The 59,433-nt window shown below is 35.1% G+C and overlaps 11 protein-coding genes across 13 annotated transcripts; 5 read left to right on the plus strand and 6 right to left on the minus strand.

Annotated features, from left to right (window-relative positions):
- Window positions 1-3,622: 3,622 nt before the first annotated feature.
- On the plus strand, window positions 3,623-7,427 carry LOC114725485 (putative receptor-like protein kinase At4g00960). The gene is made up of 7 exons (XM_028912003.1): window positions 3,623-4,400; window positions 5,266-5,400; window positions 5,913-6,028; window positions 6,140-6,350; window positions 6,493-6,730; window positions 6,839-6,989; window positions 7,083-7,427. Exons 1-7 carry the CDS (start codon window positions 3,623-3,625, stop codon window positions 7,425-7,427), a joined length of 1,974 nt encoding a protein of 657 aa, XP_028767836.1.
- A 4,239-nt stretch (window positions 7,428-11,666) lies between these two features.
- Window positions 11,667-14,556, plus strand: LOC114725458 (cysteine-rich receptor-like protein kinase 10). Of its 2 annotated transcripts, none has more exons than XM_028911973.1 (7): window positions 11,667-12,403; window positions 12,596-12,730; window positions 12,905-13,014; window positions 13,127-13,337; window positions 13,486-13,723; window positions 13,830-13,980; window positions 14,075-14,556. In XM_028911973.1, exons 1-7 carry the CDS (start codon window positions 11,686-11,688, stop codon window positions 14,411-14,413), a joined length of 1,902 nt encoding a protein of 633 aa, XP_028767806.1. In that variant the 5' UTR covers window positions 11,667-11,685; the 3' UTR covers window positions 14,414-14,556. The 2 variants fall into 2 exon arrangements, with proteins under 2 accessions (XP_028767806.1, XP_028767807.1); XM_028911974.1 differs by having other exon boundaries at window positions 13,915-13,980; window positions 14,075-14,195.
- A 2,792-nt stretch (window positions 14,557-17,348) lies between these two features.
- On the plus strand, window positions 17,349-18,611 carry LOC114725453 (probable UDP-3-O-acylglucosamine N-acyltransferase 2, mitochondrial). Its single transcript, XM_028911968.1, has 3 exons — window positions 17,349-17,552; window positions 17,757-17,964; window positions 18,312-18,611. The coding sequence occupies exons 1-3, from the start codon at window positions 17,390-17,392 to the stop codon at window positions 18,337-18,339; spliced, it is 399 nt and encodes a 132-aa protein (XP_028767801.1). The 5' UTR covers window positions 17,349-17,389; the 3' UTR covers window positions 18,340-18,611.
- Window positions 18,368-21,045, plus strand: LOC114725486 (probable UDP-3-O-acylglucosamine N-acyltransferase 2, mitochondrial). The gene is made up of 9 exons (XM_028912004.1): window positions 18,368-18,393; window positions 18,662-18,738; window positions 18,995-19,044; window positions 19,451-19,515; window positions 19,670-19,721; window positions 19,800-19,870; window positions 20,019-20,085; window positions 20,563-20,634; window positions 20,786-21,045. The coding sequence occupies exons 1-9, from the start codon at window positions 18,368-18,370 to the stop codon at window positions 20,852-20,854; spliced, it is 549 nt and encodes a 182-aa protein (XP_028767837.1). The 3' UTR covers window positions 20,855-21,045.
- Window positions 21,046-21,197: 152 nt separating this feature from the next.
- LOC114725451 (NDR1/HIN1-like protein 2) lies at window positions 21,198-22,750 on the minus strand. The gene has a single exon (XM_028911967.1). It carries the CDS (start codon window positions 22,043-22,045, stop codon window positions 21,485-21,487), a length of 561 nt encoding a protein of 186 aa, XP_028767800.1. The 5' UTR covers window positions 22,046-22,750; the 3' UTR covers window positions 21,198-21,484.
- Window positions 22,751-23,432: 682 nt separating this feature from the next.
- LOC114725487 (NDR1/HIN1-like protein 26) lies at window positions 23,433-24,197 on the minus strand. The gene has a single exon (XM_028912005.1). It carries the CDS (start codon window positions 24,111-24,113, stop codon window positions 23,433-23,435), a length of 681 nt encoding a protein of 226 aa, XP_028767838.1. The 5' UTR covers window positions 24,114-24,197.
- A 10,589-nt stretch (window positions 24,198-34,786) lies between these two features.
- On the plus strand, window positions 34,787-37,745 carry LOC114725508 (uncharacterized). Of its 2 annotated transcripts, none has more exons than XM_028912026.1 (6): window positions 34,787-35,039; window positions 35,154-35,198; window positions 35,327-35,497; window positions 36,106-36,217; window positions 37,331-37,568; window positions 37,656-37,745. In XM_028912026.1, exons 2-6 carry the CDS (start codon window positions 35,178-35,180, stop codon window positions 37,741-37,743), a joined length of 630 nt encoding a protein of 209 aa, XP_028767859.1. In that variant the 5' UTR covers window positions 34,787-35,039; window positions 35,154-35,177; the 3' UTR covers window positions 37,744-37,745. The 2 variants fall into 2 exon arrangements, with proteins under 2 accessions (XP_028767859.1, XP_028767860.1); XM_028912027.1 differs by having other exon boundaries at window positions 36,112-36,217.
- LOC114725506 (pyruvate, phosphate dikinase regulatory protein 2-like) lies at window positions 37,685-41,344 on the minus strand. The gene is made up of 4 exons (XM_028912025.1): window positions 40,840-41,344; window positions 39,583-40,222; window positions 39,302-39,407; window positions 37,685-37,764 (listed from the first exon to the last, which is right to left on the minus strand). Exons 1-3 carry the CDS (start codon window positions 41,284-41,286, stop codon window positions 39,304-39,306), a joined length of 1,191 nt encoding a protein of 396 aa, XP_028767858.1. The 5' UTR covers window positions 41,287-41,344; the 3' UTR covers window positions 37,685-37,764; window positions 39,302-39,303.
- A 164-nt stretch (window positions 41,345-41,508) lies between these two features.
- On the minus strand, window positions 41,509-46,642 carry LOC114725488 (uncharacterized). Its single transcript, XM_028912006.1, has 4 exons — window positions 45,679-46,642; window positions 45,532-45,592; window positions 42,924-45,161; window positions 41,509-42,754 (listed from the first exon to the last, which is right to left on the minus strand). Exons 1-4 carry the CDS (start codon window positions 46,640-46,642, stop codon window positions 41,509-41,511), a joined length of 4,509 nt encoding a protein of 1,502 aa, XP_028767839.1.
- A 2,327-nt stretch (window positions 46,643-48,969) lies between these two features.
- Window positions 48,970-49,398, minus strand: LOC114725490 (transcription repressor OFP6-like). The gene has a single exon (XM_028912007.1). The coding sequence runs from the start codon at window positions 49,396-49,398 to the stop codon at window positions 48,970-48,972; it is 429 nt and encodes a 142-aa protein (XP_028767840.1).
- An 810-nt stretch (window positions 49,399-50,208) lies between these two features.
- LOC114725491 (5'-3' exoribonuclease 3-like) lies at window positions 50,209-55,286 on the minus strand. Its single transcript, XM_028912008.1, has 23 exons — window positions 55,001-55,286; window positions 54,778-54,880; window positions 54,569-54,645; window positions 54,283-54,474; window positions 54,067-54,186; window positions 53,894-53,956; window positions 53,736-53,786; window positions 53,476-53,646; window positions 53,320-53,397; window positions 53,069-53,218; window positions 52,889-52,987; window positions 52,673-52,777; window positions 52,460-52,546; window positions 52,280-52,350; window positions 52,046-52,174; window positions 51,899-51,975; window positions 51,771-51,811; window positions 51,599-51,673; window positions 51,344-51,468; window positions 51,179-51,256; window positions 51,010-51,085; window positions 50,889-50,935; window positions 50,209-50,765 (listed from the first exon to the last, which is right to left on the minus strand). The coding sequence occupies exons 1-23, from the start codon at window positions 55,184-55,186 to the stop codon at window positions 50,303-50,305; spliced, it is 2,664 nt and encodes an 887-aa protein (XP_028767841.1). The 5' UTR covers window positions 55,187-55,286; the 3' UTR covers window positions 50,209-50,302.
- Window positions 55,287-59,433: the final 4,147 nt, after the last annotated feature.

A 59,433-nucleotide genomic window follows, 5' to 3' on the forward strand; every position in this document is an offset into this window, starting at 1 on the left:
GGCTTTTAACCTCAACGGCCAGTGCTAAAACTCATAACAAAATATTAAGCAAATAATTATTTAAAAATAAAAATAATGGAAAAAAACTAAAATCCTATTACAAAAGAAAACAACAAAACTTAAATCCTACTAAAATCCTATGAAGGAGCAACAGAAGGTATTCTTGGAGCAGTTAAGTGAGGTTAATTTGTTACGAGTTCTTCTTGACTTAATAATCTTCAAAATTACTACTGTAATACTAAGTCATAATTATATAACGATTGTCCCCTATCACATCATTTAAATTTTTTAAAAAAATCTCCAAGATTCTTTACATTCTACCTCAACCGTACCGCTGTATATACTTATGGAAATAGCACATTATTTGCATCAAATTAAACTATATATATAAAGAGAGCAAGGATAATCACGAGTCATTCTGAATTAAAATAAAAAGAGAGTGCCAACAACTATGATTATTTAAAACTATTATGCCAAATTAAAACAGTTTGGCTCATCAAGCAAATCCTTTTGGCAAGTTTCGAAAAATTATTTTCACCGTTATGAAAAAAAAATAACTATTTTCATGTTCTCTAGGATGCCAACAAGAATGAGGGAAGAAGACGGTATCCGTGAAAACGAAAGGGGAAAAAGAAAGAAAGAAAGAAAATTAAAACGAGAACGAGCTTGGAGCTAGGGTGAGGGACAAATATGAGTTTTGATTTGGAAAAATACATCCTTTTTGCTTCCTCAGTTCTCCATCGCTGCACTTAACTTCCCTATGGCTGTTCTTGCTGCTCGGGTTTTTTTCCCTAACTTTGCAAACCATCGAAAGTAAATTAGGAATGTAGTATAAGGATAAAGTATTAAATCAGTTTTATTTTAATAGAAATTTTAATTCAAAAGCATATTTTTAAAATCTTTTCAAAATATTATTTATGCATGGTTTGGACTTGAATGTACATTTTCAAAATATATGAGAAGTCTGTGTAATTAAGATAAAATAAAGGGATAGGTAGAGTATTTTATTAAGTTTTTAATCTAATCATATTTCCAAACCAATAACTTGGAATTCACCGATTGAGCCTGTCAATTTGGTCAGATTTTATATTTCATGGTATTATATTGACCTGGGGTCAATAAAAATTAATTAATTACTTTTTAATAATTTATATTACTTTTAAATTTAGTTCTTGTTTTTGCTTTATTATTAAAAAAAAAAAGTGGATTCTTATCGTACGAATGCCGAGGTTTCTCCGTCATTTCCCCCATGATTTATACCTGTTTTTTAATTTAACCTTTAAGCTTATTTTTTCGGAAAAAGCAACTATTCATGCAAAACTAGCTCATCCTAGCTTAAGCGACACAAGCGTCTTTTCTTTTTGGGGAAATTACAATAAGATTTCAATAAAATAAAATAATTATTAAAAAATTCTAATAATAACTTAAACAGTTTGCAATAACAAGTTTTAAAACAAGAAATAACAACTTTTAGAACTTGTTATGTAATTATTTTCTTCCTTAAGACTTTATTGTAATTCTCACTTTCTCTTTTGGTCAAATAGGCAATATAAGCTTCTTCTTTTTTCCTAATATATCTAAATGGTTGGGAGTTTAAATAGCAGATTTAGTGGAAAGAGTTTTATTTCTGGCAAGTTTACTTCTTATCCTTTTTATTTAATCAAATACATGGTTTAAGAAATCTGTTAATTTTAATTAAAAATAATAAATATATAAAGAACTCTTTTTCTCAAACATACCCCTGTTTAGCACAAGTTAGGCGAGGGAGAGCGAGAAATTTAAAAATAAAAAATAAAAGAGGATGTAGGGAAAAAAGGATAATGCAATTAATCAAAGATACAATTAGTAAATATACATTTAATGCTTAGACAACCTCAAAATACAGTAGATCATATATAAAAAGGACAGGATTAATCCAAAAACTTGGATAGAGTATCCCCTAACTTGGTTAATAATATCAGCATAGGTATTTATTATGCCATGCATCGATTAATTTCCTCTCTGCTAATTTCCATACAAAAGTCACCTCACTCAAAAATATCAATACAGATAGACAGGTATTAATTTCCTGATTTGTCGGAGCATTAAATATGTATTTTGATATATGCCCTATTATAGTATTTTACTATTCTTCTAATACTATTTATAACTCACTTTCAATCTATTTTGCACAAACTAAGAAAAATCTTAAACTTCATTAATTTTTATTTAAAATTCAATAATATTTCAATTTTATCCCTATTTAATATACATCATACCTCATGTAAACAAAGTCAACATAATAATAAATGACGGATAAAATTACATATCTATATAAAATTTCTCTTAGTGCCTTATAAATAAGATCAAAAAATATCTTTTTTTCTCTATCCTATAAATAGGACCAGAAGAGTATTAGAAATTGTGATATAGAGGTGGTAAGAACGGATATAAATTAATACCAGCAGCACAAAGTAATGGGGTTGGGGGCTGGGGGTGATAAAAATAATATTAAAAATTAATTTAATTTCATGATAATCTTAATATTTTAACTATTTTTTATGGCATATATAAATTATTCGGGAATGGTTGGAGTTGGAGCGTATACAAGTCACGCAGCCACCACCAAGTCCCATTCACATGTGTTTTAAGACTTCTTTCTATTGGTAAAAGTGACTTTCATTTTAAATCACTTTTACAAATTGAAATTGAGATAAAGAATAAACATTTAAAATGACTCTTGCATATTGAAGTTGAGGGGGGACGTTTAAAGTTGGATTATTTTTTTATTGAGCACATAAATTATTCGGGAGTGATTAGAGTTGGAGGGTGCACAACGCAGCCACCACGAAGTCCTATTCACATGTCTTTTAAGGTTAGTTCGGATTAATATAAGTAAAATGACTCTTACAAATTAAAGAGTTGAGATAAAAATTAATTAGGGTAATATAATTTATGTTTAAATAAATTTTAACAAAGATGAGTTATTTTGATAGAAACTTATTCGAATAATATATTAAAAATTCATATTCAAAAGATTTAAATCTAAGGGAGGAAAAAAAATTTTGAAAGACAAAACTCAGGGGGAAAAAGTTGCTTTAACGGTTAAATTTTTTTTGGCATAGAAATTTACCTTCAAAATCATGCTAATTATTAATTTTTTATCCCCACAAAGTTCAAAAACTTTACGTGATGCCAAACAAGCTTTTAGTGAACTGTTTCTAAATTCTAGCAGTTTGGAACCTCCCTCTTCCCTTTCCATCCTCTTCCCTTCTCTTTATTTTTAACCGTTAGATTAATATTTTAACAGTTCAGATTTAAATCTTTTTAAAACTATTATTAAAATATTAAATTATAAAAAATAAATAAATTATAAATTATAAACTATATTAAAATTTAATTCTAATGATTTGTAAGTGCACTAAATGTTTTTAAAAATTTTTATAAATAGTTTATAAAAAATTAAAATCTAAATTATTAAAATATATAAATCTAACGGTTACAAAAAAAAGAAGAGAAAGAAAGAGGATGGAAAGAGAAGTGAAGAGGTTCCGAATCGAAATTTTTGGTGGGTGTATAAATAGGTCGAGCATCATGCTGTGAAACCGTACATTTTATCACCAGAAAATTAAAGATTCACTTCATGGATTCCACTAAGGCGTTCCTGCTCCTTGCTCCTCTAATCTTTTTCATAGCAAGAATCAAAGCACAGGAACCACAGGTGGATTGTTCAGGCCTTACTTACGCCCCAAACAGCACATATCACTCAAATCTCAATCGCTTGCTTTCAACGCTTTCCTCAAACGCCAATAGCATTGGTGGCTTTTACAACACCACCGTCGGAAAAAACGACGACGCCGTCTACGGCCTCTACCTCTGCCGGGGAGACACCACCGTCTCCGCCTGTCAAGCATGTGTTTCCCGGGCAACCAAAGATATCAGGCAATGCCTCAATTCTACCCAAGCCGTGGGTTGGTACGACAAGTGCATGTTTCGATACTCCGACGCCGATTTCTTCTCCATAGAGCAAGATGACCCCACTCTCGTGCTCCACAACAGCGGCAACGCAACAGACCCCAAAAGCTTTATGCAACTGGTGATCGATACCATGAATGCGGTGGCCAGAGAAGCGGCGTACGGCGGCGGCGGGGGGAGCAAGAAATTTGCGACGAAAGAAAAAAACTACAGTTCTTTTCAAACTCTGTACACTATGGCTCAGTGCACACCGGATATATCTAGAGATGACTGTTATAACTGTTTGAGAAGAACAATCGGAGAGTATCCGAATTGCTGTTTTGGGAGGTTAGGGGCAATCGCACGCGCCTTCAGTTGCAACGTAAGGTATGAATTGTACCCCTTTTATGGAGTGATTTCGTCGCTTCCTTCCCCTCGTGTGACAGAGTCAGCCTTCACTTCCAATGGTAAGCAATCGTAAGGATATCTTCTTGTTTTACAATATAATAGATCTAAAACAAGAACATAGTGTGTGATGTTATGAAAATTTAGAAGTGAGTTGATGAGTATCAGCACAAATGAGTCTCCTCAATTATTGCTAGAAAATAACTAACAAGCTATTGGTTGAGATGGTAAGTGGTTTTATCCTCATAAGAAGGAGAACGCAAGTTTAAATCTTGAGAAGCGCACTTGTTAGTCCAAAATGACTTGAAAATACTGAGTTATACCCAAAAAGAAAGAATTATTGCTGGAAAATATAATCAATCATATGCGCGTAATCTCAAAAAATTAGGCTCTTGAACTTACAAACCTGGTTTTGCTATATGGGTCTATTTGACCATGCCCCTTTGACTATTTTCGATTAGATGGCACAGGTTGCAACTACGCATGTGTTAGCGTACAAGTAATAATTTTTTTGGCCTATAAAGAAGTTGTATTAATTTTTCCCGTCAAAAATCATACTGCTTTCTGTATTTAATATAAGATCTGAGTAGAGTTTGACTTGGGAAGACTATTTTTGCAGAGACAAACTAAACTTATAAAACACTTCTGATAAATTTACAACTGATGTGGTCTGACGTGTTGTTTGATTCATATTCATAGTAAATTATGCGGAATTTTATCTTTGAAATATACATAAAATTTCTTATTGACAAATATTTTATATTTTAGTTTAGTTAGAAATTTAAGAAAAGACCCTCAATTTAAAAACTCAAGCCCAAATACTACGTGTTTAAGTTAATAAAATATTTTTAATTAAAAATGATATAATTTAGATAAAAATCAGAATTGTGTGTGAGTGACAGTGACTTAGTTTTTTTATTTATTCAGATAAAGGCAAGATTCCGGGTAGGACAATTATCGCCATAGTAGTTCAAACCGCGATAGTCATACTGCAAGCCTCGTTCTGCTTCTTGTGCCTTAGGTGGTGGAGAGCAAAGAAGAATGCTTCAGTTCCTAAAACTGGTATGGGATCAGCTTTCATGTTTAGATAGACGTGCTATATTCATTTTAATTGTAAGTTTAATTACATGAAAGTAATAAATTAAAGTTTCCATTCCTGATGAATTACTTCTTCCGATTTTATATACAAGTAATTAACATTCTCTCACATAAGGCTGGATTTGTATATGAGCAAAACTTTCTATTTGTCTAAAAATTTAATGCACTTTTTTCATTTTTACCTAATTAATTAAATATATATCTTGTCTTCTTTTCTCCCCACTCATTCTCTCATCTTTTTCCTCACCCATTCTCTCTCACTTGTTATCTTCATGATATATTTGAAAGGAAAATTACATCTCTCACGTATTTATTGGTTTTAATTAATTCTAACCAACATTTTGATCTACAATTAATGAACCAACACTTCTCAATTGACCATTGAAATTAAACATACAATGTTTGTACTTTAAATAGCTATAGAGAGCAAGAAAGTCTTGGGAAATCGATCAATTTTTGTGCGTTGCTTCATGTAGATGAGACTTCAAGTGTAGAGTCTCTACATTTTGATTTGGATACCATCAAATCAGCCACAAACGACTTCTCTCCCGACAATAAACTAGGCCAAGGTGGGTATGGCGAGGTGTACAAGGTATATAATTTTATTTTTCTGATGTATATATCTCAAGCACTCTCAAAATCATAAAACTAATATTTTTTATAAATAATTTTTAATTTTAATAGTTGTTTATTTCATATGCAGGGCATTTTACCCGGTGGACAAGAGTTAGCTGTGAAGAGATTATCAAGTAGTTCCAAACAAGGCGTACTAGAATTTAAGAATGAAGTAGTTGCAATGGCAAAACTACATCATAGAAATCTTGTAAGGTTTCTCGGATTTTGTTTGGATGAAGAAGAAAAGATACTCATATATGAATTTTTGCCCAACAAAAGCTTGGATAATTTTTTGTTCGGTAAGTTATGTAGAATTATTTTTTGCAATCAATTATCGATCCGATCATATAATTTTTATTAACAATTTGTTTGAACTTGAGTAGGGATGTGAATTTAACCTTTTGTATTATTGTTTAAATTTGCATCTTATTAACCATATAGGACTTGAAAACAAGACTAAGTTGAATTGGTCAAATCGATACAAGATTATTGAAGGCATTGCAAGGGGAATACTTTATCTTCACAAAGATTCTCAATTGAAAATCATACATCGTGATCTCAAATGTAGCAATATATTGTTGGATGAAGATCTAAATCCAAAAATATCTGATTTTGGTATGGCTAGAATTTTTGGAACTGATCAAACTCAAGCCAGCACAAGTAAAGTTGTCGGCACATTGTAAGTTACTTAAATAAACATTTTTGTATTATTATATTTTTTGTATCATAATTTATAATGAATTAGGCAAAAGATAATATTTACCATGTAGTGTGTGCTATTTTGTAGTGGCTATATCGCTCCTGAATATGCAATGCATGGTCATATTTCAGTGAAATCTGATATATATAGTTTTGGTATCCTAATCCTGGAGATCATCAGTGGCAAGAAGAATACATCTTTCCATGCAACAAATTATGCTGAAAACTTGCCAACCTATGTAAGTATATTAGCAAAGCTAAGTAATTAAACTCAAATGGTAACTAGAGAGATCAAATTTTAACAACTTGGTTATATTTTATCGGATTTGCAGGCCTGGAAACTCTGGAGGGAAGGGACACCATTAGAATTGCTGGATCCTAGTGTAAGACAATCTTGTTCAAGCAATGAAGTTATTAAATGCATCCATATAAGCTTTTTGTGTATCCAAGAAAATCCAGCTCTAAGACCTGATATACAATTTATTATGGTGATGCTAAATAGTCATTCCGTCACCCTGCCAGATCCTCAGGAGCCAGCATTTTTGTTTGATCGCCGCCATAGAACAGATTCAAACAACAGTCTAGCAATTTCCGAGGATAGCTCGGATCAATCTAAAAATAAGTCTATGCAACCATCTGTGGATGAAGATCCAATTTCTGACATGCATCCTCGTTAGTACCTTTGTTCACCCCAACTACGTACTCAACTTGGTAGTGTGTCAAATAGGTTTAGATGTGTCGCATCATCATGAATTAAAGCACGTTATTTGTGTAAGTAGTCAATGATGTTTCTGTATCGATGATTGCCAAAGCATTCATGGCACAGATTATATTTGAGCAGTCGTATGTATTATAAACGCTGAAATTCATATGGCAAAATATTGATGTTTGGGTTTCAAATCCAAAAAAAGAAGAAAAAATCTTTGAACACTTCACACGTCTCCACTGAAAGGACACTTCACTCGTCTTCATGTCTCTGTCATCCAATCCCCACCTTAATTTGCTGACACATGCATGTAGAATATATTTGTGATATTTTTGAAAGTTTTGAAATTTGAGTTTCAAATCCCTTATTTCTGTTGTTCTTACTCAAGGTGTTAATTTTCTAAGCCAGGAAAGTAAAACTTGCTTTTGAAATATATTTAAAAGGAAAAACAAACAAATGAAGTGAATCAAAACAGAGGAAATAGATTATCTACCTTCTTACTCATTATTTGTTGTTTCTTTTTCCGCTTGAGAGATTTTTTTTTTCATATATATATAACCATTTGATTGGATCTGCAGATTCGAACATTGTTGGATTTAACTGGGGCTAGGTAGGTCTATCAAAGATGTTTTTTGTATTCTGACAAACTGTAAACCGGAGTCCTCGTGTTTAAGCAGCCAAAACCCTTTTTACCAGAAGCAACGCCCGTTAGTACTTGAGAGAAATTTCTCCTGCCGTATAATATAAATTAATTATAGAAAAGTTCTACGCTAATTTCTTTGGAAGTCGATGACTACCTCTTACAAATTTTGAATGAAATTACATAAGGTTTTATGAATTTTATTTAAATCACACGGCGGTTCTTATTTTAACATATATGTTTACATCAGTTCCTTTCTTTTAGAAAATGCAATCCCAAATGTCGTTGATTAGCTTTTCAATTTGAACTAAAAAGTATGCATTCAAAATCAGAGAAATTATTTATTAAAAATTAAAACTAAATTAAAAAGTATGAGTGTCCGTGTTGGAAGAACTGTAATATTAATACTGTATGTGCAATGAATTTTCAACATTCACTGTGCGCCTGACTTCTTCAGCAGGTGGACCCGAGGTCGGCAAAGTAGGCCTCGCTGTCTCCCTGGGATGAAATGGTTTGTTGTCCCATATGAACTCGATCTTATTTATTCTAACCACGTGATTAACCTTCGGGAGAGACTATATATAGATAGTAATCTCAAGACCTAATTAATTAGTTAGAATAAATTAAAAATATTACTTAAATTAGTTAATATGATGTTTTTTTTAAAATACTATAAGCACCGTCTTTAATTCTATTCCTCCTTTGCTTTCCTACTTAATTATTATTGATGGAGTGAATATTAATAATAAATTTAATTTAAAAAAATTGATAAATATATGAAATATGTCTTGCATATTAGATCAATGTTAACTTCCCAATTAGGTAGGACCAAATTAATAAGTTATTTACAGATGACAATTTTAAATATCTGTTAATTATCTTACATCGAGATCTTCCTCTAAAACCAAAATGTGTAATAATTGAAGTGGTCGTGAGAAAAATAATTTATCTTATTTAACACAGACAAATATAAAACAAAGGAATTTAATTATCATGCCTGTCGCAAATACAATACTCTAAAAGTTTCTTATATAAGAGAGTGAAATTTTCTTCTTCCTCAGTTCCTTTGTTTTAGTACTGAATTCCTAGTATGAGTCGACAGTGGATGAGATCCGTGATGTCAAAACATGGACACTGATATTTATTCATGGAAACTTTTACTTAACGGAGCTTTTTAATTACCGTACAAAGAGATTTCTACCGAAAATATATGGTTTGAATTGGATGGAGAAAAAAAGTTAGGGGAAAAAAGAATATTAGGAAAGAAAACTCCTAAAAACTTTTCTTTCTCTTTTTCTTCCGGCCTCAATCAAGTATAAAAGTAAATAAGTATATGGGTTTGTGGCTTGGCGCCTATGAAGGGGTAAGGAGTACCCGGAAAGAAGAGTCCAACAAATAAAGACTCGGAAAAATCGGTCTTTATTTTTCGCATATACCTCTGATCTTTAATATAAGATCATATTTGATTTTTATTTTGATCTTAAATATAAGACCTCAATCCACTTTGTCTCTCATATTTATATATTTTGTTCAAGATAATCTTCCTAATAATAGTAGTTTTAGCCAATACATTTGGTTAGCAAGGATATTTTTGGAAAAACAACATCTATTTATTACAAATAACTAACTTACCTTATTTTCTTAATCTATTTAAATTAGTCAACTAGCTCTTATATTTAGGATGGGGGTAGTATATACACACAAACATATATATATATATAATGTGGACTCCAAATTTAAATAAATCAAAATTTGTTGGCACATGTTCAATATATGTGTTATGTAGACCTAATAAAACGGGTTGGGGTGCAGATATGGGACAGAATACAGCGATGCGGGTTGAAGTAGCCCATACCTTGGTCAGTCCGCTTTTTTTTTTAATGTAATATTCTCTTTCTCTTTTCTAATTTTGAAAAAAAATTAACAAAACATCAAAAAGATGAAGATTATAGCACAACAAAAAAACTACTCCTCAGATTCTAAATATAAAACTCTTATACATACTACTATAAGTGTTTTATATTTAGAACCGGAAAAATATATTTGCATGTACTAGTGCGAGCTTATCGGAAATTTTCTGCAAAATAAGACGAAGAATGGTCACTGCTCAGCTATGCGACATTAATCATTCATATAAGCTCTTTTTTCTTTTGCTCTTTAACCACCATTTCCTATCCATTCCTTAGTGTTTTACAGTGACACGATCCTGTTCTACGCATTGAATCCTTTTTAACTTTAGTAAATTGCTTATTATATTATATGGGTATTCGAGCAGTGGGTTGGAATAAGATAATATGATGTGAAAATTAACTTATTGGGGAAAATAAAAAGGCTAACACACCAACCAGCTAGTTAGCCCGTGGCTGGGGCTCAAAGCAGTATGGGATAAAATAGCCCGCACTTTTGCAAGTTGGTATTTTGTCAATCTAAGCTTGTCATTTTTGGTGAGCTAGTGGGTTGGGCTCACATCTAAGCTAATATTTATTTTTTAATGTTTAATCTAATATGATCTTAATTAATCTACACCGGTCAAAGCAAACTGCCTGTGCAATATTGCATGGGCTTCAGAATTTTAAAAAGTTTTATGGCTATTAATTAAATCATTCTCTAAAATAAAGAAATGCAGTCTAACATAAACCATATTTTAACTAAAAAAAAAACATAAGCTAAATTTTCCGTGTGTTTGGTTAACCCGCCGGGTTCACTAGTTTGGACCAATTCAACGCTAGGTAAAACCCTATATCCAAACTGATGACTTGGCCAATTGAACCAATCAATCCAATTCGATTTTTTATTACATAGTATTCTTTTGGTCTTAAATATAAAACTCATTTTACATTATAAATTATATTATAAAATAGGTTTTATATTCAATGAAGATTAATTAATTCCCACTACTTTTAGTTTAGAAAAGAAAATTAAAAAACAATCGATCCTTATAAGAAGGGGTTTTCACTTGATTGGACTGTTGGCCCCAAAAAAGTTGGTCCTAATGGTAATAGTAATAATAATAATTGGAAGCTACTCTCTTCATCAGTTCCATATTTAGGGAATTTTTTTAGAAGGTGCCTCATAGTTATTAGTCATTTGGTAAATTTGTTGGAGCATTAAACACTTTTTCAATATATGCCCTTGATATATATATGTATATATTATTAGAAATTGTGATATAGAAGTAGTAAGGAATGATAAATATATATAATGAGGTTGAGTGTGATTAATAAAGATAATCTTAAAAATTAATTTAATTTTATGAAAATTTTAGTCCTTTAAATTGGTTGGGAGGATATGAGTCCAAACAAAAAAAAACTTGGTTGGGAGGATGGGAGGATAATTGATGGGTATACATACAAGTCAAGCACGCAGCCGACACCCACGACTACGACGCGGCGCCGCCTCGTCCACATGTATCTTAGTCAACGGTTTCCAAATTCAAAGTCTTTCACATTAAGGTGTATAAATGAGTCCAGTATTATGTCCCAAGCGTGAAACCGCACATTTCATCACCAGAAAATTGATGATTCACTTCATGGATTCTCTTAAGGCCTTCCCGCTCCTTGCTCTTCTAGTCTTCTTCTTCATTGCTAGAATGAAAGCACAGACGCCACAGGTGGATTGTTCAGGCCCTACTTATGCCCCTAACAGCACATATCACTCAAATCTCAATCGCTTACTCTCAAATCTTTCCTCAAACGCCAGTCGTAGCGATGGCTTTTACAACACCACCGTCGGACAAAATGGCGACGCTGTCTACGGCCTCTACCTCTGCCGCGGAGACACCGCCGTCTCCGCCTGTCAAGCATGTGTTTCCCAGGCAACCAAAGATATCAGGCAATGCCTCAATTATACACGAGCCGTGGGTTGGTACGAAAAGTGCACGTTACGATACTCCGACGCCGATTTCTTCTCCATAGAGCAAGATGACCCCACTCGCGTCCTCTACAACAACGGCAATGCAGCAGACCCCAAAAGCTTCATGCAACTGGTGATTGATACCATGAATGTGGTGGCGAAAGAAGCGGCGTACGGCGGCAGCGGGAGCAAGAAATATGCGACGAGAGAACAAAACTACAGTTCTTTTCAAACTCTGTATACTATGGCGCAGTGCACGCCGGATATATCTAGAGATGACTGTTATAACTGTTTGAGAAGAACAATCGGAGAGTATCCGAATTGCTGTTTTGGGAGGTTAGGGGCCATAGCTCGCGCCTACAGTTGCAACGTAAGGTATGAATTGTACCCCTTTTACGGAGTGATTTCGTCGCTTCCTTCCCCTCGTGTGCCAGAGTCAGCCTTCGCTTCCAATGGTAAGCAATCGCAATATGGATATCTTCTAGTTTACCATAGATCAGACACAAGAACGCAACGTATATGTTATGAAAAGACCGTCGATTTAAAAGCAAAAGTGTTATTTCTTAAAAATTGTATAATTATAACAAAAATCAGAAGAGCGTGTGCGTGTGGGACTTAATTAGTTTTTTTTTTCCTTATTTATTCAGATAAAAGCAAGATTTCGGCAGTGGCAATGATTGCCATAGTGGTTCAGTCGGCAATATTCATATTGCAAGTCTCGCTCTGCTTCTTGTGCCTTAGATGGTGGAGAGCCAGGAAGAATGCTTCACTTCCTAAAACTGGTATGGGATTAGCTTTCCCTTGATGAAAAATATCAGAAATTTGCAACAATTAAAGAACTAATGGTTCTTAATTGAGCATTCAGATTAAAGGCATAATGTTTGGACTTCAAATCGCTAGAGTGCTAGAAAGTCTTGGGCAATTGATCAATATTTTTTTTGTGTTGGGTTATGCAGCTGAGATTTCAGAGTCACTACATTTTGATTTGGATAGCATCAAAACAGCAACAAACGACTTCTGCCCCGACAATAAACTTGGTCAAGGAGGATATGGGGAGGTGTACAAGGTATACAATACTGCTTTCCTGATGGATATCGCAAGCATGCGCTCTCCAAATCATAAAATTATTATTTGTTTGTAAATAGATTTTAACGGTCTGTTATTTTAAATGTATGCAGGGCATTTTACCAGGTGGACAAGAGTTAGCTGTGAAGAGATTATCAAATAGTTCCAAACAAGGTGTACTAGAATTTAAGAATGAAGTAGTTACCATGGCAAAGCTTCAACATAGAAATCTCGTCAGGTTTCTCGGATTTTGTTTAGAAGAGGAAGAAAAGATACTCGTTTATGAATATTTGTCCAACAAAAGCTTGGATAATTTTTTGTTTGGTAAGTTATGCAGTATTGGCTTTTGCATTTAGGTGCACATGTGATTGCTCATCCAGTCAAATAACGTTTACTAATTTGTTTGAATATGAGTAGGGATGTGAATCTAACTTTTTCTTTTATTGTTTAAATTTGCTTCTTAACTGTACAGAGGCAGAAAACAAAGGTAAATTGAATTGGTCAAATCGATACAATATTATTGAAGGGATTGCGAGGGGGATAAGTTATCTTCATGAAGATTCTCAACTCAAAATTATACACCGCGATCTCAAATCTAGTAATGTATTGTTGGATGAAGATTTGAATCCAAAAATATCTGATTTTGGAATGGCTAGAATTTTCCAAGCTGATCAAACCCATGCCGACACAAGTAAAGTTGTTGGTACATTGTAAGTCACTTCAACCAACATTTTCATATTATGTCTTATTGTATCATAATTTATAATGAACTACATGAAAAGAGATTATTTATCATGTGAAGATGCTATTTTGTAGCGGTTACATTGCTCCTGAATATGCAATGCATGGTCATATTTCAGTCAAATCTGATATATATAGTTTTGGCATCCTAATCCTGGAGATCATCAGCGGCAAGAAGAATACATCTTTCTATGCGTCAAATTATGCTGAAAACCTCGCAACCTATGTAAGTACATTATCAAAGCAAATAAACTCAAATGGTAGCTAGCAAGAGAAATAAAAAATCTAAACAAATTGATTATATATTATTGCATTTGCAGGCCTGGAAACTCTGGAGGGAAGGAACACCATTGGAATTGCTGGATCCTAGTCTAAGAAATTCATGTCCAGGAAATGAAGTTATTAAATGCATTCATATAAGCTTGTTGTGTATCCAGGAAAGTCCAGCTCTGAGACCAACGATACAATTTATTATGGTGATGCTAGGTAGTCACTCCGTCACCCTGCCAGATCCTCAGCAGCCAGCTTTTTTGTTTAATTGCCATAGAACAGATTCAAACAATCAGGCAAGCTTTGAGAACAGCTCGGATCAATCTACAGGCAGGTCTATGCAAAGATCTGTGGATGAAGATCCAATTTCTGACATGTATCCTCGTTAGTACTACCTAACTACTCAACTTAACTAGTATTGTGTTGATGTTGTATCAAGAATTAAAGCACGTTATTTGTGTATTTTTCCCTTCTAAGAGGAGGATTAATGTTGTGTGGTTTGTATTCAAATTTCAAAATCTTCGAACCCAAACAATCATTGTTCACTTTACATTTCCATTCGAAGCAGACATGTCACGTCGTCTTCAGGTCCCTGTCATATCCTCAATTTGCTGACACTTTGCATGTGGGGTATATTTACTGTTTGTGATATTTTTGAAAGTTTTGGAATTTGAGTTTCAATTCCCTATTTCTATTCTTAATCAAGGTGTTAATTTTCTAAACTAAGGAGTAAAATTTAATTCCTTTTGATTTAAAAGGGAAAAAACTAATGAAATGAATCAAAATAGAGGAAATTGATTATGTAACTTTCTTGCTCATTATTCGACATTTCTCTTTCCACCTGAGAGGTATTTCTCGTCATATAGTAGTTGAAATTAATTATAGAGAAGTTTCGCACTAGCTAATTTCTTCAAAGTCGATGACTACCTCTGACGAATTTTGAAAGAAATTACATAAAATTTTATTAATTCTATTCAAATCATACTACAGTTCATATTTTAATATATATTTATATATACACCGATTCCTCTCTTAAAAAAGTATGAATTCGAGGTAAGAGAAATTATTTATTAAAAATCAAAATCAAATTAAAAAGTATAAACGTGGTTTTTTTTTCTTCCAAGAATTTGAACAGAAACCACAGAACATTAATCTTGTACAGTTGTAACAGTACAGGGCGGCTGACTTTGTAAACCACATATACGACAATTAATGAGGACTCACTTTTCAGCTCTTCGCTCATTTCTACTGGTTAGAACATACTGAACATTTGTACGTACGATGACCATTTTATCGTCCTTTCTTCTTTCTTTCTTTTTTTTTTTTCCGGAATTAACAACTTGATCGCTTTCATCAAAGACAAACAGTAAGGGCCCCCCCTGGCTTTGCTCCTCTTCAATTTTATATTCGTTAATAAGTAACATCTACATGTGCTCCTCTAATATACTCTCCATTATTGCATACGATTATAATCTCTTTAATGAATATGGTTTAGCAATCATTGATTATCTCGTAGAAGATATGCATGATCACTATTAAAAAAACAAATCTTTGCTGCGATAATCTTCCTCGCAGGTCAGATTCTTCTTCTTTTATATTCCTTTTTATATTTTTTTTGTAAGTTCAAATTAATTAATTAACATAAATCAAGAAAAGTTAGTTAAAATTAATTATTTAGAGGAGTTTCGATAATCAATTAATCAGTTAGGAAGTTCAATAATTAGTTAGAGATAATTAACTATTTAGACAAAACATGTTAAATTGTGAAATATACATGTTCTTATATTACTAGGACATACAACCATATAGCCTTGAAGAAAAGATAGAGAAAAGATAATTAAGTGCATATTGATCATCACAAAATGATTCGTTTCCCAAATTCTATTCAACCCTAATTATAACAAAAATCAGAAGCGTGTGTGCATCTGTGACTTAATTAGTTTTTTACTCTATTTATTCAGATAAAAGCAAGGTTTCAGGCTGCGACAATTATTGCCATAGCATTTCAAACAGCGATACTCATGATCCAAGTCTCGATCCATGCTTCCTGTGCCTTAGATATGGATGGAGAGCAGGCAAGAATGTTTCAGTTCCTAAGACTGGAATGGTTTAGGAATGTGTGAAGCTATTTTGTAATCGCTACATGTCTCCAGAACATGTGAATCTTGATATATATAGTTTTGGCGTCCTGATTTTAGAGATCATTGTATCAGTAGCAAGAAGAATACATCATTCTATGGATCAAGTTATCTGCAGGCCTGGAAGCTCTGGAGGGAAGTGAAGCCGTTCGAATTGCTGGATCCTAGTCTGAGGAATTCTTATCCAAGAAATGAAGCTGTGAAATGCATTCATATAAGCTTGTTGGGTATTCAGGAAAATCCAGGTCTGATATTCATACAAGATCTAGCTAGATATCATTTAATGATGTCACCACTTTGACCTTTTAAGAGGAATTAAATTCTAAAGATTAAAATTATGAGTTTAAAATTTGAAGAACCAAAACCAAAATATGTCTAAATTTCAGGAACCAAAAGTTATATTAACCGTTAATAATTTTAATAATATTTTATTAATACTCATGAAAATCTATTCCTTACCTTCTTCCTACCGTCTTCATATTTGATGCCAATGAAGAAAAAGGCACAATCATTACTAAGAAAAAGTAAAAATAAACTCCTCAAAGGTTGAAGACATAGAGGCTTTGTTGTTGCTAGCGAATGAAAACCCAAAGAAAATGAGAATTTGGGGTTAAATTCATGAGCGTCATGCGCTAGCGAATGAAAACCAAAAGAAAATTAAAGTAATGAAAAAATATTTGTTAAATTTGACGCCTCAACCAAACAATATTGAACGCATTTGGAACATATTTACTTGAACAAAAGATGAATTAAAGGTACTTCCTGATCATTTTCTTTTTGTTTAAAAATCAAATTACAAATGGACGTACCAATTTTTTTATATTTTGATATTTGTTATATTTTTAAAATATTTTCTTGAAATTTTTAAAATGAAAACTCATTACCAAATGGTGAATGTTGGGCTTATTTTTGTCGTGTTTTAACTTTTAATAGATTCTGCCTATGATCTTTAGATTTGGATTTCCGAGTGCTCTTGAGTACTGGGCAGGCTTTTTCTGTTCTATAATACTAAAACGATGAGGGCATGGACATGGCCCAAAATCTGAAATGCAGATTGTCGTTTGTCGAAGGCCCACTTCAACCATTATGGTGGTAGTTACAGACCCTTCCCGGTAAGGCTGGAACGATGCTTCAAAAGTCAAAACACAAAGCTCCATTTTTTGAGTTTATGAAGCTCCGCTTTCCGTTCCTACTTTTCCAGCTTCGATTTCGTTAACTGAATTGGCTATGGCTGCCACTGCACGGAGGCTAGTCGCCTCTTCAATCCTTTATCTCAATCATATTGAAAAAATTCAATTTCAAGTCACTTCGTCGATCGCTCTGCATCACTCTGCTAGCCGTCGTCATTTTTCCGTTGCTTCGCCCGAACAATCCGGGCCTTTTCAATCAGGTAAATCTTCACTGACCCAATTCATTTAGTTTTAGGGGTGAGGGAGATAAAGCTAGCTGAAGTCAAAGAAGCTGCTTAGTTGTGAATTGTGGTCCAACATAGCTCTATTTAGTATTTAGTATGCATCTTATTTAATGTGCGTCACTTCGTTTCGCATCTATTTTATTAATTCCCGTTTGCGGTTATCTTGCTTTTCAAGATTAGGGGATGGTTCTGGACCTTGTTCTGACAAGTTTCACAAATGGCTCAATGGAGGGGGCACTTTCCACGAATCGGCTTCCATGGACTCATCTGCGGTCGTAGAGATTGGCGCTGTTGTTCATCCAAAAGCAGTTGTTGGAGCAAATGTTCATATAGGGTCTGGAACGATTGTTGGGCCTTCTGTTATAATTGGCCATTCAGCAAAAATAGGGTACGATCCATGTTTTTCCCGTTCTTTAACGATGTTTGTTAGTATTACACATTTCTATATACGAAAGGTTTCGAATTTCTGTCTAACCCTGAAATTTATGTGCTCTGCTTAAATACGTAAATGCTTTTAGCTGATCATTGATACCAAGCAGGACGCCTGTTCTGAGTGTAGAGGATTATAATTGCAAAAAGCTTTTACTGCAGGGGATTTACATGTCAAGGCTTGGACTGTAAACATATGTCGATTCAGAAAGTAGAAACTGACTTTCAAAAGCACATATTATGTTGTATTGAGCATATGCTACATCTCATTTTGTAATTTACACACTGGTAATTTGAAACATATAGGTATGGGTTATTTATGATGCAAATTTGAGAGATGGACCCTCAATGATTTCAAGAGCATGGGACTTGATATCAAGTTTGCTCTGTATTTGGAATATTTGTTGGTGATTAGTAACGAGTTGTCTGCACTTACTGGCTAACTTTGTGGTTATTGCGAAACATGGTTAGAAATTAATTTAACTTGTTGTTGGTGTTAGTCTTCATCATTTTATTATTGGTATCTAGTGCATCCTTTCTATTACATGCTATGTTTATAATTTGAATGTACATCTCATCAGATTAAATTCTGCCAAATGTCTAGAATTTTGGATTTGTGCTCAAGCGGTTTTAATTAAACTGCTGTTCTTTTTCAGGTATAATGTTGCTCTGAGTAATTGCCAGGTCGGCAATTTGTGTGTATTTCACAATGGAGTCTGCATTGGTCAAGACGGTAAAGCTGAACAACTACCCTTGCTTGTCTTCTAGACTTTTATATACTTTGATAAAGAAAAGAATTCCTATCACTAACTCACTACATAGCCTGAAGCAAGTACAATATTAGTAAGACCATGAGCCTCACCCTTTTCTCCTTATTATGAATATTATTAAATAACTTATCTTTGCGCCTTTAAATCAACTAATTTGATACTAGAAATGTATTTTATGGAATTCATTCTTTTCTGATAAGCTTAATGTAAGTGCTGCAGGGTTTGGATTTTATGTAGATGGTAGTGGTAATGTGATAAAGAAGCCTCAGGTTGGTAATCTTTCTTCATTTACTTTGATGTCAAACTCTAGTTCTTTGTTGTCTTATTTCAACTTTCTTCTTTGACATATGCACTGTCCTTAAAAAGGTGGATTGTAAAGAATGACCGATATCATCAGCCTTGTGCTTTTGAGCTTAGGATTTTTAAATACCTCATACACTTCTGAACACTCATGTTACCAATTTTTTAATATAAAGATTACTTCTAGACCTTGTTTAACACAAAATATCAATACTGTGATTCATTAGAAGTTGCTTATAAATGCACAAATAATCTCAGGGATCTTTATATGTTTCTGTGATGTACTTTTTTTATGTTATATGGGCATATATAATTTTAAATTGGTTACATTTGGTTTGGATTAACCGTAATTGCATTTCTTGCTTAAATATGTAGATGTTGAATGTCATAATAGGGGCACATGTGGAAATTGGTGCAAATACATGCATTGATCGGGGCAGGTAAGGATTTGATTGCTTCATGCCTATCTTTCTTTTCAAATATATGTATAAATATACACACACACACACACATATATTCTAGTTTGATTTTCTTTTGGGACTTGTGAGCTTTAGAAGACTCAATATTTATGCTAGTGACTGATCAATTATGCAGTTGGAGAGATACAACCATTGGGGATCATACAAAGTTGGATAATTTGGTACAGGTTAGCATCTAACTTTTGTATGATTAAGTATACCGTTACTGGGAATTCTTTTTCTCTCTGTCCTAATTGTTTCTGCAGATTGGTCATAATGTAGTTATTGGGAAGAATTGTATGATTTGTGGGCAAGTAGGTATTGCAGGTTCAGCAACGTATGTTATCACAACTCCTTTTCTTAAAGATCGTTGTTTTTAATAAATCAGATTGATGCTTATGGTCAAATTCGTATTCAAAATAATTCATGCTGAAGCTTTTGAATTTTTCAATAGTTACATCTTTGTCTGGTATGCTATCCTTCAGCATAGGTGATTATGTGACTATGGGGGGAAGAGTAGCTGTGCGAGATCATGTTTCCATTGTATCAAAGGTATTTATTAGCTTATCTAATCTTGCAAGGTTTTAGCCTTTTGTGGCCTTGGTGCCTTCAGAATGGCTAGTGAATGTATAATAAATGGACCCGCTGAGTGCGCCTTATGAGATAAATAATACTGAACTAGATTTAGAAAGGCTGCATTTTTTTTTTTCCCAGTGGTACAAAATTAAGAACAGGCTTGAAAAACATTGGAAATATACAGATATATTGGTTAATCTGAAGTTTTTAAACCCCTCAATACATTTTATCTCTGGAAGTTAAGGGGAAATTGTTTGCAGCATAGCTGGTTCCCAGAACAACCTAGAACAACGACAACTTAGAAATTAGAATTATTTAATTGCTGTATTACCTATTGATAAACAGCGAATCTGTTTGAATGTAAATATCTTTTGCTATGGTACTTTTTTTACACTGAAAACTGGAAGTTGGGGTTGAGGATATATCTGATCATCGATCGTATGGCACTTCCAGGTTCGGCTTGCAGCTACTAGTTGTGTCACCAAGGACATCCAAGAGCCTGGGGATTATGGTGGTTTCCCTGCTGTAAGGAATTTATTCTGTCCTTTTACCTTTTGTCTTTTCTTTCAAAATATTAGGACATTTTCGTCCGAGATATGATTAATTTTATTATTGGACATTCACACGTCTTTTGTCAGATCAATTCTTAAACTACCTCCTTTGTGTTGCCTTGCAGGTTTCCATTCACAAATGGAGGAGACAAATCGTTAGCAGCTGTAGGGCTTCAGGGAAACGGAGTCCTTAAAGTCGGTTAGATTTATCACGGTAGGCAGTGTGCAGTCGTAGGTTAAATTCAAGCATCTGTGTCATGTGCCAACTTGAGTGCCATAATTTTTTTTTTTAAATCATCTAGCAGCACAAAAATATTTAAGAAAAAAAATCTAAAATTGGTGAATCTCTCCGTTCTGTGCAATTGATGTTGGTTTTCATTCTGTATTATCTTGGTCTTGATGTGACGTTCAAAGCACTGGGGCTCTCCGTTGAAATGCCTGATACTGCGATGGTTTATCAAGTTCCATTTCTAAGTCTTGAGATTATTAACATGACTGGTTGACACAGCAACAAATGTATAACAACAAATGAAACGTAAAACACCGAATTTGGTAAGTGGCATCTGCAAAAGTTGAATTGTGGCTTTTATCACATATAGATTTTAAAAAAACATAATGATTGTGTAACCTTAGAAGAATTCTAATCACAATATATTACAAAGTTTGTGTTTTCAATCCACAGATACAGTTCAGACCCGGAAAAAAAATTCACAAATACTATGACCAAGAGGGTGTGCGCGCACACTATGGATTGGTGCATGCGCTATTAGGAAGGAATGAAAAATCTACACACAGACACATAGAGACACAGATGGGACTAGTGATCAATGCTTTATTTTGAACCTTGTGGTTTTCTTGGAGGGACTCTTGATGGGATACTTTTTCTTCTTACCCGAAAGCTTCCCACCAGGACCAATGGGCAGAGTACCTTGGAGGTTCACCCCATGAAACTTGCTCTTAATTCCCCATGTCTTATATCGAAACCTGGTCTTCAGAGCAGCCTTCAACTCAGCTGTGGCGTTCGAAATCGCATTGACCAGAGGCTTCAGAGCTCGACCGTTGGCATTAGTACTCTGAAACATACTATTGCTCTTACCAGCTCGTTGACGAAAAGAACCTATGGTTGATTGTGCCACCTGATCCTGCCCATACAGGAAACTCACAGTTATGTCATCATAGGAAATGCTAGACTCCTTGTTTGGGTTTTCAATCTCGAGGTTGTAAATGATGGTGCCATTCTGATCAGAGGACTGTGGAATGGAGACGAAGTCGATGGAGTAGGAGGGAGGTTTGGGTCTTAGGGCCAGCCATAGGATGAAAGCAAGTAGACCCAAGAGGCCTATAAATTCAAGCAGCCAAACGTAGAAGTTCTTTGGTTCGCACATTATTTAATTCTCAAGATTTGGAGCGCAATGGGGTGGAACCTGATATGAGAGGATTCATTAGCTTTCTCAAAATAATGGCTGCATGGAGGCAGCAGGAATTTCTCTGGCGCCGATGCCTTGTTACGAACAAGTGGGGAAAGAATTTGTACCTTTGCTTGTGACCAAGGCGATCGTATTGATTCGAAACGCGTAAACCAAAATATGCATAGAAAATTTCGGTTTTTGATCCTCTTAAAATCCTTTTTTTTCTTTTTTTTCCCTCAGTATCTGATCTCTACCATTGGATCAAATAGTGAATGGTTTAGATTTCATATTTTATAAAATTATTATTATAACGTTACATAAATAGGAGAGAAAAAGTAGATATCTACTTTTTAAAATATTAAATCTAAACCATTTATTGTTTAATCCAATAGTGGAGATTAGACACTAAGAAAAAAAGACGAAAGAAGGATTCTGAAAAGATCCAAACCCGAAAATCTCAAACTCCAAGTCAAGTGCAGCTCTCAGCTTCTCATGTTACTTGTTAACTCCATAATCACTACCTCAAATCCTAATTATAAAATCTATAAACTAAATATTATAATTAGGACTGAAGATAGTATATGCCTTGCAATGTTGGTGTTAGCAGCTGAGTGTTGCCAAATTCAACCAAGGTGGCGACATAGAAGTTAAAACTTTTTCTGATGAGCGAGGGTTTATGGATTTAATTTTATAAGTAACCTCAGACTATTAGTATTTGTCTCTCTAATTATAGTGATGTCTTTTGTTTTCCAATCTGGTACTGAAATACATTTTTCTTTTTAATTTTTTCTTGTTAAAATGACAAATTATTTGCCACTTTTTGGTCTTGTTATGACTATATTATGTGAACAAATTTTAGTTTCAATCAGATGATATGTTAAAGGACATCATTTTGTTGTATTACTATTATACTGAATGTTAATGCCGAAGCAAATAGTTGTGTACGCAAAACGAAGATCCCACATTGGTCCTCTTTCTCATATGTTTCAACTTAATTTATTAATTAATTTTATAAATATGTGCTTTAAATTAATTTATTTCATAATTTTCCTCTAGGTTAATATTATCGAACTGGCCGACTGAATGAATGTTAAAACTATATTCAAAATTAATAAAAATACTACAGTTATGATTGTGAACTGGCTGGTCAAAAAAATGATTGTGAATTGCAATGCAAAGTTTATATTTTTTATGCTCATAATTAATTGCATATAATGTAAAGAGATAAATAAAATTATAAGATTAATATGGAAACAAGCGAACCTTATTAAATTTTATTTGAATAATTTATTATAGGATTGTATAAAAATTTAATTAAAAAAATATAAACGAGAGTGAAAAAATAAATCAGAGCACTCCCCGGTCACTTGAAAGAGAAGTAAACGGGACATCTCTTGTCCCTGTAAGCATCTAAGAGGGAGCCATCGGGGCCCACAGCCACGTCACAGTTGGCATGCATCCGATGGTGCTTGCTTTCCCACATCGATATTTTGGATGCTATCTTGGCCGTCAGATCTAAACGGAACACCACGGTCCCTTTCGCCCTCTCATCGCCCAGCATTTCCTTCCACCGCTCACTACTCAGCTTTAACGTGGGCCCCCTCAGAACGCCGTCAACCACCGTCGTCTTCTTTGGCTGCTGGTAGAACGGACGAAGTAACGGCGTCGACCCGATGTTGTGGTCCCGATAATAAACCGTCCCGTTCATATTCTCGTAATAAATCCCTATATTCTGGTTGGAGTTTCGGGTGGTGAGATTAAAATTTATCCGAGCATTGTTGAACTTGGATTCTGGGTTCAGACCCGATATGGAAAACCCATGGACATGAACTCTAGGACGATGAGGGCGAAGGCTTATCCAGAGAACGAAGGTGATGATGGCAATAACGACGAGGAAACTCAAGAAAGTGGCGCATATGACTTTGGAGACTCGAGTGGTGAGGCTGTCACGAACACGCCGGACGTAGTAGCGGGCGGTGTGGCGGCGACCGAAGGGTTTCGGGTGGGGTGGGGTACGGATCGGAATGCCGTCACGGCCTTGCATGGTGGTTTATGGAAATTTGAATGGGAAGAAGAGAGGGTTTTATGGAATGAGAATGAATGGGTGAGGGTGACGCAGAGAACTGTGAAGAGAAGGGTAGGAGTGTTTGATGGAGAAAGAAAAGAATAATGCTTGCCAAAATTCATCTTGTTGGGTTAGATTGGTAATTAAGCCTTTTAATTTCTGAAGTTGTGAGAGATGCTTTCTGATTGAGTGTGGTGAATGGTTTTTAATCTGACTGCTTTTGGGTTCATCACATAACTTGCCAACGTAGGTGAAGCAAGAATAATGGAGCCACTCTCTCACATTGACAGCTGCCAGAGCACGTAACGTTCATAATATTGCATGTGCAGCGTTTTCTTCTTCCTCTCGGTTTAAAATTATGGCCATTTCAAACCAACAGTATTTTCTAGAGAGAAAGGTGTTTTGAGTTCGAATCTGAATGCAAAAGATGTTTTGATACTTTTTTCTGTTACAAAAAATGTTTGGGCTTCAGGAATTTACCAGGATTAGAAAGAACTTACAAAAATACTCACAAATCACTTACCAATAAGATTCTCATATCGGTAGTGAGATTCAAACTCATTACATTATGAGTTATAAGTCAATTTCTTACTAATTAGATCAATTCTTATTGACAATGCTTGGACAAAATTATTTCCAATTGAGCTCCACTGAATGTGATCATGGGCTCTTTCTTTTTAGTGAAATGAAATCACTTGGAGGCCCTGTAATAGCATATTATCCGCATTCCACATTTCCACACCGTCAAATTGGATTTTGGGCCTACTGACTAAACTTTGCTTACCTACTCAGTCAAATGGGCCCAATCACATTCTGAGTATTGGAATATTGGCCCCAAAAAGGGCATTGGCTGCAGGAATGAGTATCCTTTCCAGGCAATGCAAAACAATATTGGGAGTGCTCCTTAAAGGACTGTGGAAATTGTACCCAAGGTTAAAAAAAAAAAAAGATGACTATGGAAAATACATATCTTCACACAAAATCGTTGATCATGATTGATTATAATTAAGTACAGTTTTGGTTGAATTATTTGATAGATTAAGTGTAAATTTGAGCTTACTACCGCTTATCCTCACTGCTCAAGGAACTGTCCGCTATATTTTTTATACTCTGAAGCTTTTAATATAGGGCCACCGTGAATTAGCAGCCATGATTTCAAGAATCTAATGAAGTCTTTTTCGATGATTACCCAAATCTTTACCACCAGGAAAGCGAAAGCACGGATCAGAAAGACGTGGTCCTTATCATCAATTAGCAGAAAATATACTCCTTGTCCTCATTATAAAGCATCTCTAATCACCTTATTGGGACCAAAAGCATCTGGTTGAGTTATTAACTTTGTTTAAAAATGAAATAAATTATTTATTTTATTTTACCCACCGATATCTAAATAGAAAATTTTTAAATTTACATTACATTATTCTCTCTGGTAACTAATGACTTTGAACATAGATTATATTAAAAAAACTTAAGTAATATCTCATCAAGTACTCCGTGAAGTCTCTTCAAAGTGCATTATAACAAGAAAAGTATGTAAATCCCTGTATGCCGAGTTGAGGGTGAAATATAGTTAACTAATGAGCAGCAGAAGGATACAAAAAGTAATAGTCCCCCATAAACGTGTTGGTTGGAATGAAGTGCAGGTGAAGCCAAACACATAGTTTTCAGTGCCCTACGTGAGGAGCTCGTGACGAAATATTGCAGAGTGCCGATTTATGCTTATTTCTCTTTTCTCTATCACACTGAATGCGAAAGGTTTGGGTGATAAGGATGTTGTTCCCAGTTTTTGATGAGGATAACCCCAATGGTTGGCTCCAGCTTCACTGTGCAACAATGCAAAGACGAAACCTCTATTCCCAACTGATATGCTTCGTATGTAAGCCACATAAAACCGCTTTGGCTCTTTCTTCTAGTATGGTGTAAAGACAATATGGTCGACAAATTATAATATGACGAAAGCAAACGAATTTATGTGGCAAACACCAAAATATCCATGATATTTAATTTATCTTTTGTTTTCCTTGTTTCAAGAAAATACCAATAAATTAATACTGGCCCATGCATGTTTAATTAGCTAGTTATAACCCTAAAGATATTATAAAATAAGGAATAATGAAACAAGGTGGGGTGTGATTACAAATCATGAAGTGGCTTTTGCTTCCAAGTTTGGGTTTTGGTTGGGGTGTGTGTGTGTGTGTAATAATCTTAATTTTGAGGGTTGAAGCCGTCCCACCCAATAATGAGGCGAATATTCTCTAAAGCACTCTTGTGTTTGGCCTCATATATATGGCCAATAACGTCAAAGCGTGTGTCTAAATTCGGCTAACATGCTCATGATGGCGCACAGTGCCCTTTCAATATAATATACTAAGAGTTTGACACCTCAACTATATATATATATTATATATATATGTGTTGAACAATAAAATATAAGAAACACATAAATAAACATACCTATTATATTTTTACAATTAGCTATATATATGTATATAACTTTTGATTTTAATATAGGAACAACAATTTGTGGGGTGGTGGTCAATCTATTGCAAGCTAAATGATGCAGAAAAGCAAGCTTGCTATGATTACATCCCCACCAACCGCTTTTTCCCTTTGGTTTGCGTATCTTTTGTGTGCTATTCACCAAACCTATTGAAGATGTTGTCATTTTTGTTTTCTCTTGCTCTTGGGACCTTCTTTTACAAATTGTTCAACTCAATGTAAAAAGACCAGGGCCATAAAAAGACGATGAGTAGCACCCAACCTCAAAACCTCCCTGGATTTAGGTCGGTATCTTAGTTTTGATACCATCTTTTTTTAGCTGTTTTCACAAACTAGATAACTTTAATTTATTTTCTATTGAGTTGTCACCAATTTGATTAGTTGTTGTTGCGTCGTCGTTATTGTGTGTGTTTTTTTAGGTTTATGTTTGTAAGTTATAATTGATGATTAAAGTAAAGAAATTGTGAGTGTTTAGTTCAATTAATTTATATCTATTTACAAATTTAATAATTTCTCAAATTTTAATAAAGTGATTAACAATACGTATTACTTTTCTGGTGCTACTTATAAGTCACTTCCAACATATTTTATATAGACCAATAAAAACCTAAAAATTTATTAGAAGAATTACAATCAAGTTTCAAGAAAGGGAAATAATTACTAAAATGTTCCAATAACAATCTAAGCAACCTATAATAACAAGTTCTAAAATAGAGAATGTCAATCTCTAAGACTTATTTTGTAATTTTTTTTCTTTGGAACCTCATTGTAATTCTTCCAACTTTATTAATTTTCATTTAAAATTCAATAACTTTCTAACTTTGTCTCTATTTAATATATACTATATCATATGAGAATAAAGTCAACACAATAATAAATAAAAGGTAAAATTATAAATTAAGATTAAAAATTTTCTTCTCTTTCTATCTTATAAATACGACCAGATGAGTATGTTTGTTCTCGAGCATTCAAAATAAATGTTATTAGTGGAATAAAATATTTATTATTGGTTAAGATCAAACAAGTTAGATTATCTCATGGTACAAAACTTTACAATGACAATTTTTTATTAACAAGGTATATATATAAGTGGTTATTTAAGAATAACGAAAGCCAAAAAAAAAAAAATTGATTCTACTGCGCTATTGGTTATGAGATAATATACCTTTTATTAAGAAATAATTTATGGTTGTTATTATATCAAGTGTCGTTGAAGTTGGGAGACAAAATTCTTAGTGGTGAGAATGTGGTCACGTCATGACGATAACTATTAACCAATATTTATCTATGGCACTGAAGTAATACTGGAGTTTGAATTTTAATGGAAGGCACAGTTTCTTTCTTTTTCTTTTTTTTTTTTGGTTGGGAAAGTGGTCAAGAAGATTTGTGGTGGAATTTGAACCGGCCAAATTACACGCCAATTAATAATAAGGCAAGCATGATCTTATTTTATATTGTTGTCCATAATGCTTGATACTTTGATGGTCTGAACAAATACCTTTTTAGGTTCTTAATACTTCTTGTTATTCTATATAAAATAAAATTTTTGAGATAGGCTCAATCCTATTTATAAGATACACTTAAATGATGTCTGAAATTTTAACCAATCTTTTTCATTTTCCATTAGCTACAGGTTATGGTATATCACTGCATTAATTACCTACCTTTTTCACTTTCTCTATAAAATAAGGGTAATTTTCAAAATAAAATGTATTTTTACATATTTATTATTTTTAATCAATTTTAAACAATTTTTTATCTATATAATTCAATTCTTTGTCTGGAGGGAGTAATTATTAACTGTTTATATATAAAATGCATGAGCATATATAATAAGGCTGAGATGTGATGAAAACTTTTGCATGTGTGTATGCATATGGAAGGTTGTGGGTGTGAATATAGAGAAGTAGAAGACAAGAGGAAGTGGATTATTTTGTGTAAACCATCATTATTTCTTCTCCCTCCTTAATTATAATTAAATTGTACTTTCTTCGCTCTTTTTGTTTCTTCCCATTACAAAATCTAATTTTATATATTAATAATTGCGGCCGGCCTGCATTACTTTTCTGAAAGGCATATTGATTAAACTACATACACATGATCGCACTAAAACAGAGATTATTATAGTATGGACCCCCTCTAATCTCTAATATAAAGTGTGCAGTGTTTCATTTAAAAAAAAGGGGGGGGGGAGGTGTGTCCTTTATATTTATTTTGGTTAATATAATTTTTGATCTTTCAAATTTGTTCTCATTTTGGTTTTAGTCCATCAAGTTTCAAACTATAGGTTTTAGTCTCTCAAAAAGCAAAATAATCCATATTTTTATTGGGACCAGTATTTTAAATAAAAAAAACTTGATAGATCAAAACCTATGATTTAAAATTTCAAGGACTAAAATCAAAATAAAAACAAATTTGAAGGACTAAAGTTTATATTAACCCTAACTAAAATTACAATAAAAAAAGGGGGGGGGGGCTAGGCAGTCTTCATATATAACCACGGATGGTGTACATGTGTGTGTGTGTGTTTATTCTCTCATGTATAGACCACAAACACGTTTTGCTTCTAAATTAAGACAAGATACAAGATTATTTTTTTATGACTAAAGAGAATTTTTCGTGGACAGCAAAGATTAATCTCGAGCATTGATTTGATATCGGATGGTAAACTATGCTCAATTAGATTTGATTTATGGACAGAATTTTAATTTTCGAAAAAAAAAAGTGAATTCTTGACTCCTTCTTCAACGGCCATATATTAATTTTTATTAAGTTCTATTTGGGAATAAATATGAATGAAGTATCAGTTCAACATGACTTGAATATATATCTTAAAAATAGCACAAATATTTCTTAATATTCCATCTAATAATAAATTTTGGAATATGGGAATATGAGACTGTACATATATAGCTACTGTGTTCACACACACATTCTTCCACATTCTCCCCCACGTAACTCTATCATCAGCTAGCTGGATTCTAAAAGTTATCTCCACCACATAATTTATGTTAGTGTAACATCTGAAATGCAAAGTGTAGCTGAAAACACTATGGTAGCGTTCTAAAATGTCATTTTTTAAAATTATACATGAAAATTTTTGTGACAAATTTTAAGTATATATAAATCATAATAAATAGAAGGTCATCAAATTTTCATTATTGTCAATAAATATTAACATGACTTTTTTGCAAGGTACTGAAAATGGAACCACTCAACAAACCGGTTGTTAGTGAGTTATATTGGGATTAACTCAAGATTAAACTGGTGATGATGAGAGAAAGTAAGAACCAAAGAACTGAAGCAGCATCCTTCCCACCACCCCCCAGGGAAAAAAAACACACAGTCATTTTGTGCCTATAATAGTCTTCTTTTGAAAAAATAATCTGGGTAATCCACTCAACCCAACGAGTTATCTCAAGTCAACTCTAGGATACTCTAGACACATCAGGTTATTTTCTCTGGGTTAACTTTTCAACCATACCGAACTAGTTTCTGAATAAACCGTTGGGACTAAAACAAAGAAGTAGATATGTAGGAAGATAAGGAGATGAAGAAGTTGTGAAGTGAGAATTAAAAGCGTGGGAGAATGAGTTGTGATGAAAAGGAGAGAGAATTGACAAGTGAGGAACAAAAGGACAAAGCAATGTGAAAGATGAATAAAGTGAACTATGAACATTGGATTTACTTATATTATTAGAAGCAAACATACAAAACACACAGAACCATCATCACATGTATGTGATGGATAGATCATGAGCTCCTTCATATATATATATATATATATATATATATATATATATATAATATCTCCTCGTTCCACGACTCTACGCCCTTGAATATGCTTTCAGAGTCTTTAGTTGGCAACTTGCCCTTGTATTTCTACATAGATCTGAAAGCTACACTGCCTTCATGTAATGCTATTTGTCATAATTTTCTAGGTTTTGTATTCTGCGTTTATATTCTAGGCATTACTATATATGGGTGTCCATCATATAGTGTCCTTTCATAGTTACTATTTATAATAATTCATCAAATGATTGAGCCTTCTCATTTCTACTTGTCTGGCTCAATAATTTTTTCGGGATTAACTGAATGCTCACTTGCACCAAAAAAAAAAAAGCATTTCTTTACAGCAATTAAAAAGCACTACAATAAGGGTAAACCGATATAAAAAGTCTTGAACTTTTAATATCAATTGGTATAATTATGATAGTGAGGAGCTTAGTCCCTCCGCATATGGCTTTGGCATGATACACCTTTATATCATACTCCTCTAATCCTAAATATAAGACTCTTTTTATAGTGTAATTTACACTAGAAAAAGGGTTTTATATTTAGAACCGGAGTAGTATTATATTATATTAGTATTTTGAATATAATTAATTGCCTGATCAGTAGGTCTTAAGTAGTTGTAACTGAAGATCACAAGGATTGCTTACTGATGCATCCTTTGACTTAATAATGAGACTTGGGATAAATATATCGTCGTTGTTTCACGAGGAAAACAAATAATCATATCATATTCAAGAGCATAGCTACGTGATGATTTAACGAGCTTTACTCATCGGTCAGCTAATTAATTTTACTTGGGATTGTTGTATGTGTTTAATATACATCTTCAAGCCAGAAATGATATATCTGTAACTATATATGATTATAATTAACCATAATTTTATTTGAAGATCGATCATAACTAATTAATGATGGTCAAAGAGAGTCAGCCGGGTTCGGATTCTTTAACCATTTGCGCCAACTCATATGCGTACTCACGTTTTCATAATTACAAGGATGTGCTGATCTTTATTTAATTACACGTCCCTAGCTCAAAATCCATACATGAATTAAATCCTCGTATGACGACCTCCTGTTTTTAATATAAGAGCTAGTTTAATATTTAGTTTGGTCCTAAATATATTATCTCAATCCACTTTGTCTCTCATATTTATCTTTTTTTTTAATAGTCTTTATAATAGTTACATATATTAAATATTTCATCAAATTGTAATTCTAGCTAATATATATTATTAGTAAAGATATTTTAAGGAAAACAACACTTATTTATTAGAAATAACTAATTTAACTATTTTTTTATTTTATTCAAATTAGTCAATTAGCTCTTATATTAAGTAATGAAGGTGGTATTTAATTTGTAAAGTAAGTTTGAAAAAAGTAGTGTTATATATATATATATATATATATATATATATATATATATATTTAAATCCTTATTGCGAAAGGTTCTTCCAAAAGTTTCACGTCCCGATGGAAATAAGCCAATCATCAGTTAAGAATATTTCTAGGCCAAAAATCTTTGATGTTGGAGGTTTTTTGTTTTTTTTTTTCCGCAGTTTGAAATTTTAAGTGAATCATATTGATCTCTCAGGTTTCTATAATTGAAATTTTCTCAAGTTAGGTAACCTTTGTGCCTTTCCTTTCCTCTGACCACTCAACTGTCAACATTGAATTTCTTTTGGTTAGATGAAAAAAATGATGGTAGGTTTTTGGAGTAAGCATGAAGATTAACTTTCTTTATAGCGATATAAACATATATATATCTATCTATTTGAATAGATCATGAATAGTACCGTACGTGTAACTAACATATTATCTATTTGAAATTATTTCTGAATAATCATCTATTTTTAAGGTAACAGATACTTACTATATATATATTCAGAAATTTAACAAACCTAAAACGTTATTATTGCTTGAATAATGACAATATATAAAAACTTTTATGCTTTATTAGCAAACACGCTGCTTATAATCTGCTGTGTGAAACTTTGAAGTTCTCATTTATATTATAAATTATACAATACTTTTTTTGGAAAAACAATTAAAAAATACTTGTTAAATTTTAAAATGTTAAATAGGTGATTCTGACATCTCAAAATTATCATAAGAATGATCAGCATAATCTATTTATTTTTTTTGAAATTCAACAAGTGTTTTTTTTTGTCATTTTCCTATTTTTCCCAATTTATTTTTTTTGGGCCCAATTTAAACGTAATTAACGAGTGGGGGTATTTGCAAGTCGCGGCTATATACACATTCACACTGTTAAAAGTATGCACATTTCAGAAGATGGTGGGGTCTGCATCTGCTGTTTTCTGAAAAGCTTAAGCCTACGCATTTCTATTATTTCTTTATGATCTGCACATCTATCAAATGCTATCCTACGTACTATACTAACAAAAAGTGTATCAATTATATATATATATATATATATATATAAAATTCTTTTTGATGGCATTGACCAAAAATAGGCAATTCTCAGAGTGCCTTTGTTCTCTCAGGAATCGTTCTCATAGATAATTTCAAAAAATGATTTAACTAAGGGGCAAGCGGCAAGAAAAGAATAATCTCTTAAACTTAATTAGCAGTTATATAATAGGATTAAGAAATTATGTTATTTATTGTTTATAATTAAATGGAATTCAACAAGCTACATAAGTGTGTTTATATATATATATATATATATATATTGCGGTGTCATTTTCTGATTTTTCATATAAACGCATATCAAAAACACAGAAATAAAGGGAAAATAGGGATATAAGATTGTGAGAAGTAACGATTAAGATTTGGGTGGAAAAGTCTGTAGTTCCTCGTGATACTTACTTGACGTCTTCACTAAATATACTTAGCTATTTATTTCATTTTATGTACCACAAATAAAGGAGGCGTCACATATAAATATGTAACCTCCCATTTTTGACGATGTCTATTAAATGTAATTTCTCCTATTTTCTGCTTTTTATATAAGTTGATATTATTAATGGGCACCATCATTGGCGTATTTAGTGTAAAATAATAAAGGGTTAATGGAAATGGATAATCCCCACCTTTGCTGTCAAATCGTTGACCAAAACTTGCTTCTTTGTCATCCTTGCGTGATGTTATATTATTGCTGAATTATTAGGTACGACATATATTATCAATTCGCAATGTTTCCATCAGGATACTTGATTTTCGAAAAAACACCTGTTGTTATTATTACTTTTATTATATTGATTTTGAATTCCATTATCAGTCATTCGAGCAAATGGGGTGCCTTACTACCTCTAAATAATTATTGTGGCTGCATACTCAAAACTTGCACACAAAACTGCTTGTTAATTAAGCAGGAATGATTTCTTATCAGTTGATGCAAAGGCTTTGTGGTATTATTCATTTATTTTCCTGAAAATTTCAAATAGCTTTTTCTTGTTTTTGTTATCGAAATTATCATTATCAAATGGCGTAAAAAGTAAACTAAAATTTCAATATTATAATATATAAATTATCATATAGCTGTTATTGTTCTGTCAAATTTTGTGATAATATGTTAAATTAGATTAAAGGGGAAAATATAATTTTTTGTCCCCATAATCGTTATCAATTTGGTTCAAGCTTATGTAATTTTTTAATCAAGAAATCAATTTTTGGTTATCTTGAATTAAAATTACTTCCACTACCAAACACTTTTACTGCATCACATTAGTAACAACAATATTGTCAAGAATTTTTATCAAAGCTCATAATAATTATAATGACTAATTTCATAATGAAAATTATACAAAAACGCTGACCCAAGCTGACCCGAAAGCTTTCGGAATGAAAGAATATATTTTTCTAGATTAAATTTACTAGTTTTTCTTTTTTTCAAAATCATTGACGTTTACCCACACCTGAACCCGTTATTTGAAATAGTCAGAGTGGCATCAATAAGAAATGAATTTTAAAATTACTCTTAAAGAAGATAAAAAATATTAAATAAAATATTTATTTATTTTTATTTAAGAGTTGCAAATATGAATTTCATTTTTTTCAACTTTATTAATTTATTCCTTTATTACTTTATTATATCTCATTCTATTTGTGAAAATAGAAACGGCGGGTGGAAGTAGGGGTTAAGGATAACGACGAAGGGATTAACTGGTGACTTTCGTCAGTCAATCACCTTAAAACATACTCCGGAGACGTGAGCATCTGCTAAACGTTAACTTCACGGGGACAAACCTCAACAATTCCACCATATCAATATCAATTTTTTCCTCTCTCTCTCTCACACACACACACACACAGAGTATGTACGTATGTATTATACATGTGTGTGGGCGCGTATATATATAGGCCATATGACGACCGGCTGAAATTTCCAACCCTCACTCCTGCTCTTTCTTCGTCATCTTCCTCCTTCAACTTGCTCATAGTTTCTTTTCGTATCGGTTCATCCTCCCAAGAAAAATCATCCTGGTTAATCCCACCAGAAACAGAGTAGGTATATGTCAGTTCGCCCTCGATTATACAATTTTCTCGGCAAACAAACAAGCTTCACACCGTGTTTCTCGTTGAAGCCAGCTTCTGAAACATAAAGCAGAGGAGACCCAGCTACTTTTGAAGACGAAGACCTTATCTTCTGTAAGTGGGGAAGGGTTTTCCAGAAGAACGAAGAATTTTCTGGGTTATCTTTCAGGTGGCTGTGGTTGATCCTTTTCGGTACTTGTTCCTTCGTTCTGACTTCGGTTTTTTCAGTTTCCTCCTTTGAAAGCGACGGAAATGGCGGAAATTCCAAAGTTGGTGAGTGTTCGTTTTCTGGGTTATCTCTCAATTTTCATCGCCAAAACTGTTCCATTGAATTTCTGGGTCATTCTTCATCATCCTCATAATTTCCACTCACAGATCCTTCATAACTCTGCTTTTTTCAGGACTCAGGTTCTTCGTCCTCAGAACAGAACAGGGCGAACCAGAAAATCTCAGTTTCAGATCACATGGACGCCTTTCAATACACACCCGAGAAATCTGATAACTTTGTGATTGACATGGACGCCTTCCCTTCCGCCATCAATAAAGATAACCATCCCAATTCCAGAATTACAGTAAGCTTTTTTCTTCTTTCGATTAATTTAATTCATACTTTACCACTTTTTCCTTCGAATCTATCCATTACTATCTATAATTTGAAACTGTCAATCCCAAGTTTTTTTTTAATGAAAAAATAATTTCTTAATTCTTCACCATAAATTAAAACTTGGCTCAGATAACACGGCGTTGCTTTCAGCTTGTCATCAACTTCCATTAAAGTTTACGGCCATTGCAACAGAATGTCTTTCTCAAGCTTTATTACTCTCTCTTCAGACTCTATCCCTTTTCTCAATTTAAAATTAATGAAACGTTGAAATTAGAGCAGCCTTTTAATTAATTAAACCGTCTTTCACTTTGTGTAACTCCTACTTAACCCCTCCCCAACATGCCCCTTACTGTACTTTTTCGGCCACTGTAGCATTTTTCAATATCCAAAGCAATTAATTGTTATTCTCTTATGTGTTCTTGTGGGGGAAAAAAAATAACAAAGGCAATTACTTTAAGTTTCATAATTTAACCAGACACCTAATAGGTTGAACTTGGTTCCAGTTTAGATCTTTTTGGCCAGGGCCACTATTAGTTTAGAAAAAATTTGTCTTTATTTTAAAAAAGCAAAAAATAGTTGCAGAGGAACCTTTCCAGGAAAGGATCTCAGCGTGGGGGCGACAAGAAGATCAATGGCAGTGCTGCCCTTCATGATAGGGATAGTGTCCCTACAACAGGCTCACCTAAAGGTACCACTGCCCTTTACAAAAATATACGCAAAATCATTTATTGTTTTCTTCCTTTTTTTTTAAAAAGACGAAATCGCATCTTGTAGATGGCCATAAAATTATAATATCACCATACCTTAGCTTAGGTCCGTGTACGGTGATGTGTAATAATAATAAATTAAATATTAGTAAATATTAATATTAATATTTTCCATCACCAACCTGTAATTGTGTGTCAGCCCCATGGTGGTGTCTCCTTAGTGTCAGGTCTCATCTTGTTGTTAATGTTAATGATTCTGATCTTATTATTATACTTATAATTATTATTATTATAAGCCATAATCCCAGATCCACCATGGTTCTAGGAAACGACATTCAAACATGGTTGGTAATCATATACTCATCTATTCATAAATAAGAATTTTCATTAACTTGTTTGTACTTAAAAGATGATTTGTGCATCAACCCCTTTTACCACTTTATTAAGTAAGATTTACTTGTTACCATAGCGTGGAAGAAACTGATTTGATGTAAAACCAACCACCTCGGTATTCAAGTGATGGGAAAATTAGTTGAAGCGTCCAACCAACACGAAACCTACCTTTCACAGTGGAACTATCTTATTACCCCTTTTCTAATAAATTAAATTTATTTGAAAATCACTCATAGCAAAACAGGAAATGCCAACAAATCCTTTGATAAGTATATTTGAAAACTGATCTGTTAACAAGAAGTTGACCCATCTCTGGTAAAGATACGAGATTTTTTGGAAATAAGAATCTTATTAATGAATAATATGGAAATACTTCAGTAAACGCTTTGAGTCTTACTGTAATCTTGATGAATCTCTTATACTAGACTCAAATTATATTGGGGAAAAGAACCTAATACTTTGCAACTTTTATATACATGTAGTATCATTTAGGTTCTTCCCACTTTAATGGGAGACTTTCCCTAATATTCCCAAGTAAATCCTCCTAGTTTGGTAGGGGTACAGATTATAAGGGTGTATTTGTACCATGATAATACCCCTGAGTGGGGCCACGAGAATTGGCTATGGCAGAGACTTGAACAAGCTTGCGAACCAACAAATTTGTTGCATTAATGTTGGGGTACGGTATCATTGATCTGCAGCTACTCTGATGGGGTCTTGCACGCCTGAAAAGCCCGGGATGGTGACCGTAGGGTCCACTGATCACTCCACCAATTCACAGGTCCATCATCAGATTACCATCACAACCAGCAATATCAGTACCACCGCCGCAGCCGCCACGGCCATTGAAAGCAAAGGAGTATCCCGGCGAAACAGTTTCAAGAGGCCTTCTTTCCGGATCCTCGATCCTAGGAGGGTTCTTCTGTTCTTCGCCACCTTGTAAGATATATATGATACAGCTCCATTCATGGCCTCGTCTGTTATATTCCCTTCAATTCCTAATGTCTGGTTCTGCTTTTAACACAGGTCAAGCATGGGAACTATGTTGTTGATATACTTCACCCTTGCAATCGGCAAGCAAAGTGATGAAAATGGGGTTGATTGGCAGCAATGAGATAACCGGAGGACCATGCATCTGAAGTGAAGATATATAAGTTAGAAACCAAGGATTGAACATTTACAATACAAGTTTCACGGAAGGATAGAAATTCTCAGAAGTCCTAGTTAACAACCAGCCAGTACTAGGAGCCAATAAAAACAAATCAAAACGGGTGCTTCAGTGATAGTGGAACTCATTGCCTCCCTGAACACTCGGTTTAACAGGTTTTCGTTGCTTCATTCTACAGCCAAATGATACATTATGTGTATCTAAAAATTTTCTTGCAGAAGAATTGCAGCTTAAGGAAGAAGAGGAAATCAGTTCACCGAAGATAGAACTGCTGGCGTTTATAAGCCGATGAAATTTCTACAACCTTCTTGACGTCAAAATCAGTTACTTAGGGATTCAACTCTTTGGCGAATTCATGATGTCATTGCAAAGTCATACTCACTTCCACTTAGAGGAATGGGAAACAACAGAAGACGTGAAACAGAATCCACTTAGAAATATGTCGTGTTTTTTAGTATTGCACGGCTCAGTGAAGGATTAGAGTGTCACTGTTCTCCTCTCCCTGGCCACTTTATTTAGCCTTGCTTTTTCCTTCCTTGGATCATGCTGTTCTGTTCTTTTGTATTTGGTTCTTACATGCAATCCTAATCGTAGGTGCAATTTTGAGCTTGTAACTTTCATGTGAGCAAATAAACAAAAGAGTTGAGAACCAAATTATGTTTGTGACAGCCATAATCAGGTGTTTGCGTAGACAGGAGGCATGAACGCGCGTGTTCGGGAGCTATTAACTTTTTGTAAGAAGTAGGGCAGTCCACGATTGCCTTTCCCGGGACAAAGAATGTTCTTTTGTCTATGGACGCTTTCAGTACTGTCATAGGTTAGGTATGAAAGATCAGAGTTACTTTGAGCAATTTCAGATGCGAAGTGTTAGGTACGGAATACTACCAACCCTGCGTGCACTAGACACTACTGATCAAGAATTCGTAAGAGGTTATTCAAAAACCTCACGATATAATTTGACAGGTACTGCCAATAAGATGGGCCATAATAAAGACAATCGATGTCCAAAATTACATCCACTTAGAAGCTTGCTTATGCTGATGTTTTAACAGTTAGTATATGAAGCCATTGAGAAATCTTTAATTGATTTGATATAATAGCACTTCCTTCAGCTTGAAGGTTAACAAAAGCGCATTTCCCACTATCGATTAAATCCATGAGAATTTCCGCTGATGAAGAAATGCCACCAACATTCACTAATGTATGGATTTGCAGTTTCACAGTTCCCACCAGGTTCATCAAAGCAAACACCTTTTAGGTATATGCTCGGTTTCTGGGCCTATTAAGATACTATTCAACTTTTGACGTGGCAGATTAATAAGCATTCTTTGTAAGAGCAAGCATTTGTGGACCAAAACTTTAAAATTGACGGTAACATTTTACCCTCCTCTAATATACACTGATATGAAATAATGAAATTCGCATTATATAAGTATACATTACACAATATACAATTCGAGACTTCACAACTAGTGGTTTAACATCAGGCAAACAAAATTGTCACCTTTAATAGCGTTTTGAGATCCTTGGCATCATGAACTTTTGCTTCCGGTCATGGTAGAGCCTCAATATAACCGCTGCAGTTTCTTCTATTGCTTTTCCCGTCACATCTGAAGTTGGAGCAACAGATTACGGTTCTGTTAGAGACTAATTGAAAGAAATAAGAAAAAAAATCACAATAATTACTATTGTGTAATTATGATATTTTACAAATAAAAATTCATAGGAACATATAAAGAGTGAAAAGGCACAGAAATGGGAACATGATGGCACTAGATTTCTTACCAATCACTGGCCAGACAGGGTTCTCAGCAAAGAGTCTTCCCGCAAATTCCAGTTCCTGTCTAACATAATCCATCTCTGAGTAATTGCTCCTTGATTCTGGACTGAATCCCAGAGTTCTAGCCCTTGCTTTTCTTATGTTCTGCAGGACTACGGGGTTTATAGTTAAGCCAAAAACCTTGTTTACATCCACCTTAAAAAGAGTCTTTGGCATTTCCACACCCATCACAATGGGTACATTTGCCACTTTGTAACCTTTTTGTGCTAGATAAATTGATAATGGCGTCTTGCCAGTCCGCGAAACACCAGTAAGAATAATGTCAGCCTTGGCCAAATTCTGGGGACATGCCCCATCATCTTGCTTGATGGTGAATTCAACAGCTTCAATACGGCGAAAGTATTCATCAGAAAGTGGAAGCTTCCGGCCAGAAGCCCCACGGGGAAGCCCAGATGGTGAGACCCCAAGATGAGAAGAAATTTCCTCAATTATTGGACCTAATACGTCAGTGGATCGTACACCCCATAACTTGCAAGCCTGCTTAGCGTATGCAGCCATCGAAGGGTCAGCTAAAGTATACACAACCAAAGCATCTTCCTTGGCTGCCTGCTTTAAGATCTCCACTAATTTCTCCGCATCATCAATCTGACAATAATTGAGTAAAATCAGCGCAACGCGTCAACATACATTAACCTAGTTATGGTATTATTTTCATTTCCCCCCGCTTCCTCTGCCTTGAATAACTCACGTTAGCAGTTAAATTCTTGTCTAGGTGTGCACTAAGTTAGACATATAATGCAAGGTACAGGGAACCAACTTAGAAGGTGTCCAGTTTACTTCTAGTTTTTTTGGTTGTCACTTTGCAGGGCACGCTCAACCTACCACCAATCACATTACTGTTGCCCGTTGGACAACAATTGCAATTGCGTACGAGACGGCTACCCGCCCCGGGGGGGGGGGATCTAACTTTCATTTTATAAACCAAAATTCACACCCCCACCCTCCCAAGAAAACTACTTAAAAAACAAAGCCAAAAAGATTTACTTGAGACTTGCTCATTGACTAGATGACACACTTTCGCATTCACAGAATGTGATATTAGAAATGCAACACGTAACCCAAAAGGGGGGTAAATTAGCTTACTCCCAACTATTTAGTACGGCCTATGAAATGTTACCACAAACCCCAAACAGAAATTAATCGTGTTTGGAACTCAAGATTGAAGAAAATACGTAGCAAAGGAGAAGTGAAGGACAAATTACCCCAGAAAACAAGTGGGTACTGAGAGGGCATCCATGATCGACCAAGCAGTAATCAAACTGACCCAAGGCAGCGTTAACGCAGTGCTCGGCCGTCCAACCAGTTCCGTCGGAGACTATATAAATGGACTTGGACACCCTCACCTCCACGCCCTCCACAACGTCGATATCAGACGCATCTGTATCAGGAGACAGAGTGATGGGAGGTAGAGAAGCATCGGATTGGACGGTCTGAATTTGGGGAGTAGGGCGGTCTAATTTGCGACCGGAGCGAAGCGCTCGAGCTCTCGACCAGCGGTTCAGCCGAGGGCTTCCTTTTAGTTTCCGACTCGGCGGCTCCGATGCCGCTTCTGGTTCGATTTGGTTGTTGTGGCCGCACCCTCTAATTTCGAGCACGACGGCTCCCACATTTGCCCATAATTGCGAAACCGCCATCGCAACCGTTCCCATGTTGGTGAAGGTGGGAGAGCCGCGTCACATACCAAAATTATCTCATCCTCCTTTGACGTTTGTATGATTTTCTATAACAAATGTGGAGCGGTATTATTTACATAAAACCTCTTTTTGTTTCATTTTCGTTATACTACGTCCAGTCTTAGTCTTAATTATAAAAACCAGTTAACTATTTTTTTTAGATACAAGAGAGGACAAAATGTCCAAAACCAAAAAAGATCAACTCATGGGGGAATCAGATCCCACTCTTTCGCTAGCCACTAAATCTAGTAAATTCGGTGGATAAGAACCAAAAAATGAAGATCTAGAGAGACCCTCTTTGGCAAGTGCATCCGCAAGCTGGTTTTGCTCCCTTGGAATAGCTTTCAACTCTAAACTCCAATCCAGTCTCATAAGACTTGAAATCTGCATAGTGAGAAGACTACCTCTTGAATTAATCGTGCTGTTCTTTAAGAGATCCACAATATTTCTAGCATCTGACTCAATGATTATTTTCTTGAATCCACAGTCCCAAGCAAGTTGGAGACCTCTATAGATAGCCCACTCCTCAGCCTCTTGTGCCGAACTTGTGGCAAGATAATGAGAAAAACCAACCACCCAATTGCCCATGTGATCTCTAACCACTCCACCACACCTTGCCATTTTCTTTGACATAGCCATTGCACCGTCTACATTCAATTTAAACCACCCAATAGGAGGTGGTTGCCAAGCTGGCACTTGTCCCCGTGATTGGTTTAGGGCCAAATTCATCTCTTGTATTTGCACAAAGTGTCGCCAAGTCTGCATAATTACAGCTGTTGGATTTGAAGGTTTTATAAAATTATCATTAAAGATACTATTATTTCTCCACAACCACAGCTTCCAAATACTCACTCCCCATAATAAGTTCCAGTTACCATTAGAAATATTACCGAGGTCCCTCTTAAGGTTCAGAGCAAACCAGTCACGCAGGTGTGTAGCAAAAAAAGCAGAGTGATACTTGGGATGAACTAAATGTTTCCACAAGCCACTAGCATATTCACAATCTCTTAAGATGTGTAACACATCTTCTGACCCAAAATTACAGCAAGGACAAATATCCTGTGTTGCAGACCATTTGCTTCGCCAGGCATTTGTGGGTAGTTTATTATTGAAGGCGATCCATATAAAAACGCGTATGCGCTCAGCTCCCCTCCATTTCCATATAGCCTTGTAAACAAAACTATAAGTATTTGGAGGATTTTTTTCAACCATGTAATAAGCACTTTTTAGAGTAAATGCCCCATCAACAGTAGCATTCCAGGATAGAATATCATCCCCCGCCCCTTCCAAAGGAGGTAACGTTGTAATAAGGCGTTGAAACACACAATTTGGAACTAGATTTGATAATCTCTGAAAATCCCAGGCTCCATAAGATACCCAATCTGCAACTTTGCTATTATTTTCTTCTTCCGTTAAAGGACGAAGGCACAAATCCTTAACTTTTCTGTTAGGAAAAAGCCAGCAATCATTAAAGAAATTGCATAGAATGGCCATTTCGAATACTCCACTTCATACCCATATCAACAATATGACGCTGCTGTGCTATAAATTTCCACAAACAAGAGTCACTCGGATGAACCTCTAAGAGATTATCCTCACTGCGCAACATGTACTTATGAAGCAAAACCTCAACCCAAAGACCTTTTGCACCAGTCACCAGCTTCCATGCTAATTTGGCCCCGCAAACCTGATTAACAGTAGTCAATCGCTTGAAACCCAGTCCTCCATAGAGTTTTGGCAACACCATTTGATCCCATCTAATAGGATGAAAACCATGTAGACTCTGACTATGTCCCCATATAAACTTCCTTTGCAATCTTTCCACTTCATGACATACAGCTATAGGAATTTTTGACACTTGCATAGGGTATAAAGGAATAGCACTGAGTACCGACTTGGCAAGAGTGATGCGTCCAGCCATCAAAAGGCAATTTTCTTTCCAACCAGCAAGTTTTGACTTCACTCTATCAATAATAAACTGAAAAGTATCTGTCGGTTTCCTCAATCTAGTGATTGGAAACCCCAGATATTTTCCAATTTTTGTAGAAATATTCATCCCAGTAATCTCTTTAATTCTCTGCTTAGTCCTAGCTGGAACTCTTGGTGAGAAGAAAATAGTAGACTTACTTTTGCTAATTTTCTCCCCAGAAGCCAAACAAAATTTATTCAAACAACTCATCATACATAAAGCTTGTTGTTCCGTTGCAGCTCCAAAAAGCAAAATATCATCGGCGAACATTAAATGAGAAATAGACGGTCCTTCTTTTGCCACTCTCACTGGTTTCCAACTACCATCTTTAACTGCATCACAGATCAAGTGCGAGAGCTTATCTATGCACAAAACAAACAGTAAGGGAGAAATAGGGTCCCCTTGCCGGAGTCCCCTCATTGGAGAAAAATACTCAGTTTGAGATCCATTCCATAGCACATTATAAGTAACAAAAAAGACACAGGCTTTAATTAAATTAACAAACCCATCATCAAATCCTACTTCTAATAAAACTTGCTGCAAGAAATCCCATCTAATCCTATCATACGCCTTCTCCAAATCAATCTTCAAAGCCATCAAACCTTTTTTGCCCTTTGATTTCTTCATGATATGCATAATCTCTTGCCCCACAATGATGTTATCTTGAATATTTCTCCCTTTAATAAAACTAGTTTGATAAGGAGAAATAATGTTATCCATGACAGACCTCAATCTAATAGCAATAATCTTTGTTATGCATTTATAGTGCACCGTACAAAGGGAAATAGGTCTGAAATGACCCACCAACTGAGGATTCTCATTCTTAGGAATCAAAGAAATAAGCGTTCTGTTATCTTCCACCTCCACATTTTTGGTAAGAAAAGCTTCTCTAACAAAATCGCATAGCTTTGCTCCTACAATACTCCAGTTGGACTGATAAAAGATAGGAGAGAAACCATCTACTCCTGGTGCTTTATAAGGGCCCATGGAAAATAACGCACTTTTGACTTCCTCAACGGAAGGTGCTCTGCTCATATCAAACAAGGTGGATCTATCTATCAAGGGGAAACTAGTCCTCGTAAATAGAACACAAGAAGATTGCTCCTCACAAATATAAAGATTTTTAAAATAATTAAGAACCAGAGCCTTAACTTCAACTTCATCTTCAATCCACCGATTCTGGTCATCCTTCAATGTCATGATCTTGTTCCTCCTTCTTCTTAACTTAGTCCTGAGATGGTAGTATTTAGTGTTCCTATCACCTCGTGTAATCCACTCAGTCCTGGCTTTTTGAAACCATTTGATCTCTTCCACTTTCAATAATTGTTCTAAATCAGACTGTAACTCTTTTTCCAGGTTACGCAGAAAGAGAGAAAAAGGATAGGGCGAGGAGTTCTGGATTCCTTTCAACCTACTCAAAATTGTTCTCTTCTTCTGTTCAACAAAACCAAAAGTGCTTCTATTCCAATCCAAAAGATCATTCTTTAAATTAGCTAACGACTTAGAGATAATGCCATTATTTTTCCAGGCTTCACACAGAAAATCTTTAAAGTTCTCGTGTTGAAGCCACATTGCTTCAAAGCGGAAAGGCTTTATGCCTCTATTAACATTACTTTGAGTAGGAAGACATAAAACCAAAGGATTATGATCCGAGAAGAGAGTTCTGGGAAGAACCTTTAAAATACCTTCTGGAATTCGAAGCAGAAACTCATCATTCACAAAAGCTCTGTCTAGACGTTTATAGACGAGAACACCCAAAATCTTCAGTCCTTTCCAAGTAAAATGTGGTCCATTGAACCCCAAATCAGATAACCCACATTCTCGAACTCTATCTTGAAACCAATTAATTCGACTAAAGTTGCACCCACTCCTCCAATCCGTTCTGAAGCATGCAAAATATCATTAAAGTCACCATAAACCACCCAAGGCTTTGAGATTGCCGAAGAAAAATGCCGCAAGGAATTCCAGTAGCTGTCTATTATTTGAATGAGGAATGGCGTAGATGGCAGTGAGGAAAAAAGAAGATTTACCTGGTATCTCACAATCCAAATGGAAAAATTGTTGATTCTCAACCAAAACATTAATCTGAATATTGTTACTCTTCCATGCTGCTACAATTCCCCCAGATCTTCCAATACTTGGAATCACTTTGATCGAATCAAATCCAAGAGCATGAAGGGGCGAAATTTTGTTTGATCTTCACACCTTGTTTCTGCCAAAATTATTAAAATGGGCTTGGGCCCTTCACACACAGCTTTAAGATTTCTGAGAAGCCCCTTACTACAGGCTCCCCTTGTGTTCCAATATAAGAGACTATCCATATAAAACAAATGAATAGTTTGAAATAGAGCAGCCCAATTAAAACCCATTAGAGAATTGGGTCTCAGGTACCATCGTACTCTCGACATAGTCATCCTCTTGCATCAAGCTCGTTGGATTGTTAAAAGGAGGCCTAATACTAGGATCACCTGGGTCCACCTCCTCAATCCTAATCCCATCCAAATTAGTGAAGGACTTTGGACGTTGGGCTTTGTCTCCTGGGCCCAAATCCATCATGTTCACAACCTCACGTTCCACTAATTCACCCTCCGGTATATTCTTCCCCTCATTTGTCTTTTCGTTACATTCTTCCATAGTGATCATCAGAATTTCATTGCTTCTCATTTCACGCCCTAACATCTCCCTTGTCCTCTTCTCACACTTTCTACTTACCTCCATCTCCTTTAATTTCTCATTTGTCTCCCTCGAAATCACTTGCTCCTTTAACTTCTCGTTTGCTTCCCATGTTGCCGCTCCCTCAACATTTTCTCTTTCCTGTTGTCTTCTCCCTATGCTTTTTTTCTTTCCATTTGAAGCTCGTACAGCATTAGTGCGTTGTGCCCATTTCTGTGTCTCAGGTACGGAATACACAACCTCATCCCGTACGTTCTCGTTATGCTCTGCCTCATGCCATTGCTCTTCCACGTCATCCAGAACGCCGAATCTAGAACCGGCCTTTTCCGACCGGTTAGCTTCTCCCCTGTTCTCTTTCACTCTTCTTTGCCGGCGAGGTTTCTGAACCACCCGCCACTGGTCTTGAGTAATTTTTCTTTCATGAATAACCACACCTTCCTGCTCTTTTGGATTCATTTGTGTTGCCCTTGGATTTGGATTTCCTTCTGCTCTTTGTTTTTTCTCTCTTTTTGGACAAACTTCACTTCTATGCCCATAAATACCACAATTTGAGCAGAGCATATGGAGCCCCTCATACTCAAGGTAATACTCCTCTCCATCTAATGAAAATCCCGACATTAACTGCTCCCCCAAATCAACTAGAACACAAATACGAGCATAATGACCTCTTAGCTGACAAGAGGTATTCATATCCACTTAATAGTTTCTCCAATTCGATTACCAATAATTGTTAAGGCCTCCTCATCATAGTATTCTAAGAACACCCTTGGCATCCTGACCCAAACTGCTACCTTGTCTATGGTTGCTCTAGCTGGTTGGAACCTTGGTTCCTATGGTCTCACAGTTAGATAATGATCATAGATCATCCAGGGGCCTCCTGTAAGTGCATTAAAATAATCTTCTCGATTTGATAACTTCACAACAAAGAAGCCATAACCAATATTAATGAGGTTAATGACACCTCTTTTTGCCCACAAGGATTGCAGACGTGACTGGAGAGCTTTATAACCAATAGACCTGTCTAAGAGCTTAACTACCACTGCCTTCCTCCAAGCTCTGTACAACTTTTTCTTCATTTTCCCAGAAAAAGAAAATGTAGGGAAGTTCCTGTTAGGATCCTCTATTGTTCTGCATAATGGTTCATCCTTCTCCTGTTCCATAGCTTGTTGAGAACCTTCAGACATAGAATCGTCTGAATCTTCCTCGTCCGCATTCTCAATGTCATCATCAGAATGATCATTGTTTTTATCTACACCTTTCAGCTTTTCTGCAAACAAGGGCCCTCCAATATTATATTCAGAACTCTTCGACCCCGCCTTTGGCCAGTGGCCCCTGAGGATATTGTCACTACTATCTTTGGGCCCATTCTTGATCTTCTTCGAACTTCGCACCAGCAAGTCATCCTCTTCCTGAGACGGTGGAATCAACGGTGTTTTCCCAGCAAGCACGAGCGCCATTTTCCCAGCACAAGCTATGAATTTTGCATAGAGAGAATGGAGGAAGACGTCCCAACTACTTTTTGAAGAGATATCTAATTTCCTATTTATTTGGTTTTAGCCTTTTAGGGCAGAAGACAACTTTCAGTCATCCTGATCTTTGAAGACGAATCTGCTCTCTAAGGGGCATAAGATAAAAAGGATTTCAGACTATTTTTGGATTTGAACATGTTAGGGCCTAATTAGGTTATCATTATACTACTTTTAATCCTTAATATAAGATCATATTTGACTTTTATTTTGATCCTAAATATAAAACCACAATCCACTTTTTCTATCATATTTATGTATTTTTTTAACGTAATCCTTCTAACAATAACAGTTCTAGCCACTATACTTGATTAGTAAGGATATTTTAGGAAAGATAACACATATTTATTACAAATAACTAACTTAACTTTTTTTTTTAATCTCCTCAAATTAGTCAACTAGTTCTTATAATTATGACTGGAGGTAGTAGTTTTCAAAATAAATGTTTAGTTTTATAGGATCTAGGCTTTAGAGATTATGCATTTTAAGGTTCATGATTATTTCAGGTCTCAAATTTTAGAATTTCAGGATTTTATGAGCTTGGAGGCTTATGAATTTTATGATTTTGTGTCAGCTTAACTAATTTTGTATTTTCCAAACACCCAAAAAGTGAGAGAGAAGTGATTTTGATAATCTACAAGTAGATTTTCATTTGGATGCAGTTTTTTTCCCCTTCTTTTGCATAAGGGTAGCATATGGTCGTTTCGCAACAAAAATTAATGCGAAAAAGTTCATAATAACGACTTTGGAGAAATCATGCCTCCCTTTTATGTTTGAATGTTGTCAACATCAATGGGGAAGGAAAAACTCTCTTAAAAATGATTTTTTTTCTCATTTAAAAAATAATAAAAAATTGGATGGACGTGTAAATAAATTAATGCATGGTGTGCACCAATAAAGTGAGCGATTCAAAGTAGGAAAAACGATTTAGTACCAACAATGACGTAGTATATTGACAGCTGGCAGATTCGCTTAATTATAAATCTTTATATATGCAATGCTCCTGTTATCTTTCGTCATGCAGATTATTTATTTATTTATTTTGACAAGCTGAAGGTTTACGCACAAACCAAACCATGTTCGGCGTAAATCCATAGCACACCGCCGGAACAAGTCAAGTACAAGGATACAAGCTCTGAGATAAGAAATCTATTTACAGTAATTGGAAGCTCTTTAATTTCTCTTAACATCACCCATTGCTTTTGGCGAAGACAAACTCCATTAATTGTCGCCCTAATTTCAAGTTGTGGCTTCTCTGTCAGTGTTGAATAGCGCATGATCAAAGTTTAAAAAGGGTACTCGCGTAGATATCTCCAGGAAAAGAAAAAAAGAAGTAAAAATGATTTTATTGTTTTGTCACCCAACACATATATCCAACAGTACATAATGTTGAAATAATCGATGGAGAGGGGATGATGATGTGGAGGAGGCGATTCACGAGACAGATGAACGTTTTGATGGAGCTTGTTGGTTGACAGGAGCATGGCGGAGTCATGAGGGAGGCGAAGCCTGTTGGCAGATATCGGCGAAAGCCCTGAGGATGAGTTGGTGATGACATGGCAAATTGAGCTTAAGAAACCACTGGAGAAGCTCTCCCACCTCACTCGCTGAGTAAATCTCTCTCTCCATTATCATTTGGATGATGGAGTCCTTGAAGTCATTATATGGGTTTTCCGACTTCATCTCCACCACGACGCTGCCGCTCAGTTTCCCGCTCATGGAATCCTCCGCCGAGACCGACTGGGGAATGGATGCCGATGAAGTTACGGTGGTCGGAGGATCTGGATTTGGATGGCAGCAGATTTTAGGCTTAGGTGTGGGGTCGTATATGTCAAAGGGCTTCGGGTTGCCACAATTGCCACACCCTCCATTTGCTCTGAAAATGCTTCTCAGCAGGTTCCTTTTATTATTCCTACTCATTAACTGAGATGACTGAGATTACTGAGATTACTGGACACTCTGGCTTTGTGTTTTTGTCTCAGATATATATTAACATGTGGGAAACGATCACAAGACTCCTGGAAGAGTTGACGTTTAACCCACGGAACATATCATTTTCTAGGTGCCTTTTATGCATTTTCTTTCTATTTCTTTTGCCAATCGCTGTCTTCATCCTGTCTATTATCAATTCTCCACCCCCCCAAGTGTACGCTTATCATTTCAACGTAAGCTCCAATCGAAATATTGATCTGCTTTCTTGACGTCACTCAAAAATGTAAATTTTTACCCGTCGAGATTAAGAGAGAGATTCAAATATCCAAACGCAGAAGTAATAACTTCGGTCTTCAGAAAATTCATAGGAGAAACTAAGTTTTAAGGTTTAATTAATGCTTCTTAATCTGTTATACCATACATGTATTGCCGTCGTGGATTTTTTTCCCCGAATTAAACTAAAGAACTCAAACTGAGGTCACACTCACATCAATATGTGAAGGAACAATGTTCATGATCCCCAAAAAGTCCGGTGACGCAATAGCTATAATCCGAGCCAAGTTCGATGATCATATCGTCCCCGCATTCGTATGTGAGTTAACAAGTCTGTATCGGCCATGAATCTTCGTGGTTCTGAATAAACTACTTGTTCTACTTATGGAATCTAAACTGGGTCTTATCTAAACTTTGTTTAAACTTCCTTTTTAAATATACCAGAACGCTTCTTTAAATCAAGCGGGGACCATTCTTTTCAGCTTTCAGTCCAGCAAGAGCAAAGTTTTCATATAAGAGCAACAGTTAAGTCAAAAAGGCAGTCATTTGCGTAGAGAAACCTGAAACAACATTTCAACTTTTACCCCCGAGATTTTCATGTTTGATTAGGAAATCCATTTCAAGATTTCCTCCAGGAATTTACACGATCGGAGGCATGAGAGCCTCTGCCTCGACCCCAAACAAAAGGTTTCGCGTCAGCTTGAAACCCATGATTACTGCTATTACTGCTGAACTGATACGCGGAACTGTTTCTGCTGGATGCCGGAAACGACACTGTTCCAGAACTACGACTGGGGGTTTGATTGGATTGGGGATGTGATACTACCAGTGACTGCATTTTCCGATCAAGTCCCACGTCAGCACTGGGAGTGCCCCTACCTGAACCTGAACTCCATCCAACACCTCCACCTTTGTAAATGACGCTACCATATGAGGAGGATCCAAAGCTGCTTCTACTTCGTTCGTTAGTTTTCCATGTATTATTGTAATTGCTGTTTGCGTTTCTGCTGCTACCACCTTCGTTAGTTTTCCATGTATTATGGTAATTGTTGGCATTTCTAAACTTGCTTTCATATTGGGACCTGCATTTTCAAGCTCCTCAAAATTATATACATACAACTATTTCCTACCCGATTCCTAATTTCCTTACCCTTCCGAGAGGATTAAAACGAAAGGGAGGAAGATGGCAAAAGAAGAGGTAATACCGTTCATGCCAGAGTGCGGTTTCCATAATATCATCACCAGAGATTGTCTGCATAATTTCATAAAAATTAATCGCAAAAGTGCCAACTTCTGTTAAACCAGATAACGTCTGCTATTTCTTACCTTTTCCGGTAGGTTCAGGCCATGAAGTAAACCAGGAATACGTTTACCACCACCTGGCAGCTCATAATAAGCACATCTGCAGAATACAATAACATCAAGTTGGAAAAGTTGAAACATGAATTTGAATTAAGGAAAGGAATGGACAATAGGACATGTTTTGAGATCATACATGGCACAATCCTCCTGAGACTCAAAATCTACCTTAACATCCTCAGTGCAGGGTCTTACGAAACCCCCGATTCCATCACTATTCAAGAATGATGAGAAGGGTCAAGTCATGGGATCCAAGGGATCTCATCAATTATAGCATTAATACAACAATCCACAAACGAACCTTATGCTTATTTCAATCTTATTTGCTACATTTTGCCGGGAAGATCTAATCTTCGCCGCTAGCTTGGTAGATCCTGCAACAAACAGTAGGTCTGAACCTACTGAATTCCTAATTGCTTCTTCTTCCTGAAAAAGACACAACAGAGGAATCGAGGTTCGAGGATATTCCTTTAGCATCTACGAAAGAAAAGTTCAATTTTTTTTATCTGAAAAAAAAATGAATTCTTGTTATTGAAAACCTATAAGTAAACCATACAGTTAACTCCTTCTCGAGTTTTCTTGATTCAGTCAAAAGCCGCGCTTCATCTATAAATGGAAGTTTCAACGTGCCCTGTGACACAATTGATGGTTCTGTTAGCATATTGCACTGCATGGGAAAAAAAGATTTTGATGATTCTATTAAGTGAAAGTCGAAAGATAAATAAAACCTGCCACATGAACCGCTTTCCATCCGTGTCAACTTCAAAATCTACAAATTCAAAGCAAGATAAATAAGATGAAGAAAATAGAAAGCATTAACATTTTGAATGCTTTGGATTCTTAACATAAAACTTACTATGTGGATAAAAGTCAATTATGTTTGATTGCTCATCGACCATCAATTGTGAATATGACTTCGGTAGTGCATGAGCGCTGCCCCAGAAGTAAAATCAGTTTCATTTTCGTAGGAAAGAAAAATGAACATGAAATATCGAATGGTTACCTCCTGGGGGGCAGAACAGCTAGGAGCTGATCAAAAGGTTTTAATGGGACCCCTTTGTGAAAGTTTAATCTCACCTGAGTCATGCCCCTAAAATCCGAAGCAAAAGGTGCATAATTGTAAGGGTAAAACCTGCATGATCCAGTTCTTATGTCTTACAATTCACATTCACAATTCAGTAAAAGAAATTATACAAAACCGAAAATTCAGTATATATATCCAAATCGATGGGCTAACCATGACCACGAAGGAACACCAAAATAATAGTATTTAAGCACCCATAACAGTCCCTCTGTGTACTTATTGACCTACAGGAAAATATTATCAGTCAAATACATTCACTATGCAACGTCAGTATAAAAATATAATACAACCATTTGAGACAATGGTCTGGAGAAGAAATAATTGTACACTTACTATTTCTTTTCTCTTGGATTCGATACTTTCCACAGAGAATTTCACTTTATAATACCTTTCTTTCCAACCCTGTGTTCCTAATTTTACCTGCAATGAATTGGAACAGCGCATGCTAATTGATATCCGTTACTTTCTAGAACATGCATGCTGGTGTAGATAAAAGAATCATTCAAAGAAACTAATTAGGAACCTTCACAGTGCAATACTCCATACCTTATCATTTGGAAACACTCCACTTCTATAGAGATCTAATTTGCGTTTGATGCAATTATTTAATTGTTCTTTTAACTCCTTTGTGTTCTGCATAATCTGCTGCTCCTTCATATCACGGATCAAAATATCATTTCACACGAGACACAGTAATTTATTTTTGTCATTATTTGTAAATACAAGCTAAATTGTTCTTCCAGGGAGGACTTGCCAACTTACTTCTGAATCAGCAGAAACAGTGGGATTCTCACAGAGGAAAACAGATGCCGAAGTACTTTCGTAGCATTGTTCAGAACTTGCATTCTCCTCTTCCTGTTTCTGGGCAAGAATGAGTGAATTACGAGGATCTAAGATTAACTTCAACGTATAGATGTTTCAAAGTCGGGTATTTCAACTTACAGACTGTTCATATTCTCTCATACATCTTCTCAATACTTTCTCTCTTATTTCGGATCTTTTTGTGAAAATTTTCTCTTCATATGTTCCAACCAAAAGGATGAATTTTTCAACTCTTGATAACTTCACAAAAGCGGCTTTCCCGTCCTCGACCTGTTAGTATCATAGGGGAGAGCGTAGTGCTCGCAAAAGAAAGTTCAGACTCAGGAAAATATAATTTATATTATATATACAAGGAACAAGAGGAGGTTTACCTTACTCATATCAACAAGATACCCTCCAATATTCTTGAACTCTTTCTTGTAAACTGTCATTAGTAAATCCACAGCATCCTACAGGACAATAAGAAATAATTAACAGCAGGCTGAAGCCGTATAACATACACGGCAAATAAATTTTGGTAAAATTACCTCGTGAATTTGCAAAGAAGGCAAGGGAGGCAGGAAATCATTTCCAGCCAAAAAGCAAATGAAGATGAAATCATCAATTATCCTCTCAAATTCGATGTTGAATTCTTTGGGTGGATCTTGTGTGTTCAAGTCATGTTGAAGGTATTCCCTCAACAACCTAATGTCCACAAACTGCAGAAAGGAAAAATAGACAGTTGAAACTAATAAAGAGTAACGATATCCACTAACTGGTGAAAGCAATAATTACTTATATATGATACCTCGAAAGGTATTGCCGCACTTTTTGGTTGCTGCTCTGCTGTGACCGCAACCTGTTTATCATATACACCAGTTAGAAAATAACATCAACTATAAACGTCAATGGATCTTAAGTCATCTATCAATAAATACACTTCTAGGTATCAAAATTCAAAACCACCTCTCGTAGTATTGAAAAATGTGGTTCATGTGTTGCCAGGGCTAGCATTATCAAGTCAGCATCCTGAAATACAAGTTTCCAACATGAATAAATAAACCAGGAAGGTATTCGAAGCTCTCAGCAGAATGAAACTATACAAAAATACTAGTCAAGCTCTGACTGATTTTTGGTACCAGCCCATATAAGCAGTGTGTGGTATTTGGATCATAATCTTGCAGAGTCCTCTGCCTTCGTATGAAAGACGTAATTTTATGTTCTCCTTCTCCACTGACATTGGCGTCAGAGAGAATCACCTGAGGTGCAAATGAATTATACAAGTTAAATGTGTTGTATAGCCGCTATGAGTGAAAAAGTAATGCCAAGCCCACGTGTATAAACCCTACACGCACCATAATATTCCTCCAAGATGGATCATGGGTTATCTTCTCAAAGATATAGTCTTGCAGGGCTCTTGATAGTCTGTGCATGAACTCGGTGCCCGGTGTAATCACATTGGAGTCGGAAACATCCGGTTCTCGTTTTGGAAGAACTTGTTTGCCATCCATTTCGAACTGCCTTCTCAACCTGTTTTCCTCCCATTCCTATGAAAAACGAAAGAGGGAAAATATACCATTTATCAAGCCCCCATGATCAACAGAAATGGGCCAATATTCGAATTACATTCCTCAAACTCACCCTTATTTCCGCGTCTTTTGCTGATCGAAAACGCCTCGATCGCTGTTGGTTCATTTTGGCCCGAGGGGCTACTCCGTCTGTGAGAGAAACATGCAAACAGTATCTTTAGTCTTTCAAACTATTCACAGATCGACAACAGAACCAGGAGACAAAGCTCTTCCAGCTAGTATTTTTAATTAGTTAAGGTGATGAAATATTACGTCCCTCACCTATTGCCACATACACGAGCTTGCGAGGCTTAACTATGTTGAAAAGCCGATCAATGTGTTCAAATACATTGTGGAATACTTCTTCGATCGTTGTCGGAGTGCTCTGCGTATCATAATATCAAATTTTGCGGTACTCTTACAGGTTTTATTATACAAGCTCCGAATATCATAATACATTATTCACACACACAAAAAAGGAGGGGAAGAGAGAGCAGTGAGTTACATCATCGTCATCTGGGCGGAGGCAGGGGTGGATGACTCCATTCAAGTCAAGGTACAAGTTATCAAAGACTTGGGCATTGGAATTAGACAAGGTGGCATCTTCAGTTTCTCCTGTGTCTTGGCGGGCTTTCACTATAACCTTGTCATATTTGCTAACCAGCCATTTGTAGAATGCAGGCACGCCCATCTTCTTCTGTCAAACTCTTCGCTGCCGAGTGACTGAAACTAAGCGAACTGCGACGATGCTGTTTATATAAAGATGGGAAAAGCAGAGGAACACGGGTGCTTTAATTTAACAAGAAGAGAGAGGGAAATTGTGACGCAGCTTGCCAAGTCCTTCATTTGGCGGCAAACAATTGGTTGGGCTGATAATAATATCTAGAATTCTAGATGTGGCTCTTCAGTCTTCAGTTCGCGTCTCGATGATACACCCTTTAGTCTTCCGTTTGTTGGAACCGTACGTAGGAAAACAAAAGAAAGCTTTGAAAAAGAAGGAAAAATTGCAATAAATCTTACTAAAAAATTAAATACAATTTTTTTAAATTATCAGATTAATCTGAAACCTTACAGAAGATTTTACTGGTTTAATTACTAAATTATCCTTATTTTTTAAATATATATTAATAATTAAAAGCACAGTTGTTAACAATTTAATGAGTAACAATTAACAATTACTGTAATAGATATTGACAACTCATATATTATATTTTTGTGATACATTGAGAAAATATTTTATTAATACCTGTTATAATAGTTATTAATTGTTATGTATTAAATTGTTAATGACTAATCTTTCAGTTATCAATCCATATTAAAAAAAGATAAAGATAAATAAGTAGAATCTTTTGTAATAAGGCTTATTGGGACTTCATATTAATTTGATGATTTTAATAGGTTTTTTGATATTTAGTTTTCTTAAGTGGGATTTTTTTGTAATTTTTTCTTAAAAGAATTCGTTTTAGATGAGTGTTCGCATTGGCAGATCATGTTTCGCTTTTCCTTTGTTACTTTGTGTGGCACTTGCCTTTGTTGTCGCGGGGAGCGGTTGCTTAGTGCTGACGCTCACATTGAATACGGGGTAACTTAATTCATTAGTTCTGAGCTTGTTTCGTCCTTCTTCTTGTTCTCAGAATGGCAATTTTATAAGCTTATTTTTTTTTGGACTCAAATTTTATAAGCTTATTTTACAAAACAAGTTTTAGGTGAAAATTAAAAAAAAAGAATAATTTTTCTGAAAAAAACTAGATTGAAAAAATTACTCCCAAAATAGTAGGTTATAAGATGAAGAAGAAAAAATTGTTTGGTTTACTTGTTTCATATAATTGATATTGACATAGTTTTTGTAGCTATTTAATTGTATTGATAAACTATTCTGATCAAACAATCTGAATAGAATGATCAACAAATGACATAAAAAAATTTCTATTGATAATTAAATAATAAAAAAAGAACTACCGACACTTTGTCTCTGCTTTGAAAGAATTACTAATATAGTACATCATTTGCTTAATTTTTCTGGCCAACACATCATCTTGTCAATTTTAAACTAGTAAAATGCTCAAAGTCAAAGGATTAAAGCGTCGTCCATGATTTTCTTTGCAAGGAACCAATTGACATTCTCCCTTTAAAGACACCCAATTAATAAAAAAAATCTAATAGTAAGTGTTAAAAAATTGTGTCCTAAAAAAGTATCCTAAACCATTGCTTGCTCTTTAAGCTGTGGCATTTGATACTGGGAAAATAAAGATGAGAAGGAAAAAAGTAGGGGAAACAATTTTATTGTGTTAAATACAAAAGATTAAAATGTAATTTTAATACTCCTTCAATCCTTAATATAAGACCCATTTAACTAATTTGATTAAATTAAGGAAGTTAGGTAAGTTAGTTAATTATAAGAAATATGATACATTTTTTTAAAATACCATAATCATCTTTTTTAATACCTCAACTTCCTTTTTTGTTTGGTTATGGTTGGGGGAGTATCTACAGGGTAATTTAAAAAAATTGATAAATATGAGAAATGGGTCTTATATTTAGGACCAAAACCAATCAATAATTAGGTCTTATATTAAAGACCGGAAGAGTAATAAAGTTTTAGACTAATAATATCTTACGCCATAAAGTTTTGAACGGTGCAAAAGCATATACAAACTTTAAAAAAGCAGTGCAATTTTCTCGCATTCATTACGGGGTCCAAATGTCCATTTACTTTTTGAGGTAGGTTCTATTTTTTCACTCTCTCCTCTCGCCTCACTAGTCTTCTTCCGCCCTTGTCTTTAATTTCCTCAAACTCTCTCTCCCTCCTCCGCGGTAGCCACTCCCAACACATTTTTCAGATCCTCTTCTTGCCCTGGCACAAAATTACTAACCTGTTCTTCTTCTCCCTGCACAAAATCACTCTTCGCACCCAGGCTCATTTGCTCCCTTCACCCTCATCACCAAGGGCCTCGCTCACAATTGTGCCGACCCGACCAAAATTGCAGGCTTCACCCTCCCCTCCTCTGCTCTCCTTGTCTCTATATGTAATTCCTTCTTTTTCATTCGTTCGTTTTTTTAGTAATTCTGAGAATAACTTCTAATGTGACCCATAAAAACAGAGGAAGAAACAAACAAGATAGAGTGATATGATGCTAACGGTTTGTTTAGGGAGGAGTTGCCCGGCTGTTGCAAAGCAGGAGCTAACAAAAGATGGCCGAGGAAGTGGGGAAGAAAGACGACAAATGGAGAGAGATTTTTAATATGCATTCGTAAAAACATCTATAAACACATTTTACATAAGCTGAAATAAAAAAAAATTTCACATATTTATGTTATATTTCATAAATAATAATTAAAAAACTGTTTATGACTTATTTAAAACGGGCCTAGTTCACCCCAAAGAGGCCTTAGTTCAATTGCCAACTGGAGTTTAACACGGGCAACATGAAATGTCAGTAGAGCGTCCTGTTTACGAGTTATTGAAAACGAAAATACTCCTCCGGTCCTTAATATATGACCCATTTAACTAATTTGATTAGATTAAGAAGTTAGGTAAGTTAGTTAATTATAAAAAAAGTGACACATTTTTCCTAAAACACCATAATCATCTTTCTTAATACCCCATCTCCCTCTTTTACTTGATTATGGTTGAGGGAGTATTCATAGGGGTAATTTAGAGAAAATTGATAAATATAAGAAAGAGGTCTTATATTTATGATCAAAATCAACTTGAGAATTAGGTTATATTAAGGACCGGAAGAGTAACACGAGACGACAATAACGGACCGGGAAACCGAAATGTTGAACACCTTGCGGAGATGAGTACGCAGAAAGCACTTCGTTAGAATGATGCCGTGGCATAATTGAAGAGAAAATGGTTAATGTTTATCAAAATAACAACATTCAAATTGTATTGTTTGCCAGAAAAGGCAGACCTTCCTTCTTCGGAAAAGCTGAAGACAAGCCTTCCTCCCGCAAAGAGAGACAACATGCTACTTTGAAATATAGATCAGATATTCCTTTTGATGAATCCACTTCCAAGCGTATCAAATGCAGCATCATCGCCATTACAGTTTACATGACACGTTCAAATTTCCATCTCATTATAGGTCACAGAAAAAAAAAAAAAAATCCCATTAGTCTGTCTCTATTATCTAACTACTTATTTGCTTTTAGGTTGGAAACATGAGCCTTTATATGTAATTTCCAATATAAAGTTAGTTTTATATCGCTTTAATAAGAACACGATTTTCAGTTGACTTGACGATTTCTAAATAACACCAAACAACTCCGTTTAATTTCTATGAGTGTGTTTGGGGGCATTCAGCCCCAGAACAACGCAAAGTGTACTGTGCAGAGAATTGAATGTCCCAAAACACACGTAATCCTCTAAGACTGCTCCGCTGGTGGATTTAATTAGCAGATAAAAGCTCCTCTGATAATTTTACAAATTAAACTTACTTTTATTTAATCACAATCCAAATAATATTTTATCTAATTTAACTTTTACAAACTAGTTTTTATAAATCTAATTTAAGAACCTATTTGGGTGCCTTCCAAAACCATGGTTTGGGTGAAATGTCACTCAAAAAGTATTAATTTTGGACCAATAATCTGAAACTATGGTTTGGGCTAAAATCATGGTTTTGAAATCCGAAACCATGGTTTCAGGAAAAATAAATCCATTCTACTTCTGGCTCAAATTAGAGAGTATGATTGTACCTATCAGAGTAGATCTCAACAATAATATGACTTTAACATCCCTCAATTATTTTTTATAAACATATTTAATCTTATATCTTATAAATATATATACATATTAATTATTTATTAATTACATTATCTTATGTATTATTAATTATGTTGGTTAAAAATATATTATTAACAATTTTATTCTTTCAAATTAAAATATATCATAAAATCTATCTTTTATGTAGTTATCATATTAACTTATGC

The sequence above is a fragment of the Neltuma alba genome, unplaced genomic scaffold (genome assembly GCF_004799145.2).
Source record: "Neltuma alba isolate B1F8T4 unplaced genomic scaffold, ASM479914v2 tig00012254_pilon, whole genome shotgun sequence".
In the NCBI taxonomy this organism is placed as follows: domain Eukaryota; kingdom Viridiplantae; phylum Streptophyta; class Magnoliopsida; order Fabales; family Fabaceae; genus Neltuma; species Neltuma alba.

Excerpts from the sequence above, each read along its gene's own strand:
- LOC114725451 (XM_028911967.1), bottom strand. The coding sequence starts at position 22,045 with ATGTGCGAACCAAAGAACTTCTACGTTTGGCTGCTTGAATTTATAGGC.
- LOC114725458 (XM_028911973.1), top strand. The coding sequence starts at position 11,686 with ATGAAAGCACAGACGCCACAGGTGGATTGTTCAGGCCCTACTTATGCC. Across the intron at positions 13,015-13,126 it reads GATATGGGGAGGTGTACAAG|GGCATTTTACCAGGTGGACA; the intron begins GTATACAATACT and ends AAATGTATGCAG. Across the intron at positions 13,338-13,485 it reads CTTGGATAATTTTTTGTTTG|AGGCAGAAAACAAAGGTAAA; the intron begins GTAAGTTATGCA and ends TTAACTGTACAG.
- LOC114725486 (XM_028912004.1), top strand. The coding sequence starts at position 18,368 with ATGGGACTTGATATCAAGTTTGCTCT. Across the intron at positions 20,086-20,562 it reads ATGTTTCCATTGTATCAAAG|GTTCGGCTTGCAGCTACTAG; the intron begins GTATTTATTAGC and ends TGGCACTTCCAG. Across the intron at positions 20,635-20,785 it reads ATTATGGTGGTTTCCCTGCT|GTTTCCATTCACAAATGGAG; the intron begins GTAAGGAATTTA and ends GTTGCCTTGCAG.
- LOC114725485 (XM_028912003.1), top strand. The coding sequence starts at position 3,623 with ATGGATTCCACTAAGGCGTTCCTGCTCCTTGCTCCTCTAATCTTTTTC. Across the intron at positions 4,401-5,265 it reads GTCAGCCTTCACTTCCAATG|ATAAAGGCAAGATTCCGGGT; the intron begins GTAAGCAATCGT and ends TTATTTATTCAG. Across the intron at positions 6,731-6,838 it reads AGTAAAGTTGTCGGCACATT|TGGCTATATCGCTCCTGAAT; the intron begins GTAAGTTACTTA and ends GCTATTTTGTAG.
- LOC114725490 (XM_028912007.1), bottom strand. The coding sequence starts at position 49,398 with ATGAGTAGGAATAATAAAAGGAACCTGCTGAGAAGCATTTTCAGAGCA.
- LOC114725506 (XM_028912025.1), bottom strand. The coding sequence starts at position 41,286 with ATGGGAACGGTTGCGATGGCGGTTTCGCAATTATGGGCAAATGTGGGA. Across the intron at positions 40,223-40,839 it reads GTACCCACTTGTTTTCTGGG|ATTGATGATGCGGAGAAATT; the intron begins GTAATTTGTCCT and ends AATTATTGTCAG. Across the intron at positions 39,408-39,582 it reads CCCTGTCTGGCCAGTGATTG|ATGTGACGGGAAAAGCAATA; the intron begins GTAAGAAATCTA and ends CTCCAACTTCAG.
- LOC114725508 (XM_028912026.1), top strand. The coding sequence starts at position 35,178 with ATGGCGGAAATTCCAAAGTTG. Across the intron at positions 35,498-36,105 it reads ATCCCAATTCCAGAATTACA|TTGCAGAGGAACCTTTCCAG; the intron begins GTAAGCTTTTTT and ends AGCAAAAAATAG. Across the intron at positions 37,569-37,655 it reads CTTCTGTTCTTCGCCACCTT|GTCAAGCATGGGAACTATGT; the intron begins GTAAGATATATA and ends CTTTTAACACAG.
- LOC114725453 (XM_028911968.1), top strand. The coding sequence starts at position 17,390 with ATGGCTGCCACTGCACGGAGGCTAGTCGCCTCTTCAATCCTTTATCTC. Across the intron at positions 17,553-17,756 it reads ATCCGGGCCTTTTCAATCAG|GGGATGGTTCTGGACCTTGT; the intron begins GTAAATCTTCAC and ends TTTCAAGATTAG. Across the intron at positions 17,965-18,311 it reads GGCCATTCAGCAAAAATAGG|GTATGGGTTATTTATGATGC; the intron begins GTACGATCCATG and ends TGAAACATATAG.
- LOC114725487 (XM_028912005.1), bottom strand. The coding sequence starts at position 24,113 with ATGCAAGGCCGTGACGGCATTCCGATCCGTACCCCACCCCACCCGAAA.
- LOC114725491 (XM_028912008.1), bottom strand. The coding sequence starts at position 55,186 with ATGGGCGTGCCTGCATTCTACAAATGGCTGGTTAGCAAATATGACAAG. Across the intron at positions 53,647-53,735 it reads GTGCGGCAATACCTTTCGAG|TTTGTGGACATTAGGTTGTT; the intron begins GTATCATATATA and ends TCCTTTCTGCAG. Across the intron at positions 53,398-53,475 it reads CTTCTTTGCAAATTCACGAG|GATGCTGTGGATTTACTAAT; the intron begins GTAATTTTACCA and ends ATTGTCCTGTAG.
- LOC114725488 (XM_028912006.1), bottom strand. The coding sequence starts at position 46,642 with ATGAATACCTCTTGTCAGCTAAGAGGTCATTATGCTCGTATTTGTGTT. Across the intron at positions 45,162-45,531 it reads TTCTCAGAAATCTTAAAGCT|AACGGATTGGAGGAGTGGGT; the intron begins GTGTGTGAAGGG and ends TGCATGCTTCAG. Across the intron at positions 42,755-42,923 it reads GTTGAGGTTTTGCTTCATAA|AAAAGTTAAGGATTTGTGCC; the intron begins GTACATGTTGCG and ends TTTTCCTAACAG.